The sequence below is a fragment of the Netta rufina genome (genome assembly GCF_964035555.1).
Source record: "Netta rufina genome assembly, chromosome: 6".
Taxonomy (NCBI): Eukaryota; Metazoa; Chordata; class Aves; order Anseriformes; family Anatidae; genus Netta; species Netta rufina.
The window spans coordinates 23,939,306-24,002,082 of record NC_140129.1 but is presented as its reverse complement, the minus strand read 5'-3'; the positions used below and the strand labels follow the sequence as shown (position 1 = coordinate 24,002,082).

The 62,777-nt window shown below is 69.8% G+C and overlaps 4 protein-coding genes across 5 annotated transcripts; 3 read left to right on the top strand and 1 right to left on the bottom strand.

Moving 5' to 3' along the window:
• Positions 1–4,034: 4,034 nt before the first annotated feature.
• On the top strand, positions 4,035–9,368 carry DES (desmin). The gene is made up of 9 exons (XM_084289159.1): positions 4,035–4,703; positions 6,253–6,313; positions 6,421–6,516; positions 6,608–6,769; positions 6,855–6,980; positions 7,679–7,899; positions 8,018–8,067; positions 8,314–8,396; positions 8,513–9,368. Exons 1-9 carry the CDS (start codon positions 4,153–4,155, stop codon positions 8,552–8,554), a joined length of 1,392 nt encoding a protein of 463 aa, XP_084145285.1. The 5' UTR covers positions 4,035–4,152; the 3' UTR covers positions 8,555–9,368.
• A 1,489-nt stretch (positions 9,369–10,857) lies between these two features.
• On the top strand, positions 10,858–44,890 carry SPEG (striated muscle enriched protein kinase). 2 transcript variants are annotated; one of them, XM_084289648.1, is made up of 41 exons: positions 10,858–11,689; positions 22,311–22,400; positions 22,588–22,780; positions 24,068–25,545; positions 25,884–26,027; positions 26,536–26,718; positions 28,354–28,565; positions 28,707–28,795; positions 28,998–29,179; positions 31,218–31,478; positions 32,324–32,482; positions 32,561–32,750; positions 32,850–33,079; positions 33,164–33,283; positions 33,409–33,513; positions 33,586–33,792; positions 33,926–34,049; positions 34,168–34,340; positions 35,048–35,160; positions 35,352–35,520; positions 35,612–35,705; positions 35,840–36,040; positions 36,151–36,211; positions 36,331–36,408; positions 36,523–36,695; positions 36,787–36,813; positions 36,998–37,150; positions 37,497–37,539; positions 37,634–37,702; positions 37,798–40,036; positions 40,124–40,270; positions 40,351–40,467; positions 40,550–40,717; positions 40,982–41,104; positions 41,283–41,447; positions 41,575–42,193; positions 42,278–42,517; positions 42,597–42,820; positions 43,033–43,108; positions 43,295–43,444; positions 43,585–44,890. In XM_084289648.1, exons 1-41 carry the CDS (start codon positions 11,260–11,262, stop codon positions 43,790–43,792), a joined length of 10,227 nt encoding a protein of 3,408 aa, XP_084145774.1. In that variant the 5' UTR covers positions 10,858–11,259; the 3' UTR covers positions 43,793–44,890. The 2 variants fall into 2 exon arrangements, with proteins under 2 accessions (XP_084145774.1, XP_084145773.1); XM_084289647.1 differs by having other exon boundaries at positions 24,065–25,545.
• Positions 44,891–45,355: 465 nt separating this feature from the next.
• GMPPA (GDP-mannose pyrophosphorylase A) lies at positions 45,356–49,466 on the top strand. Its single transcript, XM_084288926.1, has 13 exons — positions 45,356–45,450; positions 45,527–45,624; positions 46,103–46,206; positions 46,293–46,485; positions 46,566–46,625; positions 46,702–46,832; positions 46,985–46,999; positions 47,502–47,636; positions 47,720–47,817; positions 47,929–47,975; positions 48,048–48,140; positions 48,231–48,399; positions 48,484–49,466. The coding sequence occupies exons 1-13, from the start codon at positions 45,408–45,410 to the stop codon at positions 48,582–48,584; spliced, it is 1,287 nt and encodes a 428-aa protein (XP_084145052.1). The 5' UTR covers positions 45,356–45,407; the 3' UTR covers positions 48,585–49,466.
• An 810-nt stretch (positions 49,467–50,276) lies between these two features.
• LOC311211097 (rac GTPase-activating protein 1-like) lies at positions 50,277–53,923 on the bottom strand (the record flags this gene model as incomplete). Its single annotated transcript, XM_084289615.1, has 15 exons — positions 50,277–50,398; positions 50,482–50,596; positions 50,671–50,803; positions 50,909–51,014; positions 51,091–51,292; positions 51,371–51,466; positions 51,559–51,720; positions 51,802–51,989; positions 52,115–52,238; positions 52,490–52,567; positions 52,951–53,004; positions 53,113–53,191; positions 53,343–53,467; positions 53,544–53,746; positions 53,839–53,923. The coding sequence occupies 15 exons, from the start codon at positions 53,921–53,923 to the stop codon at positions 50,277–50,279; spliced, it is 1,872 nt and encodes a 623-aa protein (XP_084145741.1).
• Positions 53,924–62,777: the final 8,854 nt, after the last annotated feature.

The following is a 62,777-nucleotide window of genomic DNA, read 5'->3' as shown; positions in this document are numbered from 1 at the left end:
CGCCGCACCTGCCGCGGCCACCCCCCACCCCATCAGGAGGATCTGCTCCTGCCCCTGAACCACCGTGTCCCACAGCCCCCCCGGAGCTGCAGGAGCCCCAGGCAGCCCCACCAGCCCCCCGGAGCCGGCTCCGGCTCCTCCTTGGGGTGCTTGCAGGGCTCATGCACGTCCCCAGGGGTGGCTGGTGGGCAGCAGGGTGCTGAGCAGTGCAGGGACCAGCAGGGTGTGGGCTGGGCACCGGGAAGCCTTCCCCGGGCTGGCTGGTGGCTCTGGGAACGGGCAGGCAGAGCTGAGCCCACAGGAAAGAGTTAAGGGAGAGATGGCCCGGGAGGGGTGTGTGAACACAGCGGGAGCTCCGGGAAGGGGAAGGGAAGGGGAAGGGGAAGGGGAAGGGCCGCCCCTGCTCCTGCAGCCCGGACCCCTGCTCTGCCAGGACCGGTGCAGGGATGGCACCCACGCAGCGCAGGCCACGTGCCCGAGCATGGGGAAGCGCCGTCACCGCCCGGCATTGCTGCGGGCTGAGCGCACGGCCTCTGCCTTACGTGAGCCGCCAGCCACGCGGCGTGCCGGGCAGCAGGCACTACCTCATCTCACTGGCACGGCTGATGCCAGCGGGGCCGTGCAGGCACCCCCAGCATCCTCCTGGAGCACTGGGGTGGCCGGTTATCGTGGGGCCGTGCGGACTGAGGGCAGCCGGGCTGCGTCCCCATGGCCACGGGGGGATGGGACCACCCCCGAGGACTGTGGGGGCAGTGGGGTATCCACAGCATCCCCACGGGACGAGGGTCGAGTGAGCATCACCAGTACCCATGCGGATCATGAGGGTGGCTGGGATCACTGCAGGCATCCGCACGGGCCCTGGGGGCAACAGGTCCTCCCCCAGCATCCTCATGGGCCACAGAGGCAACAACTGGCCCCAGATACTTATGTGAACTACGGGGGACAAGCAAACACGCCCCAGCATCCCTGCAAATTATAGGGGATAGCTGGCCATCCCCAGCATCCACACGTGCCGTGGGGTCAGCCAGGCACCCCCAGCATCCCTGTGGCGCTTGGGGCAGGCAGTGACCCCCAGCATCCCCAACCCCGGGGGCAGCCGAGGGGAGCAGCGGGCAGTGGGCTGCAGCCTGCGGTGCACCCACAACCTCTGGGGACCCCGGCACGCTGCCTGGGCCGTGGTCCAGGCGGGGAAGGAGCGCGATCTCCTATTTAGACAATAGCACGCGCCCCGGGCCTGTCAGCGCCGGGGAATGGGCGCACGGTCCTTCCCTCTTAGGGTAAAGGCGCCGGGGAGGCTCGTGGCTGTAAAAGGAGCGGGACGCAGGGAGAGGGCCGGGGGCCAGCAAGGAGGGGGTGGACGCCACCCTGGTGCTTCATTCCCATCCACCCGGTCACCCCTGCTCGCCGGGGGCACGCGCAGCCGGGCGGCCCCGGTGGCACGCGGCGCCGCGCTCGGGCACCGGGATGGAGCCGGCGCCCCGACCCCGCACCCTGCCCGGCTCCGGGCCCCCGGTGCCCGCAGCCCCGGGGAGGCTGTGCCTGGCTCCCCGCGCTCCTTAAATCCTGGGGGAGCAGCGGGGAGGAGGGCCGGGGAGGAGGGGCGGCTGCGGGATGCAGCTGGCTTGGCTCACGGGCCTTGTTTGACGTTCCAGCTCCCGACGTCTTCCCGCTGCGGCCCCGTCCCAGGGCCCTGCGGGAGCTGGGGCCAAGCCAGCAGCGGGGCTTGGGGCCCCGTTCCCAGGCTCGGGCTGGGTCAGCCTGGCCTGGGCTGGAGCTGCACGGCCGCTGGGTGATGCTGGGCATCCTCCCCAACAGGAGGGACCCCACAAGCCCCTGCCATGCCTGTGGGGTGCAGAGAGGAGTTAGCCCCTGGGTGCGGTGGAGGGTCCCTCTCTGGGGGTGCCAGTGCACCCCGACCCCTCCTTCCCGCTCCTTCCCCCCCCTTTCCTGTGCCTGCTCCTCGGGGAAGGGGATTTCCTAAGAGGCGTCCGCCTGTCCACGCCAGCCGCGGGGCCTCTGCCCTCGCAGAGATGTCCCGGAAGGCTGTCGGGGCGGCTGAGGAAAGGCCACTTCAGAAAGCTTCTCCCACAGCAGGATCAGCGCCACGCAGCTCCTTAACCCCTTGGAGCCGCTTCCCCTGCCTCCAGCGGCGCCCAGGAGCACCCCAACCCTGCAGGATGGGGTGAGGGGAAGGGGCAGCAGAGCAGTGGGGCAGGGTCCCCGTGCCAGCGTGGGGTCCCCCGTGCCCCCCTGCGCCCGACCCAGGGGCTGGTGTCCCACCCTGCCTGCCCGAGGCGCCGTGGGGCGGGCAGGGCGCACGTGCGGGGTCAGGGATGCACCGGGCACTCCGGGAGCAGGGCCAGGAGGAGGAAGGATGCTGTATGTTTTTCCATCTTCCCCCACCCCCCCCACTCACCCCGTGCTGGGATGAAACAGCCCCATCTGGAAATACCTTCCCTTTTAAAGGCAGGCTCCGCCAGGCAGCGTGCACCGTCCGGGAAGCCACGGCATTACGCTGTGTCTAAGCAGCCTGGAGGGGCTCCAGAGCTTGGGAGGGCTTGGGGGGGGGGACAGCCTAGATGTGGGGCCTCCAGCTTCTGCCCACCTTACGGCCATGGCACCCAGACCCTCGCTGCCCCCCAGGCTGGCAGGGAGCCGTGGCAGTGCAGGATGCAGCCTCCAGGCCCTGGCACTGCTGGGTGCCCGCGCTGCAGCTGGCGCAGGGGGCCAGGAGGTGCACGGCGTGCGAGGCTGAGCGCTGCTCCTGCTGCTGAGTCACCACGCACCCGGTGGCACCGCGGTGTCCACCCCCAGGACACCCCGGGGACGGTGGCACTGGGGCCGTGCCAGCTGCTGCTGGACAAAGCAGCCTGGTGTGGGCAGGGCAGGGGGTCAGAGGGGCTTGGAGAGGAGGGGGTGCCCCCAGCACAGCCCCACCCTGGGAAGTTTTGGGGAGTTAGGCTGGGCGTTCTGCTCCCCAAAGCACTGCAGGGTCAAGGGGAAGGCTGAGGAGACAGAGCAGAGCCTGCTGCTCCTGGGGACCTCGCCCTGCTCGTGGGGTGACGGGGACCAGGGTGTTGGGGCTGCCCCGGGCAGGGTCCCCGTCCACGCTCCCGGCACAAGCAGGGTTAAGAGGGTGCCTCCCCCGGCTATAAATACCACGCATGTCCCACGCGGATGAGCAGGGAGGCTATTTTGGTTGGGTGCCTGCTGCTTCGGGAATGTGCTGGGGCCGGGACCCGCTGATGTCACCGCCAGCGAGAGCTCTGCACCCCGGCACCTGCTCGGGGTCACTCAGCACCTCCCCGCGGGTGCCCAGCCCCACCCCGGACCCCTCTGTGTCAGAAAGGGGGGGTCTGCCCGGGGGGGGTCAGCCCAAGCACACTCAGGGCAGGGCCCCCCATGTCACCCCCTCCAAAGGGACCCCTGTGTCCCCCTCTCTGTGGGGCAGGTCCTTGAGGGGGGTCACTGTTATCCAGCCCCAAGCAGGGAGCCGAGCCTGGGCCTCTTGCCATGGGGCAGGTCAGGGTGCTATGGGGGACATTTTGGGGTGCCCGGGGACATTTTGGGGTGCCCAAGGCCAATTTGGGGAGTGTGCCCACTGGGACATGGGGTCTGGGCTCCAGGAGGGGCAAGTGATGGTGCGAATGGCTGAGCCCCCTTCCTTCCCCCCCGCATCATCTGTCTGCCTGGGCACCCCTGTGGGGGGGCACTGCGCCCCATGGGGGATCTGGGGGGGATCACCATCCGCTGTCCCCTGATCCTCTCCTTGTTCCCCTGGGGACATTGCCCAGGGTGGGGCAGAGCAGAGGGGGACACGGGGGGCTGTCACGCCAACGGGAGGTTTTGGGGTGCCCGGGGGTGCCCAGGAGGGGCTGTGAGCTACTGGGGGCTGTGGGGGGGCCGTGGCCCAGCGGTGCCCGCAGGTGAGCGCCGGGGGGCGGGGGCTGTCGGCCGTCCCCCCCAGCATCCCCCAGCTGTCCCGGAGCAGGAGGGGCCGGTGATGTCAGCAGGATACAAATAGCGGCGGCGCGGGTCCCTTCCCGACGCCTCGCCGAGCTCCGGCCGCTCGCCAGCCCTGCTCCTGCTCCTGCTCCTGCTCCTGCTCCCTGCTCCAGCCTCGCCGCCGCCGCCGCCTCCACCGCCGCCACCATGAGCCAGTCCTACTCCTCCAGCCAGCGGGTCTCTTCCTACCGCCGCACCTTCGGCGGCACCTCCCCGGTCTTCCCCCGCGCCTCCTTCGGGAGCAAGGGCAGCGGCAGCTCCGTCACCTCCCGCGTCTACCAGGTGTCGCGCACCTCGGCCGTGCCCACCTACTCCACCTTCCGCACCACCCGCGTGACGCCCCTGCGCTCCTACCAGAGCGCCTACCAAGGTGCCGGCGAGCTGCTGGACTTCAGCCTGGCCGATGCCATGAACCAGGAGTTCCTCCAGACCCGCACCAACGAGAAGGTGGAGCTGCAGGAGCTCAACGACCGCTTCGCCAACTACATCGAGAAGGTGCGCTTCCTGGAGCAGCAGAACGCCCTGATGGTGGCCGAGGTGAACCGCCTGCGGGGCAAGGAGCCCACCCGCGTGGCCGAGATGTACGAGGAGGAGCTGCGGGAGCTCCGGCGCCAGGTGGACGCGCTGACCGGCCAGCGGGCACGCGTGGAGGTGGAGCGCGACAACCTGCTGGATGACCTGCAGAAGCTCAAGCAGAGGTGAGGGGGGCCCTTGCCTCTCCGCCCCGTGGCTCCGTCCCTGGGGACGGCTCCAGCCCTGGGTACGGCTCCCCGGCACCCCCTCGGGTGCTCGCTGCCGTCGTGGCCCCTTCTCCATCCCCGTGTCCTTGCCCCATCTCCCTGGCCACAGCCCTCGCTGGCTGGCCACCTGCTGGGTCTGCACCACGGTCCTGCGAGTCCTGGGAGGGAGGAGGGCACCAGCACCCCCTGTTCTGGTGCTCTCCAACCCCTGTGAGGTGCCCAGGGAGCACCCAGCGGGGAGGATGTCCCCAGCAGCTGGGGGTGTCCCCTGCGCCCTCCCTTCCCAGGGAACCGGGCTGCAATGGCATGGGGGACCCCCAGAGCTGGGGGATCGGGGAGCCCTGCTCTGCTCCCGCCAGGAAGGGGCAGCCAGCCCATGAGTGTGCTGAGCCCTGGGGGATGGACAGATGGAGAGATGGACAGACGGACAGGAGCAGCCGGGCAGGCGGAAGCAAGACGGGTGTGGGGGTGCTCCACCGGCTCCGGATGTGAAGGAGGGAGCGGAGGAAGCGGCCGTGCTTCCGCAGGCCAGGGGTGCCAGGTCTGCCGTGGGTGCCCATGGTGCCAGGGGAGCTGCAGGGACCCCCCGGCCTCCCCAGGGATGCTGCAGGCCCTGCTGGGGCTGGTGGGGACAGCCAGAGGGTCGGCTGTGCTGAGGGTCCCCCATGGGTCCCCGTGGCACCACACAGCACCCCTGATGCTGGGCGCACCTTCCCCCTGGCTGCTGTGCCACCGGGGGGACATGGACGAGGGGGCTGGTGTACCCATCTCCTGGGGTGACCCAGCCTGCTGCCCCCCACCCAGAGCAGCAGCCCCTGCCCCACATGGGCAGGAGCAGCAGCCGGAGCTGGGACCCCTGTTGCAGTGAGGCTGGGGGCCGCGGGGCTCTCCTCCTGCCCTGCTGTCCCAGCTCCCGGAGGGACGACCCCAAATCTCAGGGGAGAAGCAGGGCGCAGGGCAAACGGGTGTCAGGTTCCTGCTGCCCTCTGTGCCAGCACGGCTGGGCATCGCCGTCCCCCTGAGGCTCCGAGAGCCACGTCCTGGGGCACCTGCACCCCTCCCCGGGCACATCCCAGAGCTGTCCCCAGAGCACTGAGGAGATCCCCAAACCCAGCGACCCGCTGTGCCTCCCCCCGCTGCCCCGTACCCCGAGCTGCATGCCCAGCTCACTCTGCTGCCATCCCCACGACGGGCTCAGCTGGTGGCCGTCCCTCAGGCCCCCCGTGCCCCCGGCTGCCGGCCACTCGTCCCTATAAGGGCCGGGGCAGTGAGCGTGGCACCGAGCTGACCTCATGCCTTTGTGCTCCCGCTGCCGATGACTATAATAGGGAATGGGAGGAAGAGCCCCTGGCCCCCCGCCAGCCCTCCCTCCGCCTGCCGGGAGCGCAGGACAATTCGCCCTGTTCCCACCAGGCCTCGCTGGGCTCGGGGACAGCAAGCAGGGACAGCAAGCGGGGGGGACGGGGCTCTGTCCGGGTCCCCCTAATGCCCCCCTCTCTGTCCCCAGGCTGCAAGAGGAGATCCAGCTGAAGGAGGAGGCTGAGAACAACCTGGCCGCTTTCAGAGCTGTGAGTACCCGCACCCCGCAGTGCCCTGCCACTTGGCACGGCTGGGACCCCCGCCCTCCCCGTCCCCCCGCTGGCACTTGTCACCACAACCTCTCCGTGCCCCCCAGGACGTGGACGCGGCCACGCTGGCACGCATCGACCTGGAGAGACGCATCGAGTCCCTGCAGGAGGAGATCGCCTTCCTCAAGAAAGTGCACGAAGAGGTAGGTCCCGCGCAGCCCCGCTTCCCGCGGGCACCCCCGGGGCTGGGGACACGGGGCGGGTGCCCTGACGCCTCGCCCCGTGTGTCCCCAGGAAATCCGGGAGCTGCAGGCCCAGCTGCAGGAGCAGCACATCCAGGTGGAGATGGACATCTCCAAGCCCGACCTGACGGCTGCGCTGCGGGACATCCGCGCGCAGTACGAGAGCATCGCCGCCAAGAACATCGCCGAGGCTGAGGAGTGGTACAAGTCCAAGGTGCGGGCGCGGGTGGCGGCGGGTGGCGGGTGGCGGGTGGCGTCCTGCCCGCTGAGGACACCCGCTGAGCCCTGCATCTCCCCAGGTGTCCGACCTGACGCAGGCGGCCAACAAGAACAATGACGCGCTGCGGCAGGCCAAGCAGGAGATGCTGGAGTACCGGCACCAGATCCAGTCCTACACCTGCGAGATCGACGCCCTCAAGGGCACGGTGAGCCGCGGGCAGCGCGGAGCAAAGCCTGCCTCCCGGGAGGGGAATGCAGCTCCGGGGTGCCTGGGGATCTCAGGGGCTCCTCCCAGCCCTCAGAGCTGCTGCTGTGGGGGCTCATTCCCGAAATTTGGGGCAGCAGCGCCTCGCCTGGCTCTGCAGCAGGTTTTGGCAGAGCCCTGGTGTCTGTGCGCGCACTGCAGAAGGTGCCCCAGCCCGGGAGGCTCCAGGCAGACCGGAGCAGGGCACGGGGTGTCTGGTTGCAGGGTGGGAAATACAAACAAACAGGGCACAGCGGCCCCGGTCTGGCACAGGCAGGGTCACAGGAGCTGGCCAGGAGCCACCAGGGTGGCTGTGCCCCCCCCCGGCAGCTGTCCTGTGCTCCTGCACCACTCCCCACCCTCCGAGGGTGGCCTTGCCGGGAAGCTGGGCTCTCCTCCCTCCTTGGAGCCCTGCGAGGGGTTATTTTGGCACCCTGGAGGCTCTGGGACATGCTGGGTGGGACTGTCACCCGCCCCCTGCCCAGCCTGCTGAGGGTGATAACCCCACATCAGCTTGACCTGGGGGCCCCACTGCTTGGGGTACCCCAAAAGCCAAAAAGCCCCAAAGACTCAATGCCCAGAGCCCCGGCACCCAGCCCAGCTCCTACCCCAGGTGCCCCCCAGCCCCCCAGCAGCCCGCTGACCCCGCTGTCCCCCCAGAACGACTCGCTGATGCGCCAGATGCGGGAGATGGAGGAGCGCTTCGCGGGGGAGGCGGGCGGCTACCAGGACACCATCGCGCGGCTGGAGGAGGAGATCCGGCACCTGAAGGACGAGATGGCCCGGCACCTGCGCGAGTACCAGGACCTGCTCAACGTCAAGATGGCCCTGGACGTGGAGATCGCCACGTACCGCAAGCTGCTGGAGGGCGAGGAAAACCGGTGAGGGGTGCAGGGGGGCAGGACGAGACGGGGCAGCGGCGGGGTTGTGGTGCCTGGGGGGCTGCCACCCTGCTGCGAGGGCTGGCGCTGAGCTCTCCCTGCGTCTGTGTCCCTGCAGGATCAGCATCCCCATGCACCAGACCTTCGCCTCCGCGCTCAATTTCCGAGGTGAGTTGGGGAGGGGGCTCGGCCCCCCCGTGGGGACGCACTCGGGTGGCTTTGGGCAGGTCCTCGGGGGTCCCGTGGGTGCTTGCCATGAGCTGGGGGTGAGCCTGGGCTCCCGGAGACCCTGTTGGTAGCAGGGCATGTGGAGAACGGCCCCACAGCCCCCAACCCAACCGCCCCCTCTGTGCCACGCATTCCCCACGGTGGCCGCCACCACCCTGGTGCCACCCCCTTGTCCCCTGCCCGCAGAGACCAGCCCGGAGCAGCGCGGCTCCGAAGTGCACACCAAGAAGACCGTGATGATCAAGACCATCGAGACCCGGGATGGGGAGGTGAGCACGGGGCCGGAGGCGAGGCGGGGGCTGCGCTCGGTGCCTGGCCCCCTCGTGGGGCTGGGGCCTGGCGCCGGGGGGGCCGCCTCAGCTCCTCACGCCGCCTCTCCCCGCAGGTGGTGAGCGAGGCGACCCAGCAGCAGCACGAGGTGCTGTAGACGACGCTGCCCAGCGGCACCTTCCGTCCCTTCCTCCGTCCCGCCGCCCCGGCGCCCAGCCCCTGTCCTGACCCCTTTCTCCCCAATCCTATCCCCCCATCCCCCCCTCCCCAGCCCCCCGGGCACGGCCCGGGCTCCCCCCTACACCCCCGGGCTCTCTCCTTCGGCTTCGCAGCGCTTTGCAGCTTGGCAGCCAGCGTCAGGATCAGGGCCGGGCCGGGGGGCGGCAGCAAGGGACGGAGGGGACAGGCAGGACGGGGTGGGGGGAGCAGGTGGTGGCCTCGGCCAGCTCGCCGGAGAGCCGGAGGGTCCCAGCAGCGGGTTCTGGATCCCCCCGCGCCCCGCAGCCCCCTCCCAAACCGGGCACAGGCTCGGGGTCGGTCCCGCAGGAGCAGGACCCGTCTCCCCGTGCCGGCACCGCCGCCCGCCCCGGAGCTGGCGTTTCTCCTGGGGGGGCCGCAGCGGTGCCGGGGATGGGGAGAGGCTGGGGTGCACCCAGCCCGCGTCGCCCCCCCCCGCCCCAGAGGCAGCCCCGAGGGGCTGAGGGCAGCGCCCGGCCCCCACCCCATGCAGGGGGTCCCCGGCAGCAGGAGGCTGCGCAGGGACGGCCGGGCTGGGTGAGCCGAGAGGAAACCCGTAGGTGGACACGGGAGAGAGGAGGAGTGAGTGAGTGGGAGAGAGGGGGGAGAGGAAGAGAGGAGCCGGAGAGAGGCCCGGGGGCCAGGGCAGGCGCCCCCACCCCTCGCCCCACTGCACCCCCACCCCACCGCGTGTACGTGACTCTTCAGGCGGCTGAAATAAACAGCGGAGCATCGCCCGGCCTCCGAGTGCTGCTCTGGGGGGTTGGACGGGCGGGTGGGGGGGGTGGCGGCACCCGGGGGGGCATCGCCGGGCCCCCCATGCTGGAGCAGAAGGGGCGAGGGCCGGCCTCGTATGTCCCCCTGCGCCATCATCCAGGATCTCCCCAAAAAAATGGGTCGCTCACACTGCAGGCACCCCAAAACATCTTGCTGTCTGTGGTTGTGGGGTCCCCAGCCCCACTCCTGGGGGTGTCCCGAGGGTGCTGAGCCCTGCACAGGTTCTCGGGGGCTCTGGGGTCCCCGTGGGGACCAGCCAGCTGCGGGGTGCTGCCACCAGCAGCGGGGACGGGGCTGCCACCAGCGAGGCAGCACAGCCCCACGGCCTGGTGCCAGCGTGGGGATCCCCAGATTTGGCTGCGGGGCCAGCGAGGGCTGGAGGGGGTCGGACCTCAAGGGCTGCGTCCAGCAGGTGGCCCTGTGGCATCGGGCACTGTCCCGGGGAGGGATGACACCGGGCAGCCCCGTCCCTGCCCGGCCAGCAGTGCCCCAAGGCTCTCCAAGAGGTGCCCCAAGGCTCTCCGGCTTTTCCTCCAGCCCCCAGCCCCATGGAGGTCTGGATGTGGGTAGCAGGGACCCCCACCCCGGCATGTCCCGGGGCATCCCGGCTGCCCGCCAGCCCCCCTGGCACTCAGCACACCAGCCCTGGGGCTGTGCCACTAATGACAGTGCCCTTGGGCTGGTGGCCGCGGGCTGTGGCGCAGCCAGCCAGGGGAAGCGCTGTGCCGTGCCGCTCCCGTCCGCTCGCCCAGATTTACAGCCCCTGGCGAGGGTGGCTGGGGCCAGGTGACGAGGTTGGTGCCATAAATCCGCCGGCCGGGGAAGCCCTGCCTTGCCCGGGGGTGGCGAGGCGCCACGCGGGGCTGCTGACTGTAGGGAACCCAGCTTTTGGGATCCCCGGGGGCACCCCAAAATCCTGACAGCGGGGTGCTCCTCCTCTGCTGCGAGCCAGGGCAGAGAGGCAGGGCGCAGAGAAAAGGGGTTTTGCTGCATGCACAGGGCTGATTTGGGACCAGGAGGGATATGGGGACCCCCAGCCAGCATCTTTTTGCTCCCCATGCCCATGGCCCCCTCGAGGGCCCTGCGGGGCCGGATCCTGCCCGGCCTCACCGCCAGCCGGTCCCCGGCTCCCGCGCGGGGTCTCGCGTTGCAGGAAGCATTAGGGTGTCCTTTCCCTCCGCATGCCACCAGGGTCTCGCTGTCCTGATCCGGTGACACAGCCGGCGATGGGGAAGGCTGCTGCCCTCCCCCCCGGCCCCGCTGCTAATATGGCAAGGCGCTGGCCCCTTTCTATCTTTGCAAGCGGAGCTGTGCGGCAGGGCCGGCGCGGCGGGCGCGGAGAGGGGGAGCCCGGCCAAGGAATGTGACATATCAGAGGCAGCTGCCACTTGAGGAGAGGGGGCAGAGGGAGCGCAGCTCTGCGGGGGCCGCGCGGGACGGGCGAGGGGGGGACGCCACGGCCCCAGCACCGGGGCAGCGCCGGCACCCGCGGGACCCGCACCGGGGCAGGCGGCGGAGCAGGTGCCGAGGCGCGGGGAGGGCCGGGGTCGCAGCGGAGCATGGGGCGGGGGTGCGGCACCTCCCAGGGTGCTCGGTGACCGGCGACGCAGCGAGCAGCAACCTGAGCCCCCGGCCTAAAAATAGCCCCCAGCTTGCCCACGGTGCTGCGACCTTCGGCGCTGCGGCCGGCCGGGGGGAGGCACCGAAGCGGACGGCACCTGGAGCGGGGAGCCGCCTCACCACCGGCACCCCTTGGCAGGCACCCAGCGGCCCGAGAAGAGGAGAGGGGCGCGGGGCTGTGGGGTCGGGGCCGCGGGGCTGCCAGAGCGCACCGGGGAGCCGTGCGCCATGCACCGGGCGCGGGCACGCGGCGGCACGAGCGGGGCCGGCGGGGAGCCCGGGCGGCCGATGGGGAGAGCAGGGGCGGCCCCGCCGAGCCCCGGCATCCCCCCGAAGAGAGCCAAGGTCACGGTGGAGCAGGGGGCGGCCGAGGGGGGCCCCGCTCGCCTGGCGGCGCCGGCCTTCGTGCGGAAGCTGAAGAACGCGGCCATCGGCACGGGCTGTGACATCCGGCTGCGGGTGGTGGCGGTGGGGAACCCCCGGCCCAGCCTGCGCTGGTACAGGAACGAGGAGCAGCTCGCCCCGCGCGAGGAGGAGTACGGCACGCTGTGGATCCGCGACAGCAAGAAGGAGGACGCCGGCGTCTACACGTGCATCGCCGAGAACGAGCGGGGAGAGGCCATGACCAGCGCTGTGCTGGCCATCATTGACATGGAAGGTAAGGGCTGCGCCGCCCCGGCATCGCTGCTCCGGCTTCCCCGCGGACACCGGCTGCCCCGTGCTGAGTGTGGTGGCTGTGCTTTGCAGATCCCCCGTGCTGCATGCCCAGGAGCCAGCCGGGGCTGGGCTCCGCCGTGCCCACCCCGCTGCAGGCTGGGGTCGTGGTGCCGGTGGCAGTGGGGCAGCTCGGTGGCCTGGGAGTGAGCATGTGGCTGCAGCACCCGCTGCTAGGACAGGCAGGGTGCCAGCGCCGGGCATGCAGGTGGCACGGGCACGTGGTGGTGGGCCTGCGTGGGGCAGCAGGAGAGAGAGACAGAGAGACAGAGAGACAGAGACCCCACGGTGTGGGCGCACGGCACTGGCAGTGCCACCTCCTGTGGCCCTGTCACCCACCCGAGCCACCCCCGTGGGCACAGGTGGCCGTGGTGTCACTGGGGGAACTGGGGGGACTGGGACACGAGGTGTGGGGAGCTGGGGGAGGGGGCTGATGAAGGGGGGAGGAGCCTGTGCTGTGCAGTGGGCAGGGCCTGGTGGTTAATTAGCAGTGGGAGGAGCCAGTCATTGATGAGTTTTCAGGGCCCCATGGCTACCCTGTGCTCGTAGATGCAGCCCCTGCTGCCTGGGGACAGATGCCACATCCCTGGGGCACGGGGAGGCAGCCCCGCTGGGGAGCACGTGGTGGTGCTGCCCTGAGACGTGCACTGGCGTGGGGACTGCGATGGCACTGTCCCCACGTGCCACTGTCCCCTGCTGTGAGAGGGCGGCCGTGTGAGCCTTGGGGCTGTGGGCGAGGAGGGTGCCAGGGTTTTGCCACGGGGAGCATCCCTGCAGGGCAGAGGAAGGCGCTCCTGCTGCCGCGGAGCCTGCTGTGGGGACAGAGGTGCACAGGCACAGCCCTGCCCTGCAGGGGGGATCTGTGGGGTCACTGCACGCTGCACCACTTTGGGGATGGTGGTGCTGGGGGGACACAGAGCACAGTGCTGTGTGGGGGGGGTGCCCGAGGCTCTCTGCACCGTGGGCTTCACCCTGCTCTCGTGCTCTGACAAGCAGCGTGTCTCTGCCTGGTGCCACCAGCCCTGCCTCTGCCTTGGGCACCGCCTGATTCCCCCGGTGCCCGTTCCCGTTGTGCTGACGCACTCCTCCCTGCTCCCGATTCCCAGCCTCCGGCCCTGGTGGCCACGTTTCTGGAGCAGCCGTGGCTGCGAGCTGGGTTAATGTCACCCTGCCCCAGGCGCTCCTCCGAGCCAGCGCTGGGGCTGCGGGCATGCTCTGCCTGGAGCAAACAGCCTTCAAAAAGCCACCCCGGGGGCAGAGAGGTGGCTGAGCCCTGCCCCAGGGCACTGCGCTCTCTGTGCCATGCTGCAGCGGTGCCCGAGGTGTGCCACATCCCCAGGCTTTGCTGGGGAGGCTTCAGGAGGGAGTGGGATGGAGTTCAATGCCCAGGTGCAGAGGGACCCGTGCTGGGGAGGCTGGGGAGGCCATGCTGAGGGGGTTTGGTGGGGGTCTGCAGGCGCAGCACCCCCAGGAGGCAGCAGGCCAGGCCCTGGCGCTCGGCGTGCTGTTCCCCTGAGTCCATTTTGTCCGTGCCGGGAGCTGTGCGGTGAGACGGGGCGTCCTGTGAAATGGAGGAGCCGTGCCATGGCCCTGCAGCCCCTGCCCTGACACCCTGCCAGGCCCCGGCGCCTGGGCTCGCCGGCACCCAGCACCGAGGCTCCGGCTGCTCGGGGGGCTCCCCTCCTGGGGACCCGGCTCTCCAGGGGCCGTGGGTGTCCCACTGGTGGCAGGGCCAGGCAGGGACACCCTGTCCTTGTTCCCTGGGTGCTCTGTGGGTCAGGCTATGGCCAGACGGGTGCAAGGTGCCCCAGCAGGACGGGGTGCTGCTCTGGGCTCAGGGGCCCTGTCCCCGGTGTCTGGGGGGTGCAGAGATCTCCGGTGGGTGCAGAGCCCTGTCCTCTGCCTCCTCCTCCTCCCCCTGAGCTGCAGCTCTCCGTGGGGCTGACGCCGGCTCTCCCAAGGTGGCTCAGGTCACGGCTGGAGGGGTGGGGGGGCTCTGTGCTGCCCGGCTCCGCGCTCAGCCCCGGCAGGTCCTCCTGCAGTGGCTCTGCATTCCCCCTTGCTCGCACGAGCCCGATTTAGCTCTTCTAATCCCTTGCCCTGAATCTGTCGCTCCACCCCACTAATGATTTTCTCCTGCTCTTCTCCCTGTGTGTGTCAGTGCCTGGCGTGGGGATTGGGGAGCACACGCGTGGGGGTGGCCAGGAGGGGTCCCCGGGGTGGGCTGCCCCCCCTGTGTCCCACCTTTTTGCCCCTGCACCACCAGTGCAGGTTCTCCCTCGTTTCCTGGCCCTGTGGGTGCAGGTGGCGTGGGGTGGTGTGGGGTGTCCCCTCTCCCACTGGCACCAACACCAGGCTGCTCTGGGGTCTCACGGGTCTGCAGACCCCAGATCCTTCCCAGGTCCCCACCGTAGTTCCATCATTCCCAGGCCCTAGTGATTAGTGATACTAACGCCTGTATCACTTCTCGGCTGCATTTCCTGAATTTTTCCCCGTAAGCCGGATTAAATCACCTCTCAAAAACTCCAGCTAATCTCCTTTTCAAGAGCCGAGCCCCCCCTCGCCGTGCCAGCGCTGGGGCTGCGTCTTATTTCAAGGTTGGCTTTGCCTGTCCCGGCTGCAGCGCAGGGTCTCTCCGCTCGCCTCCACCTGCACTCAGCAATCAAGGCGCCCTGTAACCTTTCCTCCTCGGGGAGCAGAGAGGCTGGGCGCAGGGGCAGGGGCAGGGGAGGCACACGGGGCTGTCCGTGTGCGATGGCCCCGCACGGCCCCTTCCCTCTGTCGGTGCTGGGGGTGAAGCCTTCCTGCAGCGTGGGGGACGCCCTGGGGGCTCCGTGCGTTTCGGCACAGCCCATGCAGCTCCGTGGCTGCGGTCCCAGCCCCCCCCGGTGCCCCCCTAGCCCCCTGTTTTTTTCCCCAGCAGTGGGGCCTCTGCGGTTGGCGTTGTGCGGTGGTGGGAGCCCGGTGGGGACGGCCATGCTGACAGTGTCCCCGGTGGCTCGGCACCTCTGGCCGTTTATCTCGGTGCCTAATTTTAGGTCCTTACTTCGCAGAGCTGTGTCTGCGCCTCGTGCCAGGTTCCCCTTCCCTCCGGAGCCCCTGCCAGCCCTGCAGAGCGTTTTGGGGCCGCACGCAGCCCAACACCTCCCTCTGCCTTCACCTCCTTCCCGTGGCTCTCTCTGGGGCTGCCTCAGCTTCCCCTCGGAGCTCTGCCCCATCTCCCCGCCGTGCCCACCCTGGCCCCACCGTGGGGTGTGCACCATGTCTGTGGGGGCTGCCACATCCCACCTGAGCCTGACACAGCTGGTGCCACCTCGGTTTCAGGGACAGGTCCCCAGGCTGGGCTGTGCAGGGGGGACGGGGCCTCGGGGACCACCCCGAGGTGGCTCTGCCTGCAGCCACCTGGGCATGGGGCTCGCACGGTGCCCCCCGGGGCCGGGTCCCCTCCTGGGGCTGTGGGGACCGGGCAGGGGAGCAGCGTGTGCAGCTGTCCAGTCAGTCACCTCCACCCCTGCCCTCTCTCCCGCTGCCGGGGGGTTATTTTTGCTGAGGAATGTGCCGTCCCCTCGGATTCTCGCGGGCTGCAGGGCTTGTGTTACACGCGAGAGGCCGAGACCCGGGCCCGCATGCAGTAAATATAGCACCGCCGCTCGGGGCTGCGTGTGGGACCGCGGCCCCTTCCTCCTCCCGGGGCTGCCCCCCGGCTCCCACTGCTCCCTGCGCTGGTGGCACTGGGGACGGCTTTGCTCCTCCTGCCCCACAGCCCATGCCCCTCCGGCACCGTGTCTGCTGCCCCCTGTGCCCTCTGCGCCCTGTTCCCCGGCCACGGGGTGCCGGCAGGGCGGGGAGGAGATGTCCCCTCCCATCCCACCCCATTCCCAGCACCCGCAGCCAAGGTCACATTGCTGTCCTGCGTCCCCGTGTCCTCTGCCTGCAGCGGGCACCGTGCGCTCGGCATCCTTCTAGTGGCAGCGATGGGAGGTGATGCTGGGGAGCTGGGGTGTCCCTGCCTGTCCCCGCAGCCAGGCTGTGCCACGCCGTGCTCCATGGCGAGGGGACAGCCAGCAGAGCAGTGGTCTCTGGTGCTGCGAGCTGTCCTGCCCTGTGACAAGGGACAGAGCAGGGGGACGATGGTGACAGGTTGTAGCATGGGGGAGTGTGTGGCACACTCAGGACCTGCTGCCTGCTGCTGGGAACATGGGCACTGCTCGTACCAGGCGTGGTGACACCCGTTCCCAAAGGTCTGTCCCCATGCAGATCTTACCTGCGCAACACCTTCGCATCCCATGCTGGCCCCAGCCTGCAGGATTCCCCTCTCAATGGCCGTGAGCAGCCCTGTGCAGAAGCCTGCTGTGACTATTTCCCCCTGGGAAAAAAATAAATCTCACCCCCTCCTCGCATCCCAGCCGGCTGCGTGCACCCACAGCCACCAATTACTCAAGCACCCAGCGCCACCGAGGCCATGGTGCTGGTGGCCACAGCCGGTGGCCGGTCGGTGATGCAGCGTGTGGTAGGGACAGGATCCGTGCTGGGGAGCGCAGGGGAGACTCAGCAAGGCGTGGGGTTTGCAGGGTGCTGCTGCCTCTGGAAAGGGGATTTTGGGGACCCAGCTTCTCCCAGGGGCTCCATTCCTTGGGAATGGCTGGGCAGCAGATCCTCAGCGGCAGGAAGGGCTGCGTGCCCGGGGAACCGATGGGGCAGCAGGTGCTGGGGGGCTGTGTGGCAGCAGGGTGGCACCCAGATGTGCGGCCAGCCCCCGTACCCGGGGGCTCCAGCTCAGGGGTGCCAGGCTGCGGGGGACAGCAGCGTCCCCCGGCTCTGGCAGGAGGTTCCCTTTGTGCCAGCTCCGGCGTTCGCGTGACTCGCCTGACGTGCGGGGTCTCCGTGGAAACCCCGCAGCATCACTGGGATCGTGGGGCTGTCAGAAATGTTGTATAAACAGCTCCCTTTGTGCTGGCTAATTTGCAAGTTATTATGAAGCCATGAAAAGCTTCACGTTGGGAGGCAGGGGCTGGGAGGAGAGCTGCCGTGCGCCCCGGTGTGCGTGATGCCCGCCTGCAGCGCGGCAAGGGGGGGCTCCTCCCCGGGGGACAGGTGAGCAGCACGGGGACAGGGAGGCTTCCAGCTGTGTCCCCACGGGGGTCCCGCGGTGGGAGGAAGCAGCGTGGCCGGCTGCTGGGCTGGGAATTTGGCAGCCTCTGCGGGAACCTGGCGGGCAGGGCTGGGGAGGGCGTGCAGGGGTGGTGTGGGCACCCTGGGGACGCTCAGCAGTGCCGGGACCCAAACCCACAGCGTGGAGAGGGGCCTGGTGCTGTCCCCCGTGGGTGGAGGGCTTGGGGGGTGCTGAGCGGGTCTGGGCTGGGCACCAGAGCTGGCCTGTCTGCGGGCACACTGGGGACGGTGCGTGGACATTATCTGCCTTGGGGTGCGCGTGGGAGCCCCGGCGTGGGCTGCGCCCCAGGGTGCTGGGCGCAGGAGGGCAGGGAGGGAGCCCGTGCCCCGGGCGGTGGGGCAGGGCGCAGCGGCACGGCAGGGCACGGAGCAGGGCAGAGGGCTCGGCGGGGGCCGGGAGGGGGGCGCGGGACGCGTGTGCCCCTCGCCCCCCGCCACCTGCGCCCCGCCCGGCCCCCGCCATGCCGCTGCGTGCCAGGGCTGGCGGGGAGGCGGAGGCGGAGGCAGGCGGGGGAAGGATGGAGGGAGGAGCGCTCGAGTGATGCTTCATGCTCACAGCCCCAGCCCTCCCGAGAGCCCGACCTGGCGAGCCCCTTCCTCTCCCTCGGCCGTGCCCGGCTGCCGCCGGGGAGGATGCTCGGAGGGGCCCCGGCCCCGCGCCGCGCTGAGCCCCGGCCCCCCGCCGGCAGCGGGCGGGCGTCCTGCCGGGCCTGAGCCGCCGGGGCCGGGCCGCCGGGGCTCTGCAGAAGCATGAAGAAGATCTGGGTGAAGAAGCGCTTCCAGGTAAGGGCTCCGGGCTGCCGCGCCGCCGGGCGCCCGCAGGAGGAGGCGGCGCCGGCGGGGAGAGGGAGCGCGCCCGGCGCACGGGGGGTCCCCGGCCCCCGGGGCTTCGCCGGCCCCCGCCCCGCCTGCAGAGCCGCCGGAGAACGGGGCCACGCCGGCGGCGGCCGGGAGGAGCGGAGGGCAGGTGCTCGGCACTGCGCTGGGCACGGCCCCGGGCCCGGCTTGGCGGCCGTGCCCCCCCGAGGTGGGGTCCCCCCCGGGCGGCCTCTCCCCTCCGCGCCCTCCGGAGCCAACGGAGGCGGCTCGGTGCCCCCCCCGGCCCCGCCGCCGGTGGTCACGGAGCTGGAGCCGAGGCTTTGCATGCGTCATCCCCTCCGCGTCAGGAGCATGCCTGGCACAGGCAGAGCTCCTCCGCGGCCTCGCCGCACGCTCCGCCGCTGAGCAAGGAGCAAGGACGTCACTCGGCCTCGGCGGGGGGAGAGGATGGGGGGCATCCTTCCAGGGAGCCCCCCGTGGGGCACGCCGGACCACCCTGCTCATCCAACCGGCGTGGGGCACGCAGCCACCCTGCTGTCACCCCGCCCGGTGTCCCTGCAGGGGCCGGGGAGGGGATGTCACCGCAGCCCCCTCCGAGGGGTGCAGGATGTGTTTGGGGATGTGGATGCCCTGTGCTGCAGTGGGGAGGTGGCAGCCCTGCCCAAAAGGGGGCATCCTTCCCCCTGGGGCACCGCCTGGCTGCCCCGTCTGCCCTAGAGGGCAGCAAGCCCAGGGCCACCTGCATGGCAGGGCAGGGTCCTGGCTGTGCGCTGGGGACACCAGGAGGGCCACCCGCTGCCAGCCCCTGCCCCTGCCCCGTCTGTCCCACAGCCGGTGGCACCGGCACCGCACGGTGCTGGGCTCCACGTACCCAGCTCTGGCAGGCTCCGAGGGCCGTGCTCCGTGGCCCCAAGTGCCCCTTCTCCCCCTCCATTCCCCATAACCCCATAGCCATAGCTAGGGATGGAGAAGCCCCCCCGCCAGGCCCCCCGTGTGGGCAGGGGGGGTCTGTGCATGATGTGGGGAGAAGCGAGGCAGGGCCAGGTCTCACCCCACTGCACAGCAGGGCAGGGCTGCAGCCAGCTGCTGATCCTGCTGGCTCCTTTCCCCCTCTCCGTGGGCACAGAGCAGGCTCCGGGGGGGGCTCCCCCACCCCTTTGTGCAGGCTGCAAACGAAAATCCCCGGCAGGGTGCACAGCCCCCGCTCACTGCTGGCCCATTCGCCCAGATCCTGGCCCCGTGGGGTTTGTCCCGAGCTGCTCCTGCCCCCTTTCCACCTCCTTCCCGGGGCTGCTCCCCTCCTCGAAAGCAGCAGGGAGGTGACCCCGCGTCACCCGGAGCGGGGCTGGGTGCTGCTCCCTGCCGAGCCACGCGGGGCTGCTGCACCCAGGGGGGGCTCCGGGTAGGGGGGGACCTGTTGCAGGGCGGCGGGGGGCACCCCACAGCCCTGGGGTGGGGAGCCCAGCCCGGCCCCGCTGGGTGCAGCCGCCAGACCCGCTGGGGAGCCGGTGGCGCCAGTCCCCGGGGAAGCCAGGAGAGCACCCGATAATGGCACTCAATTGCATTTTCATTTTTTAATGGGGGAATTATCCGCCGATGGTGCAGTTAATCACTCATCTATCTTTCCCTGGCCTGGAGGACGGGCTGCCAGCCAGCACCGGCACAGTCAGCCGAGGAGGGGAGGTGAAGCCTGGCTCAGCCTGAATACAAATGTGTCTCGTGCAGCCGCTGCCCTCCGGCCAGCGCCGCAGGCAGGGAGGGGGCCGGGGGAGACCCCTCGGGCTGCCCACCACCAGGGGCTGCCGCTGCAGTGGCAGCAGCCCGGGGGGCTTGCAAAACAAGCCTGCTGCCCTTGCAAGGACAACTGACTGCTGGCCATGCCTGGCTGCCTGTCCCCGGGGGCGTCTGTCCCTGGGGCTGGCTGTCCCTGGGGATGTCTGTCTGTCCCTGGGGCTGGCTGTTTGTGAGCTTGCTTGCGAGCTGTGGAGAGGCAGGAGAGCCTTGCAGAGCTCCAGGCAGGGAAGCAAGGGCACGGGGTGTTAGTGTCCCAGGGGGACCGCGCTGCCCAGACTGCTGCTGGCAGCCCAGCCCTGCCTGTCTGCACATCCCCTGCCCTGCCTGCTGTGAGCTCGCTGGGCACGGCAGAGGGTGGCCCGGGCTGGTCTCTCCCTTAGCAGCATGTGGCCAGCCCCGAGCCGTGGTGCAGAGGAGGGCAGGGAGCTGGCAGGGAGCTGGCAGGGAGCTGCTGGCACCTCAGCCCTGCGCTCCCATCCCTCCTGCCCAGACAGCGCGGGCGAGCGTGGCTCCCACGCCTCCGCCCCTCGCGGGCTGGCCGTCCCGTGCCACTTGTGCCAGGCGGCCTCTCACGGCTGGCACGGCCACCGCCAGGCTGGGGACGCTGTCCCTGTGCTGGGCCCATGCCCGGGGCTGAGTCTGGGCCAGCGCCTGGAAGGTGCTTGGCTGGCTCGGGCCCCGCGCTGGCACAGGCGGTGGCTTCGAAGGGGCTGCGGGGCGTTTGGGCACCCGGGGCACGCTGTCACCCCTGGGCACGGGCAGCGTGTGGGGGCTGCCGGGCACCCGTGGGAGCACAGGACAGGTTATAGGGTGGGCTTCGGGTGGGCAGCAGGGCCATGTCGGGGGCTGTGTGTGTGTCCTGAGGGTGCCCAGGTGTGTGCCAGGAGGGGAGCAGCACCGTGGGGGGGTTGTGTGGCTGTGTGCACAGCCGGGCATGCGCCGCACGTGCCCACCTACACCCGTGCAGGGCTGCGTGCGGGGGGTGTGCGCCCGGGGGCGTGCGCTGCAGGTAGCCCGGGGGCGTGCGGCGTGCAGCGTGCGAGCGGTGCCGCGTGTGCCCGCGGGCGTGCGCGGGGGGCTGCGCCACGCCGTGGGTAACGCTCTCTTCTCTTTTCCTTTGCAGAAGACCGGCCACTCGCGGCGCTTCGGGCGCTTCACGCATGGTGCGTTGAGTTACCAGGAGCTGGCCCCGCCGCCCTGCCGGGGAGGGGGCGGCAAGCAGGGGCTGTGCGGGGCTGGGCACGGCCCCCGAAATGGGGCTGGGGGCTCCTGGTGTCCCCCCGTCAGCCTGCTGGTGTCCGGACACATGCTGGGGATGCGAGCTGGTGGCAGGCAGCCTGCTGCAGTGGCAGTGCTGGGGCAGCTGGGGGTGTGCTGGGCTGCAGGCGGGGGGAGCAGCGTGGGCCCCCACGATGAGAGCTGTGGCAGGGCAGGGGGGAGCTGCGCCCTCCTGTCCCCTCCACGTGCTGCGGGGCAGGGGACGTGGCATGGAGGAAACACCAACCCTCCGCTCCTGGGATGGGACATGGCGGTGGCTCTGAGCTGGCACGGCCCCATCCTGCCTCTGGGGGCTGCCACTGATGCCCTGGGGCACACAGCAGCACACAGCCTGAACCCGAGAGCAGCGATGCCAGAGCCACGCTGCAGGGCATGGCAACGCCTCGCAGCATTTGCTGCACATGGCCTCAGGGATGGACGTGTGTGTGCGTTTGCACGCCAGCCCCTGGACACACATGTCCCTGTGCACCAGCACCTCCAGGAGTGCCCAGCAGGGCCCTGGGCTGCGGTGCCCTGCAGAGCACGGGAGGTGCAGGTGCTGCAGCACAAAGCCAGCCAGGGGCAGCAGGAGCAGCAGGGGCAGGAGCTGGCTGCAGTGCGGGCAGGATGTGACCGAGGGGTGGGGAGGGGTGATGCCATGTGCTCTGCAGGGGGGATGCTGCATAGAAGGAAGGGGAGGCCATGTGTGGTTTAGGAGAGGCGTGTGGTGACCGTGGGCATACAGCAGGCGTGGTGGGGAAGGCTGGGGGTGCCAGACCTGTCTCCATGCCCCGTGGGTGCCTGCCCCCTGCCATAGCGAAGGGCAGGGCGTGGGGTGCCCCGCGTGGGTCCTGGGTGGGGCAAACGCCCAGCCCCAGCCCTGGCCCCCGAGGCCAGCACACGGTGCCAGGCTCCCCGAGCCGTACGGCCACCCGGCTGCTGCCCTGGCAGGTCAGTGCCCCGCGGCAGCGCGGGGACGTGCTGGGGACAAGGCCCTCCCCAGCGCCCCACGCGTCTCCGCAGGCCGGGCCGATAACCGGGTGTTGATGTCTCTCTCTCTCTTGCTGCCCCTATGGAAGCGAAGTTTTCCGCTCCTGCAGGAAACAAAGCTACGGTAGGAAGACGCCCGCCTGCTGCCAGCCCCGCTCCCAGAATGGGCCCCGGGCCCCCTCCCTGTCGCGATGCCCCCCCTGTCCCCCTGTGCCGCCTCCTCGTCTCCGCCACCCCAATTTCAGCCGCCTTCCCCCGCATTGCAACCCCGGCACCACCTCCCCTCCTGCCTCCACCCCACGGCTGACCATTTACTGCTGCTCCTGCCCTTGGCCCCGCTGGACTTTCCAGCCTTGGTTCTGCCTTTCCCCGCTGGCAGCTTGTCCCTTCCGTGTCCCCAGCGTCACAGTCATGCCTCTCCCACCGCCTCAGCCTTCTGCTGCCTGGAGCTGCCCGGGTGCTGCTCTGTGAGGAGCAGTGCCAGCCTGGCCTGCTGTCCCCATGTCCCCTCACCCCCTGCTCTCCCTCCCCAGACTCGGAGACCGGCGAGGATGAGCCCAGCGACCCCCAGGTGACGCAGCGCAGCGAGCTGCAGGATGAGACGGCCTTCAGCACCCCCACGGGTGAGCCGCGGGGACACAGGTGGCACCAGGGGTTCAGACATGGGTGGCACCGGGGGCTCGGACACCACAGGTGGCACTGAGAGCTCTTCCAGCCCAGCTCTGGGGGATCCCCATGCGGTGAGGGTCAGCGGGGTGCTGCTCGGGACCCCTGGAGGCACCCGTTGGCGGCTCACCCCTCTCCTTCCAGGTGGCTCCGACACCCTGGTGGACGCCTCCATGAACACGACGCCGACCTCGGTGCTGGCCCTGTCGCAGGCGGAGGAGCGCTCCAGCTGGTCGGGCAGCCAGCAGACCGTGGTGGAGAAGGAGCCGGATGCCAGCCTCCCCGCACGGGGACCCTACCTGCGCCCCAGTGCCTGGCAGCCGCAGGGAACCCCAAGGCAAGCAAACGCGCCGGCCCCGCGCGGCGCCGAGGTCCGGCACCTGGGCGTGGAGCCGCTGGTGCGGGCATCACGGGCTAATCTGGTGGGCACAAGCTGGGGGTCGGAGGATAGCCTCTCGGTGGCCAGCGACCCGTACGGCAGCGCCTTCAGCCTGTACCGAGGACGGGCGCTCTCGCTCCACGTGTAAGTAGCCCGGGGAAGTGCGCGGAGGGGACATCGCGCTGGGGCCATCTCCTCCCCGCTGCCATCTCCTCCCCTCCGCCTGGGCTCCCTTTGCCTTCTCCACGGCCGGATGAGGAACGGAGGCTCTGAGCGGTCGGCAGCCCGGCCCCGGTGAGGTGGGGACAGGCCCTGGGGTTGGATACAGGGCACGCTTTCTGTGGGGTGGGAGCAGGGACACCTTGTGCCGTGGCCAGTATGGGTTTGGGGTAATGCCCGTGCTGCTGCACCTCCAACCTGGACCCTCCTCCTGCCTGTCCGGGGGGCTCTACACGTGGATACAGGGGTGCACAGCAGCCTGGGGCACCTGCAGCAACCCGTCCCCACCACCCATGGGTGGCAGCAGGGACGAGGGACGTGCTCCCTCCCCAGGGCCCGCTGACATGCTCAGAGCCCCCGTCCCTCCCCACCGCCTTTGGTCCCCCCCCCTGCAGGCCTTCTCCTTCGACCTCCATCTTCCCCTTTGTGTTCGAGGCTGCTTGTTCCACCAGACCCTCATCTCCACCCTCTGATTTCTGCACCGTGCACGCCGAGCGGGGCGCTGCCACTCGGCTGCGCTGCCCGTGGGGGCGGGGGGGGGTCTCGGGGGGGTCGGGGGGACGTGCTCGCAGCAGCATGTGCACGGGGGGATGGCTCGTGGCCTCGGGGACCTCTCTGCCTTGCAGAAGAGTGGGAGTGCACTGCGTGGTTCCAGCATGCTGGGACACCACAGGCAAACTGGGGCGTACCCCTCTGCCCTGTGCCCCAGTCCTGTCTGCGTGGTGGCCCTGGGAAGGGGGCTGGCTGGGTGTCCTTCTGTCACAGCCCCAAGTGTCGCTGTCCCACTTGGGTGTCCCTGGGGAAGGGAACCCCCAGCAATGAAGGCACGGCTGGGTGACATCAGCGAGCCAGCTCCCGGGGGTCTTAGGGTGGCTGGATCCCCCTGCCATGGCCCCTCGAGGGTTTTGGGGCTGCCCTGGCCACCTGCCCCACAGGGTGCCGTGGACTGGGCTGGGAGCCCTGATGCAGCACGGAGACGAGGATGGGCTCTGACCCGCTCTCCCCTGTCCTCTCCCCTTGCAGCAGCATCCCCCAGGGGGGCTACCGGAGGGATGACCCCCACAGCGGCCCCGTCTCTCCGAAGCCCGGCGCCGAGCCCCCGCGGTCCCCCGCTGCCCTGCCGCTGACCACCAAGCCGCCCATCATCCGCTCACCATCGCCTCGACCCGGCGCGTGCCCGCTGCCTCCCTCCGGAGCCGCCCCCCAGCCGGCCGCCCGCAGCCCCGGCGTCCCCTCCTGCACGCCCGTCACCCCCCGCAAGAAATCCTCGGTGCCGACCGAGTACCAGGACACCGTCCCCGAGGAGTACGAGGAGAAGATCAAGAAGCCCAAATCCTCGGGGTACTCGCAGGGCAGCACGCAGGACTCCCGCCCCCCTACGCCCATGAGCGACGCCTCCGGCCGTGTCTCCGTGCGGGCGTCCCCCAAGCTGGTGCGCGCGGGCTCCAGGATCTTGGAGCGGCTGCAGTACTTCGAGGAGCGCCGCAGGAGCCTGGAGCAGGCGGACAGCCCCTTCCCCGCCCGGCCCTGGCTGCCCCTGCGCAAGACGCGCTCCTTCGACCAGCCCGGCTCGGAGGCGCGGCGGCCGGGCACGCCGGGGGGCTGGCGGGACGAGGCGGGGGGCAGCAGCGCGGCGAGCCGGCGCCTGGCCTTCCGGCAGAAAGCCGCCTCCTTCGACGAGCGGGGCAAATTCGCCGGGCGCGTGCAGGACATCGAGCACAAGTTCTCGGAGGAACTGACCCGCATCAAGAGGACGGTGTCCAAGCAGCAGCTGCGGCGCTCCCAGGAGCTGGGCAAAGCCCGGGCGCCCTCGCCCCAGCCGGCCAGCGAGCCCCCCGCCGCCCGCGCCCCCCGCACTCCCTCCTTGCCGAGCACCGGCGGGCGCAAGGTGCAGCCGCCCAAGGTTTCTGCGCCGGCGGAGAGCACGCACGTCATCCAGCACCTGGCCCTCTCCAGCGTGGCACTGGTGGGGCCCAACGGGGAGCCGGAGCCGGGAGGGCAGCGGGGGCGCAAAGCCCCGGCACGGGGCGGCACGGTGGCGGAGGAGGCGAGGAAGAGTGCGCAGCAAGAAGGAGTCGGGGAAGTGAGGAAGAAGGAGCAGTGGCCGTTGGCACAAGCCACCCCACAGGGGCGGACAGCCCTGCCCCAAGGGGGGGCCGCCGAAGGGACCCCGTGCCCGGATGGGGGCCCTCCCGGTGCAGCCAGGGCCCCCGGGGCAGCGAGCGAGGGCCTGGCCGCCAGGCTGGCCGTGCCCCACGGGCTGTACCGGAGGCCGGAGGCGCCCACGGAGGTGCGGTTCCTGCCCTGGGCGAAGCCAGGGATGGAGCAGGAGGCCCGGCTGGAGAGGAGCTGGGCAGGGCAGCACGGCACGGGCAGGGAGGCGGAGAGAAGGCAGACGAAAGTGACGGAGAAGAAAGAGAGCGTTCGGACAGCGGCTCAGGAGGGCAGGAGCACGAGGAGCAAGGGGAAGGGGCGCCGAGCCCGGCCCACCTCTCCGGAGCTAGGTAGGGCACGGCTTACCACCTCCTGCGGGCACAGCGATGTCCCTGAGCGGGGTGCGGGACCCCAGCCTGCCCCTGGGGGGGCACGGGGGCTGGGGAGCACCGAGATGGGATGAGGGGATGCAGCGTGATCTGGGGGCTGGGGGCTCTGGCAACAAAATGAGCCTTGGGGTCGCGATGCTTGCTGATGCCCCTGTCCCTCCTACCCAGCAGGGGAAGGTGCCGGGGGGGGCTCTGTAACCCTCCTGCTCCCACACCCCGGGGACGGGCAGGGGGCTGCGTGGCACAGGACATGCCTGCTGCACCCCCTCACAGCCACGGGGCCGTCTCTCCCTGTGCAGAGTCCTCCGATGACTCCTACGTCTCGGCGGGCGAGGACCCCCTGGAAGCGCCCGTCTTTGAGATCCCCATCCAGGACACGGCGGTGGCCGTGGGGGCGGAGGTGCTGCTCAAGTGCATCGTCACGGCCAACCCCCAGCCAGAAGGTGAGCGACCCCGCGGCTCGGGAGCATGACGGGCTCTGGCACAGCCACCCCCCGGCGTGTCCTTGTCACTTGGGGCCACCTGAGCTGGGTGGCTTGGGGCTGGCAGAGCTGTGGCTGTGCTCCTCAAGGGGATGCCGTGCCCACCTTGGGAGCATCCCCAGGCAGGCAAAAAAAAAGGGCTGAGGCACTGCATGCCGGGGCAGGGTGCAGAGGGCAGGGGGTGGGCGATCCCCCTGCATGGGGCTGGGCTGTGGGGAGAGAGGGAGAAGGCACCAGGCACGGCACAGCCAGCAGAGACAGGGAATGAGCAAAGTGGCTCTGGTTCCCTCCTCCATCCTCCACTGGAGGGCAGGAGGATGCCAGGAACCAGAGAGGGGCCAGCTCTGCTCTCACCAGAGGCCTTGGGGACGTGGGGCAAAGGGGTCCCCAGGCTGGGCAGGGACGAGGGGGTCAGCGGGGGGCTCTTGTGCCCTGGGATGGTCCGGAGTGACCCCGCATGTGCCCGCAGTGTCCTGGAGGAAGGACGGGGTGCCGCTGCGGAGCAGCACGGCGCGGCCCATCAAGGCGGAGGGCGAGCGTCACACCTTGCTGGTGCGCAGCGCGCGGGTGGCCGACGCCGGGCTCTACACGGTGACGGCGGCCAACGAGGTGGGCGCCACGTGCTGCAGTGCCATCCTCAGCGTGCGGCCCGGTGAGTGCCGGCGGCCGGCCCGGAGGCAGTGGGGACGGTGGGAGGGCCGGCGGCAGGCAGGCAGGCAGGCAGGCAGGCAGGCTGGCTGCCAGCTCGGCCGCTGCTGTCGCTGGGAAGAAACCGGCTTCCTTACCCTACAAGGCTCGGTCTGAACCAAAGCAGCTGACGCGCTGCCGGGATCCTGCCGTGGGGGGAGCGGGGTCAGGCTCTGAGCATCCCTCGGCGCCCAGCGAGCGGCCCAGAGGCTGGACGCCCCCCAGCCCCCCAGCCCACCCCAACAAGCCTGCCCCGGCTGCGGGGACACCCCAGCTTGCCATTTGTGGGGTCACCCTTTCCTCCCACCCCAGGGGACGCCCGGCGCACCCCGCACCCCTCCATCCGCGGACACCCTTCCCACGCATCCCCAGGGCTCTCCCCGCCCCATTTCCCCCGGGGGCAGCGCGCAGAGCCCCCCCAGCTGCCCCGGGGGCCGGCGGAGCCCCGTGCGCCCCGGTGCCGCGCCCTGCGCCCCGGAGCCCCCTGCCCGCCGCCGGGGCTTCGCGCCCCTGCCCCCGGGAGGGAAGGGGCCGGCAGCCCCCGGCCCGGCTCTGAGCCCTCCCCCGCGCTGCTGGCCCAGCCCCGGGGGCCGGGCGGTGGCGGCAGCGGGCCCGGGGCGGCGCTCGGCCGGGGAGGGCGCAGCGGCTCCGGGCTGGACGCGCGCCCGGCGCCGCAGCGGCCCCGGTCCCGGCAACGGCGGCGGCCGTTCCGCGGTGCGCTTCGCTCCGGCTCGGGGCGGGGGTCGCCGGGGTCGCCCCCCCTCCGTCCCCATCCCCCGGTGAGTGCGGGGGGCACCGGGGGGCTGCGGGCGGAGGGGCGGCGGGGCGCCCGGCGCCGCCTGGGGGGGGACGGGGAGGGATCCGGGGGGTGCCCCCCCCTCATCCCCCAGCTGTCCGCCCTGCTGCTGCCCGGGGGCACCGCGGGGGCCGGGGGGGGGCGAGACCTCCCCGTGCGCCGGGCAGCCCGCCCGCCTCCCCGCTCGGGCAGCGCCGTAAGGGGATCCGCTGCTGGCTGGGGGGGGCACGGGGAGGAATGGAGCACCCGGGCTGGAGGGGGGCCAGCCCCCCCACCTCGGGCAGGGCTCCGCACGCTCACCCCCGGCCGCTCGCACCCGGCTCCGCGCGCATCTCGCCCCCCTCCCTGCTTTTCCTCCCCGTGCCGTGGCCCCAGGGCCCCCCTGCCACCCGCGGGGGCTCGCTGCGGTGCCGGGTGCGGGCCCCCCAGGCCGGGCTGTGAGGGGAGCGCAGCTGCAATGTCACCTTCAGCCCTCCGCCGGCTCGGGGCAGGGGCAGCCATTCCGGGAATCCGGGCGGCTTAAGGATGGGAGCGTGGCCTGCTGCGTAAGAGCCACTTGAGCCCTGCTGTCGCCTTGCGGGATATCGCGTCCCCTTATCGGCCCCGTGGCGCGCTTCGCACCCCCTCCCCCTGCACGGCCCGGCACCCCTTCGCTGCCGGCCGCCGTGCCTCTGCCCCGTGGGATGCGCAGTGGGGTGGGTGTCCCCGGGCACCCCGGGGGCGCAGGGTGGTGGGGAGTGGGCTCCGAGCCCCCCGCCCGGCTCTGGCTGCTGCCAGCTCCTTACCCGGCCCTTCCTGCGCTAGCCCCCGCTGTGGAGCGGCATGGGAACCTGGCACCCCCCCTGGGCCAGGCCAGCCCCATCACGTCGGACGAGGAGTACCTGAGCCCGCTGGAGGAGTTCCCCGAGGCCGGGACGCCCCAGCACCGACCGGCCATGAAGCTGCAGCCTCGAGCGGAGCACGGGGCTGCCCACGGCTCCCCGGAGAGCAGCTTCAAGGCTGCGCCCACCTTTGAGGTGAGCTGGCAGCCCCCCGGGAGCTGGCAGAGGGGGAACCCGTGACCCGTGGCCGCAGCCCTGAGGGGCTGCCCTGGTTTTGGGGGACGTGTGGCCCTGGGGTGGCGGGTGCCGGCTGCCCCCTGACCCCTGCTTCCCCAGGTGGCCCTGTCGGACCAGTCGGTGCTGGAGGGGCAGGATGTCAGCATGAGCGTCCGCGTCCGCGGGGAGCCCAAGCCCATCATTTACTGGTGAGTCCGGAGCTCGCTGGGTCACAGTAGGGCAGGGAAGGAGGGGACGGGCACGGGGAGGGACCTCCCCGTTTGGGGTCTGCCAGCTCGGAGCGGCACCAAGGCGCGGAGCTCTGCTTCTGAGCAGGGGTTGGGGTAGAGGAGAGGGGGCTTGCTGCGGGGCCGGGCGTGACCGTGCTGCTCCCCTCGTGTCCCCGGGCAGGCTGCGGAACCGGCAGCCGGTGAAGTACGGCCGGCGGCACCACGCGGAGGAGGCGGAGGGGGCGCGGGGGCTCTTCACGCTGCACATCCTGGCGGCCGAGCGCACCGACACCGGCTTCTACACCTGCAAGGCTGTCAACGAGTACGGCACCAAGCAGTGCGAGGCCAAGCTGGAGGTCAGAGGTAAAGCTCCCATGGGACTGGCCGGCTCCGGCACCCTGCATGAGCTGGGCGGGGAAGGGGCCGCTGCAGCCCCCTTCTCGGCGGTGCTGCTTCTCACCCCTTCCTGCCGCAGAGCAGGAAGGGCCCAGCAGGGCCGTGGACCTGCATGCCTGGCCCTGCAGAAGGTGGCAGGGAGGGGACATGGAGCAGCCGTGGCTTGGCCGTGCTGCCCGCAGAGGCCGTCCCCGCAGCAGGAGCCCGGCTGTCCCCCTGTCCCAGCCAGATGTGCGGCCCCACAGCATGGGTCCCGCTGCCCAGCTGTGCCAGGGGTCCCCGGCCTGACCCAGAGCCTGCTGCTCCCCCAGCCCAGCTTCACCCTACGTCCCCCTGACCCCACAGGCACCCGTGCTGGGGCCGGGTGCTGGCTCTGGCTGCGCAGGGAGGGCTTATGCCCTCGGTGGTCCTGCAGGGGACATCTCCCCCCAGCACACCCACAGCTCCCTCCCTCCCTGCCTGCAAGCTGTGCCCAGCCAGCGGGCAGCTTGGAGAGGTCTCCTCCCTGCTTCTTCCCAGCTCAGAGCAGGTCCCACATTAGCCCAGGTGCCCGGGGCTGGGCTGTGCCTCCCCAGCCCTGCTGTGGGCTCAGCATCCCCCTAGGTCCCCCGAAACGCGCGCGCAGACGGGGCGGGTGGCTGGGGACCACGTGCCAGGAAGGAAGGAGCCCGCGGGGACGAGCGATGCTGCCTCCTTTCTCTTGCCCTTTGCTTTGTGTGCCCTGCTCCCCCCGGCCCTCCCTGCTGACAGCTGCCTGAGCCCCCCGGGCTGTCCCCCCCCGCCCCAGCCTTCGCTGCACCGCTTGCGTCCTGCCAGACCCCGCTCCAGCCTCCGGCACAGCGCAGCGGCGCGGGGGCAGCCGCGGGAGCCGGGCACGTGCCCGACGTACGGACGGGCACCGGGCTCAGCGTGGCCCACGTCTGTGCCCCGGGGCACGCGGTGCTGCGTGCTGGCGTGCGCTCACACCCCTCGCGCGTGCACGCCCCTCGTGTGCGCGCCGGCCCCGTCCCCGCCGCACTAACCCTTCCGCTTGCTGACTGCGGTTTTTGTCTGTACGCAGGGGGAGTACGATAAGGGGGTGCATCTCTCAGAGCCGCGGCCGCGGGGCTCTTAGTTGGACACCTCTTAGGCAGTGGACCTCACCTTGTGTTATTACCTTCTGCTCCATCCGCCGCCTCGTCCTGGACGCACCGCGGGGACGCGCGGGCCCTCGACGGCGGGCGCGGGCGCGTCGGGTGGCCGGGGGAGGCGGCACCGAGGCCGGGGGGAGCGGGGGGAGGACGGCGGGGTGGCGCCAGGCACCCCCTCAGCCGGGCCAGGGCGGCCGCACGGTGCTGTCTTGTCTCTCGCTCCGTCCGTCTGTCCGTGTCTGTGTGTCCTGCTGCTCCTCTCCTCGCCGCCCAGGGGACGGGGAGCGGGGAGCCCGGCCCCGCCATTGGCTCAGCTTCCATAGGGAAGGGGACGCGGCGCGGTGGCGGCTCCGCAGAGGTCACCTGGGAGCGTGGGGGACGAGGGACACGGGGACCCTTGTGCCGGGATGGGGGCTGGTGGCACAGAAGTCCCTCGCAGCCCGGCCGCGTCCCCGGGGTCCACCCGGCTCCTGGCCGCAGAGGCAGCCCCAGCTTGGGTCTCTTCTCCCCGGGGGGGGGGGGGCTCGGTGGGGGGTGGGCTGCGAGGCCGTGACCCTTTTTGTAGCTCTAATAAAATCTGTTTGGTAAAGCGCTGTGTGGTGTGTTCCTGGCACGGACACCTCCCCTCACCCCCACACCCCCCGGCCCCCCGCCCCGGCTCAGCTCTGCTTTCCACATCTCGCCCCCACCTCCTCCCCGCTGCACCCCCTGCCTGCGCCCTGCGCCCTCGCCCGCGGCGCCGGGCCCCCTCCCCGCATGCCCCTGCCCCGCACGGCCCCCTCCCCGCCACCTCCCATGGTTGCTTTTCAGTTGCTGAGACGCGTCTCTCTCTCTCTCTCTCTCTTTCTCTCTCTTTCTCCCCCCTTCCCGGGCAGCTCGCCCCGAGTGCCAGTCCCTGGCCGTGGTGGTTCCCCTGCAGGACGTGGTGGTCGGGGCGGGGGAGCTGGCGCTCTTTGAGTGCCTGGTGGCTGGCCCGCCAGACATGGACGTGGACTGGTTGTCGCGGGGCCGGCTGCTCCAGCCCGCCCTGCTCAAATGCAAGATGCACTTTGACGGGCGCAAGTGCAAGCTGCTGCTCACCTCCGTGCACGAGGACGACAGCGGCGTCTACACCTGCAAGCTCAGCACGGCCAAAGGTAAGCGGCGGGCACCGGGGGTCTCACCTGGGGGACGGCCCCGGCGTGGTGGTCAATGAGGCCGGCCCCTCCGGGGTTTGGGGCTTCAGGGTCCCCCCAGCGTGGCTGTGAGTGCTGGAGGGGGTGTGGGGATAAGAGAGGGATGTCTGCCCCCCGTAGCTGGTGTGTGCTGCTCCCTGTGGGAGCTCTGGTACCCAGGGAGCCGTGTTTGCACTGCGGCAGTGCCACGCATCCCGAGCTGCTGCCTTCATCCCAGCTGTTCTCAGCCCAGCTGGCTCCAGAGCCCCTGGGCACCCAGCTCTGGTTACCAACGTGTCCCTGCTGGCCTGGCAGGGGCCATGGGCAGGGAGCAGGGCAGCCTGCCCTCTCCTCACAAGCTGGCAGCTGGGGAAGGGCAGCAGGATCCAGCCTGCTGCATGCTGCCCTGCCCTGTGCCTCCAACATCCCGGTGTGCCCTTCATCGGGCAGGGACATCCCTGTCCCATTCCTCTCCTGGGGTGGCCGAAGGTCAGTGCAAAGCAGTCCCTGCAACAACCTGGAGCACTGCACCTGCACCGAGCCCCATGGCACCGTGCTGGCACTGCCTGCTTCAGCATCACCGCCCTGTCCCCAGGGCTGCGCCCCCCTGCCCAGGGGAGGACAGGGCACCCTCCCACCCCCCTGCATCCCCAGCATCTCTGTTGTTTGAGGGGAGGCAAGAGGCACCCCCCTGCCAGCTGAGCACCATCCCTGTGCACAGGCACCTTGCACAGGCACCCCATGGCACCCTGGGGTGACACCCCCGGTGCGTGGCTGTCCCCCCCCCCGTGCCACCCGGGGCCCAGCCCTGCCCGCTGTCCTTGCAGACGAGCTGACGTGCAGCGCCCGGCTGACGGTGAAGCCCTCGGTGCAGCCGCTCTTCACCCGCAAGCTGGAGGACGTGGACGTGGTGGAAGGGCGGACGGCGCGCTTCGACTGCATGGTCAGCGGGACGCCCCCGCCGGCGGTCACCTGGACCCATTTCGGTAACCCCCACGCCCACGGCCCCCTGGAGCCCCCCACGGCACAGGGCTGGGGATGCTGAGGGCCATCTCTCCGCGCAGGCCAGCCGGTGCAGGAAGGGGAGAACGTGCGGATCCAGCGGGACGGGGGGCTGCACTCCCTGGTCATCGTGCACGTGGGCAGTGAGGACGAGGGGCACTACGTGGTGACCGCCAGGAACGCCCATGGCCACGTGGAGTGCTCTGCCGAGCTCTACGTGGAGGAGCCACGGCCGTCTGCTGCCTCCCAGATGTAAGACGGGTGTCCCCCTGCTTGCTGCCCCCTGGGATTTTCGGGGGGTCCCTCCCCTGGGGCCGCGCTCCCGTGGTGAGCACGTGTGGGTGGTCGCAGCTCCAAGCTGGAGAAGATGCCGTCCATCCCGGAGGAACCGGAGCAGGCGGAGACGGAGGCGGAGTGCTTCACCATGCCCGACTTCCTGAAGCCTCTGCACAACCTGGAGGTGGTGGAGTCGAAGGAGGCGGTGCTGGAGTGCCAGGTGGCCGGGCTGCCCTACCCCTCCATCACCTGGTTCCACAACGGCACCCGCATCGACAGCACGGACGACCGCAAGATGATGCAGTGTAGGGCCCCCCGCCCTCTCCATGGCACCCAGGAGGGGAGCTCGGCACCGTGCTGCTGACGGGCTCTTTCCTCTGTCCCCCCAGACAAGGACATCCATCGCCTGGTGTTCACGGCCGTCAGCCACGCGCACGCTGGCGTCTACAAAAGCGTCATTGCCAACAAAGTGGGGAAGGCCACGTGCTACGCGCACCTCTACGTCACGGGTAGGTGACAGATGGGGCTCGGCGTCCCCGCAGCACGGTGCTGGGGTGGCAGGGGATGGGACCACAGGGAAGTTCAGCTGGTGAAGAGTGGGGGGCTCACGCTGCTGCCCACCTCTCCCATGCAGATGTGGTGCCCACACCGCCCGACGGGCCCCCCACGGTGTCCTTGGTGACCGGCCGGGCCATCACGCTGACGTGGAACAAGCCCAAGTGGCTGGACACTGCCATAGGTGAGGGGGCAGGGGGTGGGCAGCAGCCTGGTGGGGTGCCAGGAGCTTCCTGCTGACCCTGTCCCCACACAGACCCCAGCTCGGTGACCTACGTGGTGCAAATGCAAGTGCTGGGCACGACGCAGTGGGTGGTGCTGGTGAGCGGCGTGCGGGACACCACCTACACGGTGCACGGGCTCACCAAGGGGGCCCAGTACCTCTTCCGCGTCATCACCGCCACCCCCAAGACCAACAGCAAGCCCTCCCCGCTCGTGGGGCCCGTGCAGCTCCTGGATCGGGGTGAGAGGGGCAGCGGGGCCAGGGTGGGGTGCTGGGGTGGGACGTGGGGGCTCTGCGTGCCCGGCGGCGTGGCGAGCTGCCCGGGGCTGGGCGACGCGGGGTGCTGAGGTGGTGGTGACGATGTGCGTGGCAGGTCCCTACCTGGAGGAGGCCCCGGTCATCCTGGACAAGCCAGATGTGGTGTACGTGGTGGAGGGCCAGCCGGCCTCCGTCACCATCACCATCAACCACGTGGAGGCCACCGTCACCTGGAGGAGGTAGGTGGGACGCGGCGCGGTGCCCCACGCCCGGCCTCACCCCTGGGGCCGGGCACGCACCCGAGGGCGACGTGCAGAGCTCCTGGGGTGGCCACAGGCTGACGGTGTGTGCCCACAGGGGCGGGCAGGTGCTGGGGGAGCAGGACGGCACGTGCGAGGTGACGATGCCGGATGACGACCAGCACTGCCTGCGGCTGCTGCGCGTGGGCCGGGGGGCCGCGGGGCCGCTGGCCTGCGAGGTGAGCAACCGCCACGGCTCTGCCCGCTGCACCCTCCGCCTCCGCCTCGCAGGTAGGTGCCCCCGCGCCGGGGGGCCGTGCCCCTCTGCCATGGGGGGCATCGCCCTACGGTGCCCCGAGGCCGTGTGCCGTGGGGGTGGTGTGGCCCCACGGGGTGGCACTGCCCCCACGGTGCGCCGGGGCCGTGTGCCATGGGGGCACTGCCCCACAGCACGGCGTTGCTCATCTGTGCGCCCTGCGTGTATGTCACCCTGTAGGGCTGAAGGCCCTCAAACCATGGCACCTACCTTTGGTACTGCCTGGTAGTGCTGCCTGGTGTCCTGCTCCTCTGTCTGACTTGGGCGGAGGTGTCCTGTGTGCCCCATGAGTGTGTGCGTGGGGTGGCACTGTGCCGTGGGTGGCACTGTGCTGTGGGTGGCACTGCGCCGTGTGTGCACTGCCCCATCGCGCCCCTTGGCCACGTGCCGTGGGTGGCACTGCTGCAGGGTGCCCCATAACCACGTGTAATGAGGTGGCACTGCCCCCGGTACCCCACACCCATGTGTAACGGGGAGATGCAGTCCCACTCTGCCCCATGCCCACGCCTGCTGAGTGGCACTGCCCCACGGTGCCCTGTTCGCACTGCGTTGTCCCAGCCCTGCGGCACTCCACGTCCCCGTGCCACGGGCTGGCACTTGCTCTCAGTGCCCCCCAGCTCCCCGTGCCCGCGGCAGGGGGGTGGCAGTGCCCCATGGTGCCCCACGCCCCATTTCTCGGCAGAGGCGCCGCGCTTTGAGTCCATCATGGAGGACATCGATGCTCAGGAAGGGGAGACGCCGCGCTTCGCAGTGGTGGTGGAGGGGAAGCCGCTGCCGGACATCATGTGGTACAAGGTGGGGTGGGGCCCACCACCTCCCCCCGACCCCCAGATCCACGCCCCCTGCTCTCCTCCGCTGCCTCGGGGTCCCCGGGCGGGGGTTTTGGCTTTGTGCCACCCCAACTGGTGCAGGGTGCTGCATCCGTGCCGGTGTGGGGAGCTGGTGGGGGGCGGCAGGGGCCCCCCTGATGCCCGCTGTGCCCCCAGGATGGGGAGCTGCTGGAGGAGAGCAGCCACCTGAGCTTTGTCTACGAGGACAACGAGTGCTCCCTGGTGGTGCTGGGCGCCGCCGAGCCTGACAGCGGGGTCTACACCTGCACAGCCAGGAACCTGGCCGGGGAGGTGTCCTGCAAGGCAGAGCTGGTGGTGCGCTCAGGTACGGCCGCCCGGCTCCCACCCTGCCCGGCCCCACGGGGCAGCCCCCAGCCCCCTGATCGCCGCCCCCCCAGCCCCTCTCCTTCCCCCAGCCCAGCCCGCGGCCGATGCCAGCATGGAGGAGGATGCGCTGCACAAGGCGCGGCGCCTGACCGACTACTACGACGTGCACGAGGAGATCGGGAGGTACGGGGCCATCAGGTCCCCTAAGGGCAGTCCTGGTCCTCCTGGGGCAGCTCCCTGCACACCCCAGTGCCTGCAGGGACAGGGGTGCCTCCAGCTGCCCTGCCAGCCCCTTTCCATCCCTCCCCACGTCGCAGGGGGGCTTTCTCCTACCTGCGGAGGGTGACGGAGAAGAGCAGCCGGCTGGACTTCGCCGCCAAGTTCGTCCCCGGCAGGACCAAGGCCAAGCAGTCGGCGCGCCGGGAGCTGCACATCCTCTCGCAGCTGGACCACGAGCGCATCGTCTTCTTCCACGACGCCTTCGAGAAGAAGAACGCCGTCATCATGGTGATGGAGCTGTATCCTCCGGGACTGCGTGGCCGGGGGGACACGGGTGGGCAGGGTGGGTGCGTGGCAGCGGGGTGCCGAGGGGGGCACGGCGTTCCTGTGCTCCTTGACCAGTGCCCAGCTGTGCCGAGGACGAGCTGCTGGACAGGATGGCGAGGAAGCCCTCGGTGTGCGAGTCCGAGGTGGGTGAGCCCTGGCGGGGCAAAGCCATGGGGTAGAGAGGGCAGCTGGGGACATGGGGAGCTGAGGGGACCGTGATGGTCCCCTGGGTGCCATCCCCACCCCGCCTCTGCTCTCACAGGTCCGCTCCTACATGCGGCAGATCCTGGAGGGGATCTGCTACCTGCACCAGCACCACGTGCTGCACCTGGACATCAAAGTGAGTGCTCTCCCCACGGCTCCCAGCTCGGGGGAGAGCCCCCATGTCCTGCCCTGCCCCTCCCTGTCCCGGGAGCCTCCCGCCAAGCTCCCAGCCGCCCCGCATGTCCTGTAGCCAGAAAACCTCCTGATGGCGGATTCGAGCAGCGAGCAGGTCCGCATCTGCGACTTCGGCAACGCGCAGGAGCTGACGCCCGACGAGCCGCAGTACTGCAAGTACGGCACCCCCGAGTTCGTGGGCCCCGAGATCGTCAACCAGAGCCCCGTCTCCAGCGTCACCGACATCTGGTAAGGGCAGCCCCTGGCCAGGCTGCACCCCGGCATCCCCACTGTGCTGGGGGGCCCGTGCTGTGCAGTGACCCCCCTCTCCTCTCCGCAGGCCTGTGGGGGTCATCGCCTACCTGTGGTAAGTGCCCAGCTGTGGCCCCACGTAAGGGACCCCATTTCTGCCCCGTTTCCAGCTGGGGCCACGCTCGCCTCCTCCCCAGCTGCTCCTGCCCCGTGGCACTGGGGCTGGGGTCTGTCCCTCGGTCCCCAGGGCTGGCCGTGCGGCTCCCCCGTGTCCCGGTGACCGTGTCCCCTCCTCGCAGCCTCACGGGGATCTCCCCCTTCGTGGGCGAGAACGACAAGACGACGCTGATGAACATCCGCAACTACAACGTGGCCTTCGAGGAGAGGATGTTCCAGGGGCTCACCCGGGAGGCCAAGGGCTTTGTCATCAAAGTGCTGGTCAACGACAGGCTGTGAGTGCCACGGGGTCCTCCTGGGGGCACGGCACCGGCTGTGTGCCCCCTACCCATGTTCCTGGGTGGTGATGGGTGCTTGGGGCTTCAGGACACCCCAGATGGGTCCTGCTGGGTCTGGACAAAGCCCCTGTGTCCCTGCTGAAGGTGATGCCCTCCCTCTCCACCCTGCTGCCCCATGGCATGAGCCTGGTGCTCCAGGGAGGGTGCTGGTGGTGGGTGCACAGCTGGATACAGGCAGGCTGGGTGCACGGCTCTGCACCACAGGGTGCTGGGGTGAGGGGGCAGCAGGGGACGCCAAAAATCCTGGCTGGGGTGGCCCTCATTTGGTGGTGCTGCTTCACAGGAGACCCAACGCGGAGCAGACCCTGGAGCACCCCTGGTTCAAGGTGAGTCCGGGCAGGGAGCAGCACCGGGGGGCAGCAGGGTCCCTCAGGGCTCGGTGAGGGGTCCGTGTGACGCTGCTGTCCCCTCTCCCCGCAGACGCTGGCCAAGGGGAAGGTCATCAGCACCGACCACCTGAAGCTCTTCCTCTCCCGTCGGAAATGGCAGGTGAAGGCAGGGGCTGGGGCGAGGGGCTGTGCGCCGGGCTGTAGGGTGCCGTGCCGCCCAGCGGGGCCTGATCCAGCCCTGTCCCCGTGCTGCAGCGCTCGCAGATCAGCTACAAGTGCAACATGGTGCTGCGTCCCATCCCGGAGCTGCTGGAGGACACCTCCAACCACCTTTCCATCGCCGTGCCGCGCCACCTCAAGGAGTCCCCGGCGCTGTCATCCTCCTCAGACTCGGATGACCTGGACGAGCTGCCCTTCATCCCCATGCCGCACCAGGTGGAGTTCTCCGGCTCCCGCATGTCCCTCAACGAGATCCCCACGGACGACGAGACTCCCGGGCCGCCCGAGGGCCCGAGGCAGGAGGTGGCCGTGCCAGGGGACGGCTCCGCCATGGAGTGGCAGAGCGAGGGCGCGGGGAAGCCCGGGGTGGCCCTGGGGAAGAGGCCGAGGGCTGCAGGGCCACGGCGGCCGTGCGCAGAGGCAGAGGCACCCGGCTCCTCCGACGAGGAAGCCCCCGAGGCCCAGAAGCGGACGGAGTACCCCCGCAAGGCCATGAGGAAGGGCTCCAGCCTGGAGTCCCCAGAGAGCGCCCGCAGGGGCGAGCTGAAGCGGGGCGGCTCGGCCGACAGCGCCCTGCTGCTGGGGCAGCCCCCGGGGGCCGAGGAGGGGGCTGAGGTGGGCCGGGAGCCCCGCCGAGCCCTGGCCAAGGCGGCCTCCATGGAGCTGCCGCGGCGCCGGGGGGGTGAGGAGGAGCACGCCCAGCGCCTGGAGCTGATGCGCCAGCGCCTGCTGCGGGGCGGCCCCGCCGACGGCAAGGTCAGCGGCTTGCGGGGTCCCCTCCTGGAGACGCTGGGGGTCAGCCCCGACAAGAAGGGGCTGCGGCCGCCCCGCATGGAGCAGCTGGCACCGGCGGGGCCGCGGCTGGTGAGGGCAGCCTCCAGCGAGGCCGCCTCGTCGCAGCATCTGCCTGCGGAGCGCGTCCTGCAGAAGAGCAGCTCCTTCAGCCAGGGCGACGCCGAGCCCGTCGTCCGGCACCGCCGCTCCGGCGCGCCCCTGGAGATCCCGGTGGCCCACGCGGAGGCCCAGCGGCTCAAGGAGTCCCCGTCGCTCTCGGCGCTCTCTGATGCCCGGCCCCAGGCACCGGAGGCCACCTTACCCCGGCCCCCCGCGGCCAAGGCTGCCCAAGAGAAGAGGCGAGTCCCCGAGGAGCGGGGCCAGCCCCCTGCCAAAGCATCCACCACCGCTGCAGGGAAGAAGCCGGCAGCCGCGGGGCAGGAGGAGAAGGCAACCACCAAGGCTGAAGCCACCAGAGCCGGTGGGGAGGGGGCTGCCAGGGTGAGAGCAGCCACCCCAAAGCAGCCCACAGGCCCTGGCACCCGGGCCCCCAAGGCATCCTCCTACGCCGAGGTCATGCAAGCCATGGGAGCCACGCGAGGCGGGGAGACGGCCACCGAGGAGACCCCGCAGCCCCCAGCTGCTGCCCCTGCCCCTACCCCTGCCCCTGCTGAGCCCCCCACGCCAGCACCAGCAGAGAAGAAGGAGCCAAAGGCCAGCGGCTCCTCCAGCTCCCTGCTCATCGAGGACATCGACTCGGAGGAGGTGTTCGAGGCCAAGTTCAAGCGGAGCCGCGAGTCGTCACTCAGTCGTGGGCTGAAGCTCCTCACCCGCTCGCGCTCCGAGGACCGGCACTTGGCCAGCCCCGCGGCGCACGACGAGGGCATCTACCGGCCCACACCAGCCGGCGTGCCCCTGGAGCTGCGCAGGAGCCAGCCCGATGGCTTGGCGGAGAAGTCCCAGCCCGGCGGCTTGGCGGCGAAGTCCAAGTCGGTGCAGGACCTGCACGAGGTGCAGAAGGACAGCGGCTTCCTCCGCAGGATGTCCGTGCTCCTCAAGCGCACGCCGCCTGCCGAGAGGAGGAAGAGCAAAGGGGAGGAAGGGGGTGGCGAGACCCCGACCCGCGGGCGCCGCTTCTCCTGGAGCCTGGGTCTGGGCAGCTCCAAGGAGCGCAGGGACTCGGAGAGCCTCCGCTCGGAGCCGGGGGGCGGCGGGGAGAGCGAGTCGCCGGTGGTGGCGGTGCGCAGGAAGATCAGCGCCACCATGGAGCGCGTGTCCTCGCGGCTCCGCAGCCTGTCGGACGAGCGGCCGGAGGACGAGGAGCCGGGGGAGCCCGGGCAGCGGCGGCCCTCCCTGCTGCGCCGCTCCATTTCCGAGGGCGACAGCCTGCGGCGGGTGGGCGTCGCGGCGCAGGACCAGGTGGGCCCCCCCCCGGCACCGGCGCCCTCCTCCGAGTCCCTGCGCTCGGAGGGCAGCACCCGCTCCTCCGCCTCCAACAAAGGTGAGCTGGGGGACGACGGCACCGCCGGGGCGGCCGGGGCTGTCCCCAAGCCCCCTCCTGAGCCGCCCCCTGTCCTCGTCCCTGCAGGCGAGGGGCAGAAGCGGTCGCGCTGGGAGCGCTGGGGGCTGTCCCGGGCTAAGAAGGAGAAGATGTCCTCGCAGCCCAGCATCCCCTCCAGCCTGCTGCGGGAGGAGGGCTCGGCAGCCGGCCGGCAGCACGCACCCAGCGAGTCGGGTAGGCACGGCCAGGGCGCGGGGTGTGGGGGGCTCCCCGCTGGCACCCCACAGTCCTTACCCTGTCCCCCCGCCCCGCAGACTTCCCCCCCGTTTTCCACATCAAGCTGAAGGACCAGGTGCTGCTGGAGGGCGACGCGCTCACCCTCTGCTGCCTGCCCGCCGGCAGCCCGACCCCCAGGATCGTCTGGATGAAAGGTGGGGGGCTGCTGCCGGGGTGCCGGGCCGCTGGGTGCCGGGGGGGCCGCGGTGGCATCGCTCTCCTCTGCTCCCCCGGCAGACAAGCGCTCGCTGCAGCCGGACAGCGCGCTGAACATCGTCTCCTGCAAGGACGGCCGCCAGATGCTCACCATCGCCAAGGTCTCCAGGAAGGATGCGGGGCTGTATGAGTGCGCAGCCGCCAACACCCTGGGCACAGCCATCAGCTCCTGCACGCTGGCGGTGGCACGTAAGGATGTGGGGGGGGACCTCGGGGGACAGGGCATGCACCAGGCGCTGGGGATCGCCTGCTCCGGCTGCTGGGGGCTGGCTCTGGCAGGAGGGACACGCTTGGGCACTGCTGCTCGCCTGGTGGCACAGCCCCGGGGCTGGGGACGCACCGGGGCAGGGCACTCGGTCTCTGCTCTCCACCTGGGGCTTTCGAGGGGGCCACGCTGCTGTTGCACAGGCATCTCCCCGTGGGTCCCAGCCTGCCCTGTCTGTCCCCCGGCAGGGCTCCCCGGGCGGCCGGGCACCCCGGAGATCGCCCAGAAGTACAAGAACACGGTGCTGGTGCTGTGGAAGCCCGCAGAGAGCAAAGCCCCCTGCACCTACACGCTGGAGCGCCGGCTGGAGGGTACGTGGCCAGTAAAAGAGTGGCCACATGCTGCTTGGGGACACCCCCTGGCTGGGCTACAAGCCTTGCCCTTGCATGGATGGGTGCTGGGGGCCTGGGGAAGGGTCCTGGGCGGGGACAGGAGGCTGTGCCCTGCCTCACCAGCTCCCTGAGCCTCACCGTGCCTCCGTGCCGGCAGGGGAGCACGAGTGGAAGCTGGTCAGCACCGGCATCACCGACTGCTACTTCAACGTGACGGAGCTGCCCCCCGGCAGCACCCCCAAATTTCGGGTGGCCTGTGTCAACAAGGCCGGGCAGGGTCCCTTCAGCACCCCGTCGGGCAAGGTGCACCTGGAGGCAGCAGGTGAGCAGAAGCCCCTCCCGCGGGGCAGCACCCACAGCGAGCTCAGGGACGTGGGGCTGGCTGTGGGGCTGCAGCCCCTGCTGCCTGCACCCCGCTCCTGGCTCACGGCTCCCCTTCCTCCCTGCAGATTCCCGAGCTACCCCGGCCAAGGACATCGCCGTCCCTGTCCCCGACAAGGTGGCCTCCAGCCGCTCGACCCAAACCCCCCAGGCACAGCTGGAGCCCCCGGCCGCGGGGCTGCCCCCCACCACGCCGCCCCGCAAGCACAAGGCAGTGCTGCAGCAGCCCGAGCGCCCACCGCAGGCTGGCGTCCCCGGGGGGCCGCGGCCAGACCCCGAGCTGCCGCCCAACATCACCGTCTGCGAGCCCCCAGAGCTGGTGTTCACCCCCCCTCGGACTGCCGCCGTGCCCCAGGCCAGCTCCCCTGCCCGGGGCTCCCCCACGGACACGTCCACCCCCGCCTCGCCCACCCAGGGCTCCCCCCAGCCCCGGGCACCCTCCCCATCCAAATCCTCCCCTGCTCCCCCCACGTCGACCACCTCCAACGCTGCTCCCCCCAGGAAGATGCCCCCCTACATGGTCACCTCCTTCGTCTCCATGCCCCCCGCCTCGCCCCCTGCCCAGGAGACCCCCACCTCTGCCCCGTCCTCCAAGGAGCCCCCGGCTGACAGCGGGGCCCCCGACGGCACGGCGCTGCGGCAGGGCGTCCCCCAGAAGCCGTACACCTTCCTGGATGAGAAGGCGAGGTGAGGATACGTGGGATGGGGTGCTGTGATGGGGTGACCCCAAAACATCCTGCCTGGGGGGCTGAGCATTGCCCGGTGCTGCAGGGGCCGCTTCGGGGTGATCCGGCTGTGCAAGGAGAACGCCACGGGGAAGCACTTCATAGCCAAGATCGTGCCCTACGAGGCGGAGAGGAAGCAGAGCGTGCTGCAGGAGTATGAGATCCTGAAGGCGCTGCACCACGAGCGCATCATGGCCCTGCACGAGGCGTACATCACCCCCCGCTACCTGGTGCTCATCTGCGAGAACTGCGCCGGCAAGGAAATCCTCTACAGCATTGTGGACAGGTCCCGGCGGGCGGGCAGGGGGGGCACCGGGGTTTGGGGACCGGCCTGGGGACCCTGCTCACGTCCCCGAAACCCGCAGGTTTCGCTACTCGGAGGACGACGTGGTGAGCTACGTGCTGCAGCTGCTGCAGGGCCTCGAGTACCTGCACGGCCGCCGCATCGTGCACCTCGACATCAAGCCCGATAACGTCGTCGTCTCGGGCATGAACGCCCTCAAGATCATCGATTTCGGCAGCGCCCAGACCTACAACCCCCTGGTGCTGCGGCAGCTGGGCCGGCGCGTGGGCACGCTGGAGTACATGTGTGAGTGGGGCAGGGGGACGGGGCACAGCCCGGGGGGCTTTGGGGAGGCTGGGGGGTCTTTGGGGAGCTGGGGGTGTCTGGTTTTGTTTTTTTTTTAGGGTTTCTGGGCTCTGTTGGGGTATGGGGGTGCTGGAGGGCGGAAGGAGGGGTGCTGTGGGTAGGGGGTGCTGGGTTGGCCCCCCCATACACGTGCCAGATTTGCTCCCTTGCAGCGCCGGAGGTGGTGAAGGGCGACCCGGTGGGCTCTGCTGCGGATGTCTGGGGTGTCGGCGTCCTCACCTACATCATGTAAGAGAAGGGCTGCACCTGGGGTGTGCCGAGCAGGGCTCGGTGCCACAGGGGACACCGGGCTGGGGGGACGCTGCAGCCCCGCAGACCCTCCCCAGCCAGACCCCTTTACGGGGGTGTGGGTGCGGGGTGCCCTCCCTCGGCTGCACCCCGTCCCGTGCCACCTCCTCCCTCCCTCCCTCGCAGGCTGAGCGGGCGGTCGCCGTTCTTCGAGCTGGACCCCATTGAGACGGAGAACCGCATCCTGGCGGGGCGCTTTGACGCCTTCAAGCTGTACCCCAACGTCTCGCAGAGCGCTGCCCTCTTCATCCGCAAGGTCCTCACCGTCCACCCCTGGTGAGTGCCTGCTCCTGGAGAGGGCCAGGACCCCCTGGGGCCGGGGCTGGAGCGCTGGCATTCAGTTTTGGGATGCCGTGGGGCACCGAGGTGGTGGTGGGCACCCCGTAACCCCTGACTGTGCACCACCCCTGCGCCAGGAGCCGCCCCACGGTGAAGGACTGCTTCGCCAACGCCTGGCTCCAGGACGCCTACCTGATGAAGCTGCGCCGCCAGACCCTCACCTTCACCACCAACCGCCTGAAGGAGTTCCTGGTGGAGCACCAGCGGCGCCGCGGCGAGGCCGTCACCAAGCACAAGGTCTTACTCCGCTCCTACCAGGGCGGCCAGCCGCCGGGGCCGCAGTAACCGCGAGGGGCGAGGAGCCAGAGGAACATTCCAGGGGCCGCGGGACGGGGCGGCCGAGGAGCCGGGAGGAGCCCACGGACCCCACGTGCCGGGGACGCTGGCGGGGCAGGACGGGGAAGGGGACGGGGACAGGCGGCGACTCTTTAGGTGGAGACGACGGAGAGGGAAAACGGAGCCCCAGCGGGGGCCGGGCAGCAATGCTGGGATGGATGGATGGATGGAGAACGTGTCAGAGGGTTGGGGGAGGACGGCATGGGGACGGGATGCGGATGAGGAGCTCGGAGAGCCGCCAGCACGCCAGCCAGCCTGGGCCATGCAGTCGGTGGGGTCTGGCCCCACAACATGGGTCCTGCCGCAGCTCAGCCGCGTGCCTTACACCACAACCCGCGGCTCCCACCGGCCACAAGCACAGGGGGCGAGGGGCACATGCCCCCCGGCACAGACTGAGGGTGCCCGGCAGTGCCCAAGGAGGGGGCTGTGCAGAGAGGGGCCAGCCTCCAGCACGGCCCTGTGGGTCTGCAGCCCGGGACCCACGCCGGTGCCTTCCCCGGGGCTGCGTGCCACCCCCGGCAGCCCCGTGCCACGCACACTCCTGCGCCTGCTCAGGCCCACGCTGCTCGTGCTCCCTGGGGGCACCCTGAGCGGGTGGAGATGCTCACCCACGCGCCTGCTCCTGCAAAGCCCCCCCCGGCACCCCCTGCAGCACCTCCCGCCCCGCAGCGCGCTCACGCACGGCCCCACACGTGCCTTGCTGAGCCACGCACCCCCTTGCACACGCGTGCCCTTGCACACGCACACACGCCACCCGCACCGGGGCCGTGCGGGGTGCTCCGTGATCCGCACCCCTCCCTGCCCGGCCCCCCTTCGCCTCCCCTGGGTGCCCCGCTGCGGGTCGGGGGCAGCATTTGGGCACCGCCTTCCAGCTGCTGCTGTAGCGCTCGGGCTTTATTTATTGACCTGGGGGAGAAGGCTGCTGCCCCGGCTCTGCCCCCGTCCCCGCGCCTGCCCCCGCCTCTCCGCCGGGCTCCGGCGTCGCCACCGTCCCCGTGGCCTGGAGCAAGCGAGGTGCCAGAGCAGCAATAAAGGCCCTGAGCAGCCCGTTCCTGTCTCCGTGGTGTTACTGGGGGGGGGGTGAGCCGTGGGCGTGCAAGGTGTGGGGAGTGTGGGAAGTGGGGATGGGGTGGGCTGGGATGAGGACAGGGGTAGAAACAGTGGTGATGGGGGGTGGCCCCATGCACCTGGCTGCACACACAGCCCTAAAGCGTGCACCGTAACACACACGCGTGTGCAAGGGCACAGATAAAGAGATGCTCGTGCAAAGGTGCACGCGCAGCTGCACACCTGGGCGTGTGTGCAGGCACGAGGGCTGGTGCCCAGGCACTACCTCATGCCCTCAGCACCATCCCATCCCCAGACGTGTGTTTGCACACCCACACACCCCCCCACACGCGCGTTCCCGTCCAGCGGGGCGCGCCCTGCAGCCGTGGCGCGCCCCAAGCCCCGCCCACCCCCCGAGGCCACGCCCCCCGCGGCGCGCCGGCGGGCTCCGGGTGACGCGTCCTGGCCACGTGTGCGGAAGCCCCGGGTGGCACCGGGCGGGCCGTGCCGGGCAGCGATGCCGCTCAAGGCCGTGATCCTCATCGGGGGCCCGCAGAAGGGTGAGTGCCGGGGGGCTGCGGGGGGATAGGGGCTCGGCTCGGCCCCGCTGACCGCCCTGCCCGGCCCTGCCCGCAGGCACCCGGTTCCGGCCGCTGTCGTTCGAGGTGCCCAAGCCGCTGTTCCCCGTGGCCGGAGTGCCCATGGTGCAGCACCACATCGAGGCGTGCGCCAGGGTACGGGGGGTAAAAGGGAAGGGGGGAGGCTCAGGAGGAAATGGGAGGGGTCAAGGGGAAAGGGGGGAGCTGGGGGGGAAGGGGGTGTCAGGGGGAAAGGAGGGGGGCTGGGGAGAAATTAGGAGGTTTGGGGGAAAAGGGGGGTGTTAGGGGAAGGGGAAGTGTTGGGAGAAATGGGGGGTCAGGGGGAAATAAGGGGGTTCAAGGGGAAAGTAGGAGGTTGGGGGAAAAGGGTGGTGTCAGGGAAAATGGGGGACCTAGGGGGTAAGGGAGGGGGAAGGGGGAAAGGGGAGGCTGGGGGTAAATTAGGAGGTTGGGAGGAAAGTGGGGGTGTCGGGGGAAATTGGGGACCTGGGGGGTAACAGGGTGTCAGGGAGAAATTAGGAGGTTGGGGAGAAAATGGGGGTGTCAGGGGAAATGGGGAGCCGGGGGGTAAGGGGGTGTCGGGTCCCAGCGCTGCCCCCCCGCTGTGCCCCAGGTGCCGGGCATGAAGGAGATCCTGCTGCTGGGCTTCTACCAGCCCCACGAGGCCCTCAGCCGCTTCCTGGTGGCGGCGCAGCAGGAGTTCAAGATCCCCATCAGGTGGGTGCCCGCCTGCCCCGCTCCCTGCCACCTTCCCTGGCTGCTTCCCCCTCTCAGCCCCCTTCCCCTCGTCCCCCCGCCCGCAGGTACCTCCAGGAGTACGCGGCGCTGGGCACGGCGGGGGGCATCTACCACTTCCGAGACCAGATCCTGTCGGGCGGCGCCGAGGCTTTCTTCGTGCTGAACGCGGACGTGTGCTCCGAGTTCCCCTTGCAGGAGATGCTGGAGTTCGGGCAGCGGCACGGGGCCGCGCACAGCTTCGTCATCCTGGGCACCACGGTGAGCTGGGAGCGGGGCTGGGCGCTGCGTGCCTCTGCCCTGGGTGCAAACTCCAGCGCTCAGCCAGCCTCGCCCCGCAGGCCAACAGGACGCAGGCGCTGAACTACGGCTGCATCGTGGCCAACGCTGACACGCAGGAGGTAGCTGAGGGGCAGGGGGTGGGCGGTGGGGGCCACGTGGTGCTGGGCCCCAGCCCTCACCTCTCCCCCTTGCCAGGTGCAGCACTACGTGGAGAAGCCCAGCACGTTCGTCAGCGAGGTGATCAACTGCGGCGTCTACCTGTTCACGCCTGCCATCTTCCAGCACATCGGCGAGGTCTTCCAGCGGCAGCAGCAGGAGCTAGCGCTGTGAGAGCCCCCCCGCCCCTGCCCCTGCCCCTGCCCCGCGTCCCTCCCACCCCCCCGCTCCCCGGGGCTGCAGCGGCACGCTCATCCTCCATTCTTTCTCTATCTTCTCTCCTCCTCTGCCATCACTCACTTGTTTCCTGGTCCTGCACCAGCTGTCCTTACCTTGGGTAAGTCCGTCCCGTCCCTCTGTGTCTGCGCTGGCTGCTGTCTGTGCTGCCCTGCCCGGCCCTGCGGCGTGCTTCCCTCCTCCTCCCGCTGCAGCCCTGCCAGGCTGTCCCCTCTGTGTCTCCTGGCCAGCTTGAGGCTCCCCTTCTCCCTCCCTGTCCTCCCACCCCATCCTCATGCAGCGCTGTGCAAGGGGCCGAGGGAGCAGTTCAGCAGGGAGCGTTCTGCTTCCCCTCCATCCCTTTCACCCTGCAAGCACCCGGCTGTGCAGCGAGGGCAGGACCCCGCATATTTCCTCCTACCCGGGCCAGGTGCAGCTCTTGCACCACCCGCTTCTGGCCCCGAGCTTGTTTCAGCTGGCAGAGCGGCTCCAGCCCTGCCTTTGGGACAAAGTGCACGGCCAGGAAGGAGTCTGGGGAGAGCCCCGTGGCCAAGGAGCCCCTCAGTTTGGGGTGGGGGGGGTCCCTGGCTGGGGCGGGGGGCTGACGGTGCTCTCGCCTGCAGAGAGGAGAGCTCCAACGGCTGGCAGCGCGCCGAGGTGATCCGGCTGGAGCAGGACGTCTTCACCGCGCTGGCCGGCAGGGGCAAGCTCTACGTCTACAAAACCGACGGCTTCTGGAGCCAGATCAAATCGGCTGGGTACGGGCGGGGGCTGCGTTCGGACCCTCCTCAGCCCCGAGGGCCCCGCAGCCACAAGAACAGCCTCGCTTTCTGTCCCCCAGCTCTGCTATCTACGCCAGCCGCCTCTACCTCAACCAGTACAGCAAAACCCACCCCGAAAGGCTGGCCCAGAACAAACCCGGAGGCCCCATCATCCGAGGTACCCCCTGCCATCCCCCAAGGGCCCTGGGAGCTGCCCCGAGGAGGAAGGGCACCCACGGGGCGCGTCCTGCCCCGCTCACACAGCCCTGACCCCCTCCCCGCGTTGCAGGGAACGTCTACATCCACCCCACGGCCTCCATCGACAGCACGGCAGTGGTGAGTGCCGGGGGGCCCCGCGGGGCTGAGGGCGCCGTTTCCTGAGCTCATCGCCTCCCTCTGCCCCCGCAGCTGGGCCCCAACGTCTCCATCGGGGAGGGGGTGACGGTGGGAGCCGGCGTGCGTGTGCGCGAGTCCATCGTGCTGCACGGGGCCACGCTGCACGTAAGTAGGGCTCACCCCGGGGAGGGGGCGTCCCCCCCAGCGCCTCGCTGCCCCTCTCTCACCCCATCACCGCTCCCTGCTGCCCCCCAGGACCACACCTGCGTCCTCAATACCATCGTGGGCTGGGACAGCACCATCGGGCGCTGGGCGCGGGTGGAAGGGACGCCCAGCGACCCCAACCCCAACGACCCCTACGCCAAGATAGACAGCGAGAGCCTCTTCAGGGACGGCCGCCTCACGCCGTCCATCACCATCCTGGGTGAGTCCCAGCTGCAGCCTGGTTTCTGCAGGACGGGGCAGGGTCTGCTCCCCTCTTACCGCCCCCCCGGCGCTGTCCCCGCAGGCTGCAGCGTCACCATCCCCGCCGAGGTGGTTATTCTCAACTCCATCGTCCTCCCTCACAAGGAGCTGAGCCGCAGCTGCAAGAACCAGATCATCCTCTGAGGTGGCTGCCTGCTGGGCTGGGGTGGCCTCTGCCACCTCTGTCACCTCCCGGGGGGTCCCAGCGCCCCGGGGGCGGGTGAGGAGCCCCCTGCCAGTGCCTGGTTCCTGCTCCCGACAGACATTAAAGCTGGTGAGCATCAGCCTCGCTTGCTGCTTCTCTCGGAGCACAGGGATTTGGGTGAGACGTGGGGACAGCACGTGGCTCAGGCGCCAGGCCAGCTGCTGCCAGGGGAGCTCCTGCTGCCTGCGGGGTCTCCGGCCCTGAGCTTCGGGTGCCTCTGTACCGAGGGGCAGTACCCACGGGGGCTTGGTACCCCGTGCCAGGCTGCCCCCCAGCCCGTGTCTCCAGTTCTTGGGAAGGTCTTAGAGTCATGGAATAGCCCCAGCTGGAAGGGACCCGTAAGGATCATCGAGTCCAACTCCTAAGTAGGAGTTTTGACCCATCTAAGAGGCGGGGGAGCTCTGACTGTGCCTGCTGTGCCTCCGCACCCCACCCAGCACCAGCCGGTTGCCAGACTCCCGCTGTCAGCAGCGGGATTGCAACAGCCTGAGCTGGGCTCCTGCCTCCCGGGGCAGGGACAGCAGCGCCAGGCTGCTCCCAGGGCACTGGGCAGGAGGGCTGGCAGGGGCAGGCGAGACCTTTCCCTTTCCCCCCGTCCCTTCCCCATGCTGTGCGCTCTGTGCTGAAGCCCCGGCGTGCCCCGAGCCCCTCACAGCCCCTGCTCTGCAGCAGGCACGGCATTAGGGATTCTCCATCCATCCCGCACCCCCCAGCTCGGCGGATTTGCAGCAAATCCTTGCTCCCAGCCCTGTGCATTCCCGTGCCAGCTCTGCTGTGGTCCTGGGCGGGGATTAGCTGTTCCCTGACTTTAAGCACATTAAAACTCCTTCAGTTTTGCCTCTGCCTTGGATGTGCTAATTTCCGTGCCCTCTGGTGAGCACCCCTGCGTGGAGGGAAACTGGGCCAGCAGAGCTGCTTGCTGTCAGGACCGTACTTGAATTCTCTCTCCTCCAGCTCCCACAGCTGCCTTGGCTTTTTTGGTACAGTTTTTGGGTTAGTTTCCAGCCCTGCTGCGGGGCAGACAAGCCCTCGCCCCATCCAGCTCTCCCCGCACACCTCCGCTGCGCTCCAGCTCCGTGCCGGAGGGGAGGAAGGAGTTAAAGGGGCCCCAGCCGAGGTGCCAGGAAGTCTGGAAGCGCTTAGGGTCGTCCTGCCCCAGCAGCTCTGATTACTCGGAGGCCAACATCTGGGCTGACAGGGGCCCCTCGCTGCAGGGGGACCCTGCCTGTCCTCCCCCTGCCCACCCAGGCGGGTGGTGGTGCCGGGAAGGCAGAGCTGGCTGCAGGGAGGGCCGCTCACCAACCCAAAAAACCAAGCCCAATCCTGCCAGGGAGGGATGCACACCAGTCCCAGCCCGGCTGGTTTTGCTGCAAAACGTTTAATCGAAGCATTTCATACCGCCACTTAACACGAAGCAGCCCCTGAGCCCTGAGCTCAGCGCCGCAGTCCCACGCTGCTCCCTGCCACAGGCTTCCCTCCTCCTCCTCCTCCTCCTCGCTGCCAGCTCGGTCCCCGGGGAGCACAGCTACACCGGGGAGGGGAAGAACCGCCCCACCTTCCTGGGGGAGAGGAGATGAGTCAGGAGCACCAGTCCTGCCCGCCTTGGTTCCCCCAGCCCCCTCCAGCAGCACTCACGGGGGCCGTGCGGCCGTGCCCACGCAGCTCCGCAGGGCGCCGGGGAGGCAGCAGGTCCCGGGGGGGCTCAGCTGCCCCCCGTGGGGCTCCGGGGAGGTGACAGGGTGGCAGAGGGGCTCTGTGGGACAGAAGCAGATTTGGGGTTAGGGTGTCGCACCCCAGCCCTGCTGTGGGCACAGGGTGGGGGTCCTATGGGCTCACCGCGTTCACCCCCTGGGTCTGGGGCGCTGGCAGGCGTCGGCACCAGGTTCTCCTGCTCCGTCCCCACGAAGCCTCTCCAGAAGTCAGGCGGCAGGGCGAGGAGCCGAGCCACCACCTGGGCACGGAGGGATAGAGCCCAGGGCTGCTGGTGGCACCGGGGACACCGCCGGCACCCGGGGCCCCCCTCACCTTGCTCTGCCGCGGCGTGTCCTCCATGATGGCCAGCGGCGTGGGGGTGGCCGAGCTGTGCCCCACCAGCGTGGGGCCGAAGACACGGGACAGGTTGAGGATGTCCATCTTGCAGTCGGGGCTGCGCGACACCCTGCAAGAGGGGACGGGGGGAGCGTGCTGCCCGGCCCAGAGAGCCCATCCCCAGGGGATCCCATCACCACAGGGAGGTGGGCGCAGAGCCCCCGGAGCCCCTCACCTGAGCAGGTGCAGCATGAGGAAGGCCAGCGTGTCCCTGTTGGCCGGGGGCAGCTTGCCGACCACGTGCCGCAGGGCCGTGCTGCAGGCGGTCTCGTCGGGGATGTCTGCGGTGGCAGCGGGGTTTTAGCCGAGGATCGGCCCCAAACCCCACCCTGAGCCCCTGCTCGTCCCCCCGCTCACCGGCAGCCCGCAGGAAGGCCGGGTGCAGGCTGAAGGTGACCAGCGGCTCCTTGAGGCCCCGCAGGAAGTCCTTGAGCACCCCGCACACCACGTGGATGTCGGACACGTCGCCCAGGCTGGGCAGTGCGCTGCCGGCACGCAGCAGCCGCTGCTTCCACTCCCGCACCAGCGGCTCAGCACCTGGCACCCGGTACAGCCCTGCCTGGGGGAGCAGAGGGGCTCAGCCCCGAGGGGAGCACGGCCTCACCGTGCCCCCTGGTGTCACCACCCCGTCCCCTACCTCGGCCAAGCCGCGCGTCTCCACCTCGGTCACACAGTGCACCACCAGCGCCGGCACCAGCGGAGGTGTCGGGGGCGCGAAGTCAGCCAGGACACCCTGGGGAGGACAAGGAGAGGGGAGGGCAGTGCTGGACCCACACAGCCCCAGTCCCCAGCCCTACATCATGCCCTAGCCCGTGCCGCCCTCACCTCGCGGGGCCAGGCGTGCTGGTGAGGCCGGGGTCCACAGGGCCCGGGGCAGTGCAGGCGGCACTTGGTGTGCAGCAGCAGCTGGCAGCGCCGGCACTTGAGGGCGGCCTTCCCGAAACGGAGGCGGGAGCCGCAGGCACCGCAGGGCTCGGGGCGGATGACCTGGCAGGGGGGAATTTGGTCAGCACCCCCCTGAATCCCTCCTGCGTGCCCCGGGGTCAGAGGTGGGGAGGAGGCACGCACCGTTTTGGAGGTGAACTGGTGCTGGGGCTGCAGGAGGCTGGGTGGAGGGGAGGTGAAGGGGGCTGGTGCTGGCTGCCCCCCAGAGCCGCCCTCGGTGTGGCTGTCCTGCCCCGGTGCACGGCCACCCGAATCCTCACTGGTGCCCCACGCAGTGGCCGGCTCTGCAGAGAGAGGAGGCAGTGGAGGGGACCCCATAGGCAGGGGGCCACAGTCCCACCACGGTGGGAGCAAGCATCCCCCAGATCTCCTCCCTCCCCCGTGATGGCAGCACCCCCAGGCTGGTCCCACACCCCCCGCCCATGCCCCCATCCACGACCTGCACGCGTGGAGACGCGGTGTCCCTGGCGAGAGCGGCGGGGTGGCACCAGCACGGCGGGTGGGAGGCTGCCAGCAGGCTCCGGGACCTCAGCAGGAGGGGGTGCAGGGGGCACAGTCACCTGCTGATTCAGGGGGGCAGTGAGGATGTGCCCGGCTGCAGCCCCACAGCGCTCCCCATAAGCTCTGTGGTCCCGCATAGCCAGGGGTGCTGTCACCCAGGACAGAGGGACAGGGACTGTGGGGACCGAGGTGCACCCCAAGCCCTCGCAGCCCTGTGGGGCCAAAGGACGCGTCCTCCTGTCCTTCTGGCACCAGGCCCTGCATCCCCACCGCCCCCAGCCCTGCCCAGGCTGCTGGGGTCCCTACTCACGCTGCTCGGGGGTGCCACAGAGGAGCGGTGCCGCTTTGCCACCACAACAGGGCCGATCTGCGGGGCCAGGGACACACGCTGGGGACAGAGAGAGGGAGGGGGTGAAGGGTGGGCAGGGAGCCTGATTCTGACCCTTGAGGCCCCCATCATCCACACACCAAGAGCCCAAAACAGGCGCTCTCAGCCCCACGGGGTGCATCCTGTGCCCTTGCAGCACCTGCCCCACAGCCGGTACCGTGGGGGCCGTGCAGGCCAGGCCTGCAATGCAGAGGTGCGAGCGGAGCTGCGCGCAGGATGCCCGCACGTGGGGATGAATTATTGAGGAGCCCAGCTGGGCCGTGGCGCAGGGTAATGGAGTTTCTATTGATCCAGGAGGTTTGCTGCGAGACGACGCTCCCAGCCCAGCGCCAATAAATTACCCCCCCTGCCAGCCTCCTGGCAGCCCCACGCTCCCCTCCTACCTGCCTCTCCTGGGCTTTGCGCTTCAGGGCCCGCGCCACCGTCACCTCGACGTCCTGGAAGGCAGAGGGGGTGCTGGGGGCTGGCTGGGCCGCGTGGGGCAAGCAGCACCCCGGTATTTGTGCTCTGCCACAAGCAGGACAGGGAGCGGGGTCGCTCCTTACCACGTCATCCTCGGTGCGGTCGTAGCTGATGTCCGAGTGGGACAGGAGAGACTGGCACGAGTCGTCCACCGCGGATGACCTGTGGGAACAGCTGGGGCTCAGCACAACCGGGGCACCCCCAGACCCCAGCCAGCACCTGGGGCACCTCCACAGAGCCTGAGCATGCCCCGAGCCCCCCCAGCCCCTCAGAGGAGAGGGTCAGGGGATGCAGGGCCACCAGCTTTGCTCACCTCCTGCCCGGTGCCAGGGTCACCCCGAGGCGCCGGCCAGCCAGGGCTCTGAGGACGGAGCACTGCTCCCCGTTTCCCCACGGCTCCTGCATCAGCGACTCGAAGACCAGCTGGAGTTTGCGCTCCTGCAAGCCGAAACGGGGCAGCGGTGAGGCCGGCAGCCCTCGGTACCCCGCTTCACCAGCCGCCGGCCCCACCGACCTGCTTCTCCAGCTCAGCCTCCGCTCGGTGCCGCTTCTTCATCTCCACCTCCACCTGGTTGCGGGCGTGCTTCAGCTTCACCTCCAGCGCCGCCCGCTCGGCCTCGGCACGGGCCAGCTGCTCGCGGGCTCGCCGCCCGTCCTGCTCCAGCCGGCGGCATTTCTGGCGCGTCGCCTCGAAGCAGCGCACGATGCGGATGTAGTCTGGGGGCAACACGGAGCAGCACGCTGAGCGACCCCACACCCACACCCCGCGTGCCATGGGGAACCCACACCCGGGGGCCGCGCGCTCCCACCTTCCTCCAAGCTGCCGCCCAGCTCCAGCAGCTGCAGCGCCCGCTCCAGCTGGGCCAGCAGCCGCCCGCAGCGCTGCCGCAGCATCCCCGCACCGCGGCACGGGACGGGGCGCACCGGGGGGGTCCCCAGCCCCGCGGGTCGCAGGCTCCGGGCAGCGGCCGCCGCGCTCCGCCGTGCGCCCCCGGGCTGGCGCGGGCTGCAGGGGGCTGGGGGCCCCTCCCGGCCGGCCTATGTGGGCCGGGGGTCGGGGTGGAGCCCGGCCCGGCTCCGCCTCCCCCCGCCCCGACGGCTCCCGGAGCAGCGGGGCTGGGGGTGCCCCGGGCCCCCCGGGAGCGGGGAGCAGGAGGGTGCGCGCTGGGTGCGGGCTGGGGGTGCCGGGCGAGGTGGAGGTTGGAGAAAAGAGGTGTGGGGTGTCCCGGGGGGGCGGCCCCACGTTTGCCGGGGGGGATGCTGCTGGCGGTGTGGGTGCTGCGGGGAGAGCGCAGGCGATGCCCTTGGTGGGGGCGGAGGAGCGGGTGTCCTTGGCTGCCTCGCGGCGCCGCTGCGTGCTGGCACATGGCGCGTCCCCAGCCCGCTGTCCCCACGCATGCTAAGTGGCTGGTGGGGACATCGGGGTCACCCCGGCACCCAGCACCCAATACATCCTCCTGCCGCTGTGCCACCTCTCCACGTCTTGGTTGGGGGGGTGTCTGAGCCCCCCCAGGAGCAGAGAAGCCCACCGGACCTCTGGGCACGGCTGGGCCTGCCGCCACCTCCAGCTGTGCCGGCGAGGGGCACCCGGAGCCCCCAGCCTGCGGGGCTCCTGGCCAGGGCCATGTCCTGCAGATGGAGCCACCTCCCTGCTGCAAAGCCCGGCTGCTGCCCTTCCAGGCCCTGAAGGGAAGCTGTGCCCCCCAGGACCCCAGCCAAGAGGGTCCCCACACCCTCCCCGGCACAGCCCCCGGGTCCCCCCCGGCCCTGAGCCCCCGCGGGGCTCCGGGTGGGTTGGTGGGGCCCCGCTGAATGGCAGCCGCCCCTCCTCAGCGCCTGTCCCAACCTGCTGAAATACCGGGAATAGCAGCGGGGCTGGCGGCAGGGCTGGGCGTGCAGGGAGCCCTGCACACACACACAAACATGCACACACACACTCACACACACACTCAGATCCCCTTACGTGCACCCCCCAGCACCCCGGGACCCAGGGACTGAAAAGGACAGTGGGGACAGGGCAGGGAGCACCCCCACGTCCCAGGGATGTCCCAAAAACCACTAGCTTGGGCTAATCCTAGGCTGGAAAATCCAGGGCTTAAAGCAGACCCCCCCTCTCCAAGGGCTGATGCTCGTCAGGGTCACTCTGTGGCTGCACGGTGCTGGGGACACCAGCCAGGGCATCTCTCAACGGGGTGCTGCTGCCCTGGGAGCAGGCAGTGTGGGGACAGAGCTGTCCCAGGGCAGCCCCAGGACGGCCACCCTGTGCTGGGGAGGCGCACAGGGAGCTGAGGCTGTTTCTCCGAGAAGCTCCTTCCTCCCAAGGTTGAATATGAGTCAGGTTTTGGAGCGACTTTAATTACCGCTGGATCGATAGGCTTGGCACGGCCAAGCAAAATCCAATCCCAGCCCCAGGAGCCTTCCTGCTCAGCCCTCTGCTGCCTGGCTCCCCGACACCTGCCTCCCCGTGCCCGGCCCCACATGGCACCCATCCCGTGCACCCCAGCATCCATCCAGGCACCCCAGCACCCTTCATGCTCATCCCTAGCAGGGGACACGGGGGTGTTTGTTCCCCTGGGGGGCTTTGCCGTGGCCACCACACGGGGCAGGGAGCTGGGAAGCCCCCAGCCTCGCACACTGGGTTGCTGGGACCCCACACACCTCCCAGCCCCTTCCCCACCTCAACGCACAGGGCAGGGTCGTGGCCCTGGGGACACCCAGCCCCGGGGACAAGGGACACTGTGGGGAGCCCTTCACATGCCCACGGACGGGCAGGGGGCACCCCCCACCCCCTGCACCCGCCTGCCTGCTTCCCGGCTCGGCCAGGCGCTGCATAAATAGCTGTTTGTGTCTCCGCTCGGCCCCTGCGTGGGAAATAATATCGGCTGATGGAACATAATGCCCTGCTTCACATGTTCAATTTTATCATTTTCCGAGGCAGGCAATCTTCGTTTAAAGCTGAATGGGCTGGGGAATGTTAATGAAGCGCCGGCGCTGCTCTGCACCGCGCTTTATCTCTTCGAGAATAATTTGGGTGAGCTCGGAAATAGAGTTCCCAGTCCCAATTCAAGCGGCGGCAGCACCGCGTGCCGATAAAAGTGTAATTCCTGGCCAGCGCGTGGCCCTGAATACATGACAGCTTAACCCTTGGGGCCCCGCAGGGATGGTGCTGGGGAGCCAGAAATGCAGGCACCAAGAGCTGGAAGCTCAGACCACACAGGGCCTGCACCCATGGGTGCTCTGCCTGCTCCAGCTCCCCGCCCAGGCTGACCCCAATCCGTGCCTCCAGGTGCCACGGACGGGTGCGCCCAGGCAGCCAAGGTCCCCCAGGCCCTGGGCCACCTCACCCCGAAGGTGCTGAGATGCTCTGGCCCAGCAGATGCCAGCCCGAGGGGGCACTGAGGCCCCTCCGGGGGGTGCTATGGCCGGACCCTTCCTCCAGGAATGAGCGGGGTGGGCAGGTTTCCAGCACCGTTAATCAGGGCTGTGAGAGCCGGGATTAATGTGCACTCCAAGGCTCTCCAGTCCCAGCTGTGATCCAGCCCTCTGCTCTCAGCCAGAGCCGCCTCCACGCGCTGAATTATCAGCCTGAGTAATTAAGTGGAGAGCTTTGTTTTAACGCAGACATCTGATGCCTTCACGCCGAGAAGCACAACAACTGTCGCGGGTGTTTATGCTCCGTGCAACACATCTGGCTCGCAGGGAGGGAACCCATCGCCGCTGCTGCGCGAGGTTGGAGGGGAGGCAGCTGGGGACGGGGAGGCAGCGAGAGGAGGGCAGGCTTCACCCCGGGGCATCCCCCACTGCCCCTGGCCGCCCCGGTGCCTCTGGCAAGGTGCTGTGCTCCGGGGCTGCCCGCCAGGCAGGCGCCTGCTCCGCTGCCGCACGCGCAAGGCAGCCCGGTGTGCGGTGAGATGAGCGATAATTGCAGGCTCGGAGATAAAATGGAAATAGGACGAAGCGAAACATGGGTTTATCGGAGGTAGGTGGTGCCTGGCTCACCTGATACCTGCTGCTGATAAGGGAGCCGGGATTTGGAAGAGGAGGAATGCAGATTGCAGCTGTCTGGGCCTGCGAGGAGCAGCCAGCGTGCCACGCAGGAAATCGTTGCTGCGCGCAGATTAGGGGATTAGCACGGGCAGCAGGAGGTGGAGGGAGGCTGGTGCGGGGAGAAGCCAGGCTGCGGGGGGAGAGGAGACAGCAGGACGGGGAGACGCTGCTCCTGGCACTGCTGAGGATGCGCCTCGCTGCACAGCTTCCTCTGCAGCCCCCAAAATGAGGGGCACCAGGGGAAGCAGCTGATGCGCCAGGGACACGGCCCCGGAGCCACAGGGTGGCACTGGGCACATGGAGGTGGTGGTGGCCCCCAGGGGGCTGCAGTGGCTCTGGCCACCAGCCCCCTGCTGGGGGCCATGGGGCCGGGTCCCCAGGTGACAGCAGCGGAGCAATGCCACCGCGCTCCCCGTGTGCGCCAGGGCGGCCCCGTCCCCCTGCGAGGGCTGCCTGTCCCCGCCAACGGGAACTAATTCCACCAGATACTACATCAAACGCTTTAATAAAAGCCAGATATATCACACCTCTTGTCTCCTCTCCATCGATTCATTTAGCAATTTTACCCAAAAAAGGCAATCAAGTTGGACTGGGCAGATTTATTCTTTGTGATCTCCGCGCACATCTTTATTGCTCCCCATTCCCCTGCCCTCGAGGTCCTCAGAAGCATTTTTCTCTTAATATTTGTTCTATTATTTCACTAGGGATGAAGCTCTGTTGATGGGCAGTAATTGCCTGGACTGCCCTGCCTGCCCGTGATGAAGATTGGTACCTTACTGCCTGCCGCCTCCCCCTCCCCTGCTCTCCTGTCCTTCCTCAGCCGCGTTATTGACTGGGAAAGTTCATTAGCAACCCCCTTAATGACTGCGGCCACTCCGGCCCAGCCCATGAAGCGAACCTCTCCTGTGGTTTCCCTCGGTGGCTGGCTGCAGGAGATGCTGCAGGATGTTTTCTGCATCTCCGGGGCCACATGGGTGCTGAGCCACTTCTGAGTCCCCGCCGATGCCCTTGCTGATGGACGTTGGCCCTGCAAGGGCTGTCACAGCCCCGATTTTGGGTCCATCCCCGCAGCTCTGACCCCTCCGTCCAAGCTGTGCTGGCCGGGCAGCGCAGGGGAGGTGTGGGCAGGCTGGTCCGTGCTGCTGGGGAGTTTTCGGGGGGTCCTGGGCACGCAGGGTGCTGGAGCATCCCCCGGGCTGCCTGCCCCCAGCGCCCACAGCCTTGCGAGCCAGGCTGGCGCCGAGCCAGGCGCGATGCTGGGATTAGGCACTGCCTCCTACAAATGAGCTGTTAATTATCATAATCTGGTAATTGAGAAAAATCTAATTATGCAAAGCTAATGGATTTAGAGCTGTGCTGGGGAGCACAGGCCACGGGAACACAGCTGGGCAGGACCAGCAGCGCAGGTCCGTGAACCCCAGCGCCTGCAGAGCTCTGTGCTCTGCTCCGGGACGCGGCCGGGTGCCAGGCCAGGGCTGAGCACCCACGGGAGAGAGCCCAGGCCCTGCGCCTCCCTGCAGCTCCCCAGGTTGGGCACCACCTCCTCCCTGTGCCCAGGCATCCTCACCCTCTCTTTTCCCTGTCTGCCCTTCCTGCACCCAGTGTGGGGGCAGCCCCATGGCAGCTTTACCCCACAGGCACAGCTCAGCCCCGTGCTCCCCCTGCCAGCGAAGCCGTGCTGCTGGACCTGGCCGGGTGGATGCACGCGTGGCGAGCCTGATAGGGAAACGCAGTGCCTGATAGGGAAAGGCAGTGCCTGATAGGGAAAGGCAGTGCCTGATAGGGAAAGGCAATGCCTTTGATTAGACCAGCTGAGATGGGTCAGAGAGGGACGGCTCAGACAGGGAGATAAGCTTTTGGGCATGAAGGCGCTTCTCTCTGCGCTCACAAGCGGCTGTGCTTCCTGCAGCTGTATCGCTGGCCTAATCAAAGAGACTGCCTCTGCCTGCACGCCTCCGGGCTGAGGGATGTGGCCCCTGCACCGTGCCGGGGCTCCTGGCCTCACGGTAGCCAGCACATTGCAGTGACACGGCGGTGGTGCCACCCTCACAGCCCTGGGCTCACAGTAGCGTGACCCCACTGCAGGTTTTGGGGAGGTTGTGGGTGAGCCCAAAGGTGCAGATGTGACACGGGTGACACCAGGCACTGCAGCTCCTCGGTGTCAGCCCAGTGTCACGGCACTGTGCTCCTGCAGAGCTGGGGCTCCGGGGGACCCCGTGTGCCCACGGCCACCTCCCCACAGGGATGTTACCCCCATGCACACCCCTCTCCCAACCCCAGTGCAGCCCTGCCTGGGCACCTTCTCCACGTCCTGGCAGGGACACTCGAGGCATTTGCCCACTTCTCCCCCCCGGGGATCCCACACTAAGTGCCCGGAGATGGAGGCAGCAAGCAGGCCTGCAGCTAATTGCCCGGGCCCCCAGGGGATGTGGGCTGAGAGTGCCCCGAGCTTTCCAGGGATGCTTCATTCTCTGGCTCCGGCTGGCTAAGTACGGCTGTGGTCTCAGCACTTAGCCAGCTTCCTGCTCTCCCCGCTCGGGCAGGGCGCAGCACCACGCCGCCCGCACAGCGCTCAGACCTCCCCCGCCACCACCTCGCGCTCACACGCAGCATGTGGCCGGAGGAACCCCGCGGGCTCTCCCCGCACCCTTGGGTGCCCGCGGGGCGCCCCGTGTGCCGTGCCCACCTCGCCGAGCCGGCGGCCGAGCCCGCGGCCCCGCGGCAGCGTCCGTGCAGCCTGGAGGAGTTCGCCCGGCGCTGCACGCTGCACGGCATCCAGCACGTCCTGCGGCACCGGCGCTACACCGCCCGCAACCTGCTCTGGCTGCTGGCCTTCCTGGGCTCGCTCGGCCTCCTCGTGCACGTCTACGCCAAGTGCGTGGGCTTGTACTTCCAGTACCCCCACAGCACCCAGCTGGAGGAGGAGACGACGCGCAACAAGACCTTCCCCGCCGTCACCTTCTGCAACCTCAACCCTGCCCGCTTCTCGCGGCTCTCCGGCCACGACCTGTACTGGGCCGGGGAGCTGCTGGGGCTCCTGGACGGGGCCGGCCAGCCCCTGGCCCCCGAGGGCACGGAGAGGAGCACGCTGGCGGCCCTGCGGGGGAAGCTGGACCTGAGCGAGGAGGAGCAGAGCCGCCCCTTCCACCTGGAGGAGTTTTACGGGCGCGTGGGCCACCAGCTGGAGCTGGGCGAGATGCTGGTGTGCTGCACCTTCGGGGGCAAGGAGTGCACCAGCAGCGACTTCCAGACCGTGAGTGGTGGCGGGGGGCTTGGGGGGACGGGGAGGGGTGGGCACGGGGCACCCCGGGTGGTGGTGGCCTGGATTTGGGGATGGGACAGCAGGCAGGGGGTGGGTTTTGCAGGCACAGCCCTGGTGTGTGGCTTGGCGGGGCTGTGCAGAGCCGGGCTGGGGATGCTCGGGCAGGGCTGGGAGCTGCGGGGAGAGGCTGGGTCAGGGAGCACAGCCCCGGGATGGCTCCCCCGGGGTCAGACCCCAGCAGGGACGGGACGGGATGGGGCCTCTCCATCCTGTGCTTCCTCCACTGGGGTGCCTGCTACCGCTGTGCTGCACTCCCCGGGCTGGCAGCTGCAGCGCTGCGTGGCGGGAGGGTCCCTAATTAACCGTGACGGCTCCGCTCACTGCGCTAATGAGAACAAAGCGCTGCTGCCGCGCAGGGCCCACGGCCAGGTGTCACGCAGCTGGAGGGGGCCAGGAGGCCACTGCGGGGACACGGCCGGGCTACACCACGGTGCCACCATCGTTCACCCCGCTCTGCCTCCCCACTGGGGACAGCGGTGCCCAGATGGGAGCTGCAGGGCTCGGGCACGCGTGCTGGGGGGCAGGCAGGGCAGAGGCGATGCCCAGAGCCAGCCACCTCCTCCCCTTCTCCTCCCGGCTCCTGAGTCAACAGAGTGAGGATTACGGGGCTGTAAACAAGGGGATCAATGGTGCTGATAGGAACATTTCCTGTTAATAGCTCCGGCCTGTAAAACACAGCGGAGGGGGAGGATGGGGAGGCTCCACTTTCAGAGCCGTTAACCCTTCCCAACCGCGGTCTGGTTTTTGGGTGGCGAGGGCGAGCAGCGAGGCCGGCAGCGATGGGTGGTGGGATGGATGCCCTGCGAGGGGCCTCCAGCACGGCTGGGAGGTACCAGTGCCATGGCAGGAGGATGCTCAGCTCTGCCCAGGGGCAGACAGGGAGCTGGGGCAGCCAACCCTGCGCCCTGGGCAGGGCACACGGTGACCCCACAGCCCAGGCAGGACCCCTGCATCCCTCCGCAGGTATGGCCCGGTCACCATGCCTGCCCCGCTCGGGGCTGGCAGGTAAATGTCAGCCTATTTTTATCCATTCCCCTCCTGGGGCTGTTGTTCCTTCCATCTGGCTGAGCAGCGTTCCCTCTGTTTCCCGTCCCGCTGCGGCGCAGGGTTAATCTCCCCAAAATTACCCTTCCCTGCGTCCTGGGGGGGCCCTCCCAGGGCTGGGCAGCGTGGGACGGGCACTAATCCTCCCGAAATGAGCCGGGCTGCAGCAGCTCTCCCTGTGGCAGCGCGATGGCTCCTGCGAGCCCCACGGCACGGGGGGAGCCTGGTCCTGCACGGAGCTGAAATCCAGCCAGCAGGAGCAGGGTGCGGAGGATGGCGAGGGCTGCAGGAGGGCTTTGGGGTCGGTGAGGGTCACTCCGACCTCCCTGCCTCAGACAGCAGCGGGTATTTGAATGCTCTATTAATAGTTTTGCCCCCTTAAATTATTGATCTGAATTTACAGCCAGGGCTGCCAGCTTAACAGCGGGCCTCCTCAGGAATCAATCCTGGGCCGGATCCTGTGCAGGAGGCCGGGGGGAAAGCAGCAGGGCGAGAGCACGGCACAGGGCTGGGTGCGGGGTCCCTGGGCACCCTGCTCACCTCCCACCTCTGCTGGGCTGATGCTCTCAGGGCCTTTCCTCTGTGAACGCCGACCCCTTTCCTTCCCAGGCGGAGGTGCCAGCAGGCTCGGGGCAGCACTGGGGTCGGCACAAGGCAGGGTGCTGGCGGGGCTGGCACCGCTATCTCTGCCACCCAGGCACCGCCTGGCTCCGTGTGCCCTGTGGCAGCCTCTGTGCTGGAGCCCACACCAGAGAATTATTTAAAGCTTCCCCCCGGTGCCGTGGGGACATGATAAATTCGGACAGGGGGATGGATGGGGAGCAGGGGCTGATCCCTCTGGCCCCAGTGCCAAGCCCTGCAGAGGAGCCAGTGGGGCGCTGTGGCCCCCAGGGCACCCGGAGCTGGGGGGGATGTGGATGGAGCTGGAGAGGAGCCTGTTGTCCCCCGTGAGCACCCATGGGTGTCCCCGAGGGTGCTGCCAGGCAAGGAGAGGGCCGGGGGCTGAGGCAGGAGGGAGAATGGACAAGGTGCCCGGAGCGGGGGCTGGTTGGGGGGGGGTGAGGAGGTTGGGGGGGGGACGCAGGTGGGGGGGAGCCCCGGGCACTCGGCGCTGATTGCGGATCCGCCTGGCAGGGGATGCGGAACCTGCCGAAATAGCGGATTTAATTATCTCCGCGGAGCAGCAGGAAACCAGCGAGCGGGGAGGGGGTGCGGGCGGTCGGGGCTGGGGCACCACGCAGAGGAGGGGGGGGCGAGGGCTTTATTTAGCAGGGCTCTGCCCCCCCAAACCTCCATCCTGGGGGTCCCCACAGCAGCTGCCCACCGCCAGGAGCC

Bases quoted from the DNA above. Each gene is read 5' to 3' on its own strand.
- GMPPA (XM_084288926.1), top strand. From the start codon at position 45,408: ATGCCGCTCAAGGCCGTGATCCTCATCGGGGGCCCGCAGAAGG. The intron at 45,451-45,526 runs GTGAGTGCCGGG...CCCTGCCCGCAG, and splicing joins CATCGGGGGCCCGCAGAAGG to GCACCCGGTTCCGGCCGCTG. The intron at 47,818-47,928 runs GTACCCCCTGCC...CCCGCGTTGCAG, and splicing joins CGGAGGCCCCATCATCCGAG to GGAACGTCTACATCCACCCC.
- SPEG (XM_084289647.1), top strand. From the start codon at position 11,260: ATGCACCGGGCGCGGGCACGCGGCGGCACGAGCGGGGCCGGCGGGGAG. The intron at 28,566-28,706 runs GTGAGCTGGCAG...CTGCTTCCCCAG, and splicing joins AGGCTGCGCCCACCTTTGAG to GTGGCCCTGTCGGACCAGTC. The intron at 33,514-33,585 runs GTGAGGGGGCAG...GTCCCCACACAG, and splicing joins GTGGCTGGACACTGCCATAG to ACCCCAGCTCGGTGACCTAC.
- DES (XM_084289159.1), top strand. From the start codon at position 4,153: ATGAGCCAGTCCTACTCCTCCAGCCAGCGGGTCTCTTCCTACCGCCGC. The intron at 4,704-6,252 runs GTGAGGGGGGCC...CTCTGTCCCCAG, and splicing joins CTGCAGAAGCTCAAGCAGAG to GCTGCAAGAGGAGATCCAGC. The intron at 6,981-7,678 runs GTGAGCCGCGGG...CTGTCCCCCCAG, and splicing joins TCGACGCCCTCAAGGGCACG to AACGACTCGCTGATGCGCCA.